Below are 72,089 nucleotides of genomic sequence, written 5' to 3'. Positions count from 1 at the left end.
ATCCATGCCCGAGGCAGGATTCGAACCTGCGACCGTAGCGGTCGCCCGGTTCCAGACTGTAGCGCCTAGAACCGCATGGTTACTCCGGCCGGCAGTTTCATTTAACAAAACATAGTAATAAGATATCTAATACATGAGTAGGGCCTACGTCCAAGAGCATAACAGCACCAATGTACGTATGCTGTGGCTGCTGACTAACCATAGGAAAGGAAGGAGCATGATTGAGTTTAACTAACCATCAACATCGATGTCACTGGAGACAAAGCACATGCTCCAATTATGTCAAGGATGGTGAAGGAAATCAGCAGTGCCCTTTCAAAGGAACCATCCTGGCATTTGCCTGGAGCGATTTAGGGAAACCACAGAAAACCTAAACCTGCGTGGTTGGATGTAGGTTTGACCATCGTCGCCCTGAATGTGTGTCCAGTGTGCTAACCACTGAGCCACCTCGGTCAGTACCTATCACAGTGTTTGTTTACATCAGGTTTATTCTTATGATGGACAAAGTATAGAGTTCAGGGAAACAGCAGCATGATCACTCATCTCTAGCTGACAGGCAGAGTGTGGAAAAAAAAAAAAAAAAAAAAACAGTAATGGCCGGTCAGATCGTGATGCAAAGATAGTGATACTGAAAGGAAACAAGGCATAGTCATATCCCAAAGCAGTAAACGAAAGATTTAGACATATGAGTTCACTTAAAATGCAGTCATTTAAAGCCTATCTCTTAAGGACAAACCTGACAAGAAGTCTACAGTTCAGACAACTTGAACGACAAATATAATACAACTCTTCAAGTCTTTGTCTTTTTGTCTTATAGCTCTTTCCAATTAAAAAACTACAGACAGATACGCAGTACTAATAAGTAACCAGATTTGATAACCAATGACATTAGAATATTGTGTAGGAGGAGCACTAGAGCTGTTTCACAATATGAAGGAGCCCAATTACAGAATTTCATTACAGACAAGACTGAAAAGTGCTTAAGGATGTCATTAAATGGGCTAAAACAATGCATTAAATGAACAGAAGAGAAAGCTCTCACGACAAAATTAAAACTGCATGGTCAATTGTGGAAGATGTATAAGGATATAATTCTGGTGTTCCTCTTGTGTGAGAATGAAACTTTTAGTGATCCATCATAGATTAATAATCACTTTTTGTCAGTAGTCAGATATTAAGCCAAAATTTTGTTAGTACAAGCAAATACGCAGAACTCTTGAAAGCTTGTATCCCAAATTGAGTACATCACATGCAGCCATAGAAAATAAGCAAAGATGAAATTGTATCACTGAACAGTAAAGACTCCCATGGGTGACCTAGAAGACTTTTTGAAGCATAGCATTCAGCATGTATATTAAAGGTGAATATCCAACTAGGGGAAAAAGCAGTTTTGCCTATGAAAGAAGTCGAAACCTCATCAGAAGCAAATGGATCATTCTTTGTGGACTTTAAAAAAATGCATGAGACAGAACAAGCCGGTAGGTTCTGAATTTATTATGCAGATGAAATGTACATCAATCAAAACTATGGTGATTCACATGAGGCCCAAAAGAAATCCGTTGGAATTCGATTACTCGATAAATAGTACAATTTTCAAGGCTGTCAATTCAACGAAGTACCTGGGTGTTAAAATTACGAACAACTTCAGTTGGAAAGACCACATAGAAAATATTGTGGGGAAGGCGGGCCATAGGTGGCGTTTCATTGGTTGGTTTGTTTGGGGAAGGAGGCCAGTCAAGGTCATCGGTCTCATCGGATTAGGGAAGGATGGGGAAGGAAGACGGCCGTGCCCTGTCAGAGGAACTATCGTCCTCCCGAATGCGAGTCTAGTGTCTAACCACTGCGCCACCTCGCTCGGTCCTATTGACTGGTATGCGAAGGATTAGATCACTACTAACAAAACCACTAAAAATAATCGCAAAATATATCTATTTAAAACAGCAGATAAAAATTCGCTTGATGCCTTCCTAAGAGAGTGTCTCCATTCCTTTCAAGCTAATTATGTAAGTATAGAACAGATATGGCTCAAATTCAAAGATACAGTATCGACAGCAATAGATAGATTCATACCGCATAAGTTAATAAGAGACAGGACTGATTCACCATGGTACACAAAACACGTCAGAACATTGTTGCAATAGCAACGAAAAAAGCATGCCAAATTCAGAAGAACGCAAAATCCTCAAGACTGGATAAGTTTCACGGACGTTCAAAATTTAGTGCGGACGTCAATGCGAGATGCTTTTAATAGTTTCCACAATGAAACATTGTCTCAAAATATGGTAGAAAACCCAAAGAGATTTTGGTTGTATGTAAGGTACACCAGTGGCAAAAAAAGAGTCAATACCGTCACTGCGTGATAGCGATGTAAATGTTCCCGATGATAGTGCCACTAAAGCGGAGTTACTAATTACACTTTTCCGTAATTCCTTCACGAAAGAAGACGAAGTAAATATTCCAGAATTTGAAGCCAGAACAGCTGTTAGTATGAGTGACATAAAAATAGGTATCTTAGATGTTGCGAAACAACTCAAATCACTTAAGAAAGGCAAGTCTTCCGCTCCAGATGGTATTCCAGTCAGGTTCCTTTCAGAGTATGCAGACACAACAGCGCCTTTCTTAGCAATCATATACAACTGATCACTTGACGAAAGGTCTGTTCCTAAAGACTGGAAAGTAGCACAGGTCACACCAATATTCAAGAAAGGAAATAGAAGTAACCCATTGAATTTAGAGACCCATATCACTGACCTCAATTTGCTGTAGGATATTGGAGCATATATTGTACTCGAACATTATGAATCACCTTGAAGAATATGACTTATTGATACATAACCAACAAGGATTCAGAAAATATTGTTCTTGTGCAACACAGCTAGCTCTTTATTCCCATGAAGTAATGAGTGCAATCGACAAGGGATCTCAAATCGATTCCATATTCCTAGATTTCCTGAAGGTTTTTGATACCGTTCCTCACAAGCGACTATTAATCAAATTGCGTGCATATGGAGTATCGTCTCAGTTGTGTGACTTGATTCGTGATTTCCTCTCAGAGAGGTCACAGTTCGTAGTTATAGACGGTAAATCGTCGAGTAGAACGGAAGTGATATCTGGCGTTCAGCAAGGTAGTGTCATAGGTCCTCTGCTGTTCCTGATTTACATAAATGATCTAGGTGATAATCTGAGCAGCCCCCTTAGATTGTTTGCAGATGACGCTGTAATTTACCGTCTAGTAAAATCATCAGACGGTCAATTCCGATGAAAAAACGAGATGGAGAGAATTTCTGTATGGTGCGAAAAGTGGCAATTGGCACTAAACAAGGAAAAGTGCGAGGTTATCCACATGGATACTAAAAGAATTCCGATAAATTTAGGGTATACGATAAATCGCACAAATAGACTAAGTACCTAGGAATTACAACTACGAGCAGCTTAAATTGGAAAGACCACATAGATAATAATGTGAGGGAGGCGAAACAAAGACTGTGCTTTGTTGGCAGAACACTTAGAAGATGCGACAAACCCACTAAAGAGACAGCCTACATTACACTTGTCCGTCCTCTGCTCGAATATTGCTGCTTGGTGTGGGATCCTTGCCACGCAGGATTGACGGAGAACATCTAAAAAGTGCAAAGAAGGGCAGCTCGTTTCGTGTTATCGCGCAATAGGAGTGAGAGTGTCACTGATATGATACGCGTGTTGGGGGTGTCAGTCACTGAAGCAGAGGCGGTTTTATTTGCGGCGAGACCCATTTACGAAATTTCAATCACCAACTTTCTCTTCCGAATGCGAAAATATTTTGTTGACGCCCTCCTACATAGGGAGAAATGATCATCATAATAAAATAAGTGAAATCAGAGCTCGAACGGTAAGATTTGGGTGTTCCTTTTTCGCACGCGCCATTCGAGAGTGGAATGGTAGAGAACTAGTATGAAAATGGTTCGATGAACCCTCTGCCAGGCACTTAAGTGTGAATTGCAGAGTAACCATGCAGATGTAGATGTTAATGAGCGATTGTTGCTGTATCTTCACGCATGTTGGTTATTGTCTCGGACAATGCAAGTATCCAGTCTGTGGAAGTAAAAAAAGTCCCAACTATTAGTACTAAAAACACAGACATTATTCCATGGTTATCCTCTAGCGGAGTATCTCAGTTTGTCACAGACATGAGCAGAATTACTGGTTCTTGCCAGCACCCGCAAGCCTACATACTGAATTTATTAGATAAATGATATTGCAAGACTTGTCGACACTGTGTTATGAGACTGCCAACAAACCATTGTCACTGTAGTGCAGCTGAGCTAGTTGAGGTGAAATGATATATTGCAGAGAAGAACTGTACATTTAGTACTGCAGACTTGCACACAAGGCACTAAGCAGCATCTCAACATCTGCATAACACACAGAAAACTCGCAAGATGAAGATTACCACAGAGAAATGGGCAGGAATGCAATTTTGGACCTTTTGTGATAAATTGTCAAAGTGTGCGTCACTTGTATCAGATATAAATGGCAAACATGAAGTTTTTACAGTGACCTACTATACACACACTGTTAACTTAGCACTTTTCTGGGAGAGGAGGAATAGGTGAAGTCATATATGCAGACTGGTATGGATTGTTTGTGTTTGTTGCCAGTCTTATCTAGAAAACAATACATAGTGCAGTAGCAGTTGCAGTAGGCACTGTGAATGCAACATTGATCCCAGTGTAGTGCTTACCCTATGAGGAGGAGGAGGAGGAGGCAGCAGGGATTATCTCTCCCCCCCCCCCCCCCCCATTACACACACACAATTGATGGCGTATGCTCAAAGCGACCCTCACAAAAAGTGCCATGTTATAGTGTGTGTAAATATTAATTAGTAGAACTATAATGAATCAACACAGTTGAAACTACAACTGCTAAACCGTTCTTCCAGTTTTCTTAAGTGTATGGTGCACATAAATAATGTTTTAACCAAACAATGAAAACTCCAGGTAGGAACATCAACAATGTAGGTACAGATAGATTGCTACTTACCATGAAGAAGACATGTCAAGATGCAGACAGGCACAATTAAAAGACATTCACATGTAGATTTTGGCCACAGTCTTCATCAGTAAAGAGATCCCACCCACCCACCCACCCACCCACACACACACCCACACACACACACACACCCACACACACCCACACACACACACACACACACACGACCACCAACTCCAGCATCTCGGGCCGGAATGCTGGCTTTAGATACTATAACTATTCCTAATTACAAGCAAGTGTCATTAGGTTAAATAAAAAATGAGCGACTTACTTTGTTTTTAATTGTGATGTAAAGCTAATTTTCTTTCTCATTGAACTGTCTTAACAATTAAACTATTTGTTAAAAATGTTCAGTCCTACATTTGAAAGTAATCAATGTTATTAAAACCACTCAAATTAATTAGTCTTCTCTTTGTTAATATAGCATGAAATTGTCCATATTTTCTAACTTACTTATTGTCTCTGTATTGAACTTCCTTTGGCTTGGCATGCAGTATTCACACACTGAATTGCCATTTTCAGCGGAAAATGTTGTTCAGAACACAGATAGTTTTGGTTAGATTACACAGTGCAAACCTATACAGGCAACATAATCATGTGTGCCTTCATGGCCAGTATGGCAGTGTTCACAATGGACAGCAGTGGAAAGGTGGTCTTAGGCCACTAAATCTTATGTGCAGTCATGGCAACACACATATTGCATGCAACAGGCAACAGATTAGTAGCCATTATAAAGACGATGCGGAAGATAGCAATCAGTGCATTCCACGTAACTCAAGCTAGACAGCATCATGATGTTGGACCGGCCAGAGTCAATGAGGTCTGAAGCCCCAGTATTTATTTATTTTTAAAAAAAAACACACTTGATTTCACAGCACTTCTGTTCAAGCTAGATAGAGTTCTTGATTCACTTCACAAAAAGTACCAAGAATTAGTTTGTGTGGTGACGTATAAAATTAATAAGACCGTGTTTGTCTCCTGAATTAATTCCATTTGATGCAGACTTTGTTCTTTCTAACTAGACTGCAGGGGGACAGTAGCACAATAATAGACAATATTTTCATTCTTCATTACTAGGGGGGCATCTTGTTAGTAAAAGGGTATATGGCCTTGGACTTTCAGGCCATGATGTACAAATTTTAACAATAAATTATAAATGTTAATCCAGTGGCAATAGAGATTCATTAAACTTTATTAAAGAACAAGAACGCATGAAGTTTAGAGTGCAAATAACATGCACAATGAGTATAACGCTGCCAACACATTTCCCATGTTTTTTTAAAAAGTCGCTATAACATTTAAAACAGGAACTAGCAGGCAACCTGAATGGCTGACTAACGGGATAAGGATATCATGTAGAACAAAGTGGGAATTACATCAAAATGTTATGGATAGTAACAATCGAGCTGCAATAGTTAATTACAAACAGTATTGTTAAGTGCTTAAAAATGTCATTGGGAAGGCAAAAGCACATTGTATGCAGAGTAGCTAGTTCTCAGGATAAAATTAAAACCATATGGTCATCCCTAAAGAACGTGTCTGGCCAACAGCAAAAGATTAAGCCTATAGAGTCAATAAATACACTGATGGAAAAAAATGAAATTTCAGGTACACATTTACCTAGGTAACATATTTGAGTGATTAACACAATAAGATCACAGATTTATGTAAGTGCAAGATACACCATTGTAAGTGTGAAATGCTGGTGTAAGCTATCACCAGCGCCAGGCAGCAAAGAGGTTGCGAGAAGATCGATAGAGGCAGAAGACAGACTAACAAGCAACACACTGCCAATGCCCTCTTGGCTGCCGGTATTTAGATCGCCGCCACAGAACAGATAGCCCAGTCAGTCATCCAGTGCGTCACCGAGTCGAGTCTTCAGTCACAGCACAGTCTCTTGCTGTCACAGACAGAGTCTTCATCTCAGGCAGGTCATAGTGACCAGAGTAGTGTGCATAGCAGGACTTGTACTTGTGATGCTATTATGGAAGAGCTGGAACCACAACACTTGGACTACCTCAAGTAACTTCTTGTTCTTATGAATAATGAACCCTATTAATATATGCATATTGTCTGTGTTATAGAAAGAGGATACCAGCTACCAAACAATGTCCTCTCATTGCTTCCCATGGTACAAGCCTACAGTGATAACAAGACAACACAAAAGCTGGTACATTAATAAATGATGTAACTACCGGAATGTTGAATGCAAGCAACCAAACATACAAGCATTGTGTTGTACAGGTGACGGATGTCAGTTTACAGGATGGAGTCCATGCCTATTACACTTGGTTCGTCAATATAGGGACAGTTACTGTTGTTTGCAGATGACACGAGTTGTCATCAGATGATGTTTTATGTATACTTGATTGGAGACAGATCTGGCAGTCGAGCAAGCCAAGGCAACAAGTCAACACTCTGCAGAGGATGCTGGGTTACAGCAGTAGTATGTGGGCAAGTGTTATCCTGTTGGAAAACATCCCTTTGAATGCTGTTCATGAATAGCAGTACAGCAGGTCAAATCACCAGATTGACACACAAATTTGCAGTCAGATGGTGTGGGATAACCACGAGAGTGCACCTGATGTCATACAAAATCGCACCACAGACAAAACTCCAGGTATAGGTCCAGTGTGTTTAGCAATGCAGAAACTCATTGCCAGAATGGTGTGGCAACTGAAACATTTGAAAACAATTAAAGCACCAGGTCTTGGTGGAATCCCGATTCTGTTTTTATTTAGCATGCATTTGTCATTAATCTCTCACCTAGGGCAAAGTCCTAAGCGACTGGAAAAAAGTGCAGGTGACTCCTATATATAAGAAGGAGAAAAGAATGTACCTGCGAAATTACAGACCAATACTCTTAATATTGGTTTGTTACAGGATTCTGGAACATATTCTGAGTTCGAATATAATAAATTTTGTAGAGACAAGAAAGCTTATGTTGATGAATCAGCAAGATTTTACAAAGTATCGCTCGGGAGAAAATCAGCCTGCCCTTTTCTCACGATATACTGTGAACTATGGATGAAGGGCAACAGGCAGATTCCATATTTTTAGATTCCTCAAAAGTATTTGACACCATGCCCCACTGCAGATTGTTAATAAAGGTACGAGCATATGGAATAAGTTCCCAAACATGCGAGTGGCTCGAAGACTTCCTAATTAACATAACCAAGTACATTGACATCAAACACGAGTATACATCAGAAACAAAGGTATAGTCAGGAGAGCCCCAGGGAAGTGTGATAAGACAGTGATTATTTTCTATACAGGGTGAACGTTAATAAAACTGACAAACTGCAGGGACGGATTCCTGATTGGAAATTGAGGAAAAAAAATTCTATGAATACGTGTCAGGAAATGCATTATTGCCAGTGTATTGCAGGCTGTGTGATTGATGTGGCGTACTGTAAGCAGCACAATGGTCAGGTATTCATGATGGGAACATGCCGAGATGGTGTTTGTGTACGGCCAAGCAGACAGAAACAGCCGAGAGGGACCACTGTTATTTTAAAAACGAGTATCCTCACAGACACCAGCTACACCACACAACATTTCCAGCCCTTTTTGGGCACTTGTGTGATCATGGGTCCTTTCAGACAGACGGACATGCAAGGAGGCAGTGGACTGACTGTACACTAGATTTGGAGGGCCGGATTCTGCCTCTTGACCTTTTGCATCTCCGTGGCCATATGGTACCACCACCTTGGCTTGTTCCTGACATGAATACTGGACAATTCTGCTGCTTACAGTATGCTATGTCAATCACACAGTCTCCAACACACAAGGAACACACGGCAAGTGGTCACAGGAACTTTCATTCGTCAGCACCATCTACCATGACAATGATTCATATCCAGATACATGTTCACAGGACCTTTTTCCCCCATTTTCAGTCAGGAATCTGACCCTGCAGTTTGTCGGTTTTATTAATGTTCACCCTGTATACATAAATGATCTAGCAGACAGGGTGGACAGCAATCTGGGGTTGTTTGCCGATGATGCTGTGGTGTACGGGAGGGTGTCGAAGATGAGCGACTGTAGGATGATAAAAATGACTTAGACCAAATGGCAGCTGGCTCTAAATGTAGAAAAATGTTAAGTTAATCCAGATGAGAAGGAAAAACAAACCCAAAATGTTCGGATATAGCATTAGTATTGTCCTGCTTGACATAGTCACACCGTTTAAATATATGGGTGTAGTGTTGCAAAATAATATGAAATGGAACAAATATTTGAGGATTGTGGTAGGGAAGGCAAATGGTTGACTCAGTTTACTGGGAGAATTTTAGGAAAATGTGGTTAATCTGTAAAGGAGATCACAAACAGTATGCTAATACGACCTATCATGGGTGCGTCAAAGGAAGACATTGAAGCAACTCAAAGGTTGGCTGCTAGATTTGTTACCAGTAGGTTAGAACAATACACAAGTGTTACAGAGATCGTTTGGAAACTGAAATGGGTATTCCTGTAGGGAGGGCTATGTTCATTTTGAGGAACACTATTGAGAAAATTTACGGAACGGGCATATGAAGCTGACTGCAGAAATATCCTAGTGCTGCCAACATACATTTCACATAAGAACCAAAAAGATAAGATATGAGAAATTACGACTCATACAGAGGCATACAGACAGTCAGTCATTCAGTCATTTTCCCTGGCTCTGTTTGCAAGTGGAACAGGAAAGGATGGTATGTTCTGTGATACAAAAGTGATTGTGCTGAAGATCATAAATAGAAGGTATACCCAGCTGACAGGAACAGGTATTGCAAGAATAACGATCCTTTGAATTTGCCGTTTTATCAGAACAAAGTCATAATGTTATTCTTGGGTTGGACTTCTTACCAACATCAGAAGCAGTCATAGACTGGATGATCATAGCTCCAAACTACAAAAGCTATTTCAACAAGTTCATGCAACAAAGAGTGCTGTTGGCTGTTTGGCATTGAAGATATTGTAATACTGCCTTGCCATCATTAATTAGATGAGTTCCAGTCATCAATATAGATGCTCAGTTAAAATGTGAAGCTTTTGTCGACTGCGAAAACTTACTCAGGTTCACAAGAAAATACTATTAACTAGCAGTGATCATAAGCATTGCAGGTGGTCAAGAACTTCGGATCACTATTTGCCATGAGCAGCCACATCTCATCCATAAAGGCATATGTGTAGGAACAGCCGGTCCAGTTCAGGATTAATAGCTCAATGCCATCGACAAAGAAACATGCTTTGATATTAGCTTCCTCCCCTGTGTCTGTAGTGATAACAAACTGCCAATTGGATCTGGGCAGACCAAGAATCATCATCTGCTAGCCATTCTGCACCAGTTTTCTGATGCTTTCAATTCCGGTGTGGAGAAAAAAAACCAGACCACACAATCTTTGGTAAAACACCTAATTTCGGAGGAAGTGGAGATGATGATGTAATATGTCATCAATAAACCTTCAGAGTGTCTTTGGTCCTCTCCTGTGGCCCTTGTGAAGGGGAGGATGGCAAATGACCTTCCAGCATTGACTACCAATGAATGAACAAAATCACAAAAAAGTCTGTACATTGCCACTCATTTATGACACCTTGGATTGCTTGAAAGGAGCACAATATATCTCAACTATGGACATGTAGACAGGTTGCTGGCACTGTTTGGACTATGTAATGCCTTCTAAAGCAAATACACAAAGGTGCTGCAAAAGTGATAGCTTATGCAACATAGAACTCTCCACATCTGAAATGAACCACTCTACAGCCAAGAAAGAGTCCCTTGCAGTTGTTTGTGTCATCAAGTTCTGGCCGTATTTATTTGGCAAACCATTCACCACTGCAATGGATCACTATTCTCTATGCTATCTGACTAGCTTGTAGGCTCCATCGCATTGACCGACGAGGGCACTGAGACTTCAACAGTATGACATCACAATGGTATACATAAGTGGACACCAAAACAAACATGCTGACAGTCTTTCAATGAATTCTTTGGCAGAACACAGCAGCAGGGGTGAAATCTCAGTCATCACTGCATTAAATGACACTGCTACTGAACAGAGAGAAGAGCCAGTATTGCTGACAACCAGACAAGCCTTGAAGAAGGGGGAACCACCAAAAGAAACATTCCGATAGGCAAAAGAGGAACTGTGATCCAATTTAGTGGAAATGGGTGATTATCATCCCAGCTCATCTACAGCTAACTATTCTGAAATATTTCCACCATGCTCCAACATCTGGGATCATGAAGAGTCTAGACAGAATCAGATACATGCTAGGCTAGGTCTCTACTGATACCCTAGATACCACATGAGCCACTGTAAGGAATGCCATTGACAGAAGCAGGTGCCAAAATTACCTGCTGGTAACACAAAGCAGCAGCCAGTAAGATAAGCCCACGAGACTTAGTATGGATTTTTAAGCCTGTGCAGAAACTGGGACTATTCACTTGTCAGATGTCACATTCAAAACAGAGTATTATGATCCTTCCTCAAGGACACAAAAGCACAAAGACATCCATATCCTAGATATGAAGTCCTTCTACACTCCTGACATGCAGATCGACTGTGGACAACCCTGGTTTTGAATTTGTTGTGGTTCCAATGTGACAAATGTTTCCTCAGGTCGCACATTTTTACAGCTTGAAAATGCTTCAGTTATGTTTGATAATTGTGGATGAATTCAGAAAGTCTGTTTATAAGAAAGTTAATCATTCATGTTTAAAAGACAAAACATTAAGCATTAACAGTATTTCAAGGAAGAAGCTCCAGGATGATTATTTACAGTATTGTTGTGCGATATTCGATATAAAATATTGGTATTTTGTATGTATTGGATTACTGATGAGTAAAGAAAAGTTATTATTATTTGAACAAAGTTGTCAAGTCTGTAACAGGAGATGGATATTTAAATTTGTTCTACAAGGTGTCTGTCATTATTTATTTACTCTGAAGTTTTGGCTAAAAACTTGTTTAATTTTTATTGAAAAAAGAACATGAGAAGATTTTTACTACTATTCAATTAAATAAAATATATAGGTTCACTGAATAGTCAAGGCATTAAGTTGTCATAGGGTTGAGAACGTTGCTAGCTTTCAGACAAATTCCTTTTCAGGACTACAAAATATACACATGCACACTTTCCCGGCTGACTACACTGTCATCTTCCATCATTTACTTTCTACGAGGAGTTTCGAGTACTGTCGAAAACATACCGAGCTGGTTAATTAAAATTAAACTTTATTCCATGCTGATATCTGAGTGAAAATAATTTGAAGAACTTTACAAAAAGGAGGGATAAACGGGCAGGACACATCAAGGAATAGTTAACATGCAAAATGTATATAATGGACGGGGGGTGCACACTGCAGAGGGAGTCCATGGCTTGAACACGGGTAAACTAGTTGAAATGTATGTAGTAGGGTGTAGTAGTTACGCAGAGATAAAATGTCATAAGGAAGAAAGTGATTTGTCTTCCAGTGATACAGAACCTGAAGAATTGCAAGCAGTAGTTCAGAGTGAGTCTAGTTCTGAAAGTAAAGATCAAGTGGCAATAATGACAAGTGTACTTCAGCCTGTTCGAAATGTGTTCGTACAATGACACAGGCTTAGCAAAGTGAATGGGATGGGAAATTAATTTAAAACAACCCAGTTGTCTTTCACTTTAGTGTGTACAGTGGGTTTTGTGAAGATTTGTGAAATAAATACAAACCACAACCAGCATGTACATATTTTTTAGAATACATGGGGCCAGAAGCTCTCCTGTGAAACTTTCAAGACTAGCACTCTTGGAAGAGAAGTGATGAAGGTGTGAGGACAGGTCATGAGTTGTGCTTGGGTGGACAGTTGTAGAGCACTTGCCTATGAAAGGCAAAGGTTCTGAGTTTGAGTCTTGGCCTGGCATATAGTTTTAATCTGCCAGGAAGTTTCACATCAGTACACACTCCACTGCAGAGTGAAAATCTCTTTCAGGAAATGTTCCCCAGGCTGTGGCTAAGCCATGTCTCCATAGTATTCTTTCTTCCAGGAGTGCCAGTGTTGCAAGTTCCACAGGAGAGCTTCTGTGAAGTTTGGAAGGTAGGATATGAGGTATTGGTAGAAGTAATTCTGTGAGAATGGTTCGTGAGGCGTGGTTGGGTAGCTCAGTCAGTAGAGAGTACTTGCCCACAAAAGAAAAAAGCCCCGAGTTCGAGCCTTGGTCCAGCACACAGTTCAAATCCCCAGGAAGTTTCATATCAGTGCACACTCCACTGCAGCATGAAAATATCATTCCAGATCCACTCTTATATCATGCATTTTGCATTTCATCAACAATTGTTTCAATTATAGTCTCCTTACTAGAACCCAGATCTAGGCAAAACTCTAACGAAATTCAGAGACTGTCTTTCAGACGTTCAATGCAACCGATCTAAGGATGTAGATTTCGTGCAAAATTCTGCAAAATTTGTGAATCTAGTTATGGTTACTTTCACCTTCTCGCTTTCAAAATTTATATTGGTGATACTGAGTCAAATGCTGCCATTCTGGCTAGTAAAAATGTAATGCCATTGGTGTTCTTCCCTTTATTTATTTAGGAGACTAACAGACAGGCACACAAAAGTTGTAGGAACTATATGATATAACAGAAAAAGTATGCCTCAGGACATCTCCAAAGCAAAACTGAAACATGGAGAGCACAAAAGATGGTCCTCTTAAATATATTGTGTGTGGAGTATCGAACATCAAGAGAGGAGATGATAAAACCTACATGTGCCCTTGAACAGTAGAAGGGAATGAGTGGCGCAGACCTTCAAGACCAGATGACAGTTCTATTTCCAACCATATGACGTACGATGAAGGGGTAAAGAAAGATATTTTTTTTTTCTTAGTGTGTGGATTTTCAACATTTAAATGTATATCATAACACCGGTGAAAAGAATAAACCTGCTACGACGACTTCATGGCCAACATTGCACAGCAATTGCTAATGTGCATGGCTACCCGAGTACTCTGCAGGCAAACATCAGCAAAGTGCTCGTATGAGACTTTGGGCAAAAACATGAACTCCTTTCCCAATGCACATGCCCTACCAGAGAAGAAAAAAGTCACAAAAAGGAGTGTTGTGTTCTCCTCAAGAGAAAAAAGCAGTGAATGGCAGTGTAAGTGTGGTGGTGCTCTACATTTATAGGACTGTTTAAATGTCTACCATACCCATGAATCATACTAGCAATTATGTAAAAACCTGATTTCGTAGCAAACAGTATGTTATTTAAATAACATCTTAGTGGGTTAATGGCTGTCTTGTGAAGTTCATGCCGTGGCATGTCGCCTCTGTTAGGATATGAGAGTGTGGTATGTGCTACAAAATCATGACACTGCTGTTTCTTTTCATTGGCAAACCTGTTTCTGACAACAATTTTACCAGTAACTTTCTTTATCAGGGTTGCCACAAGTTTCTCCAAGTGTAAATCCCTGATATTTCGCTGATTTCCAGACAAGTTTGAATATTTTTGCCTGACAAATTTTTAGATCTGAAGGGTAAGTTAAGACATAAGTTGACAATCTGTCTTTGCAGCTACGATACAAGAAACAATAATGCAAATGAGAAAATATCTATATAAAAAAAAACACCACTTGCAAGCAAATGGCATTTCCTGGCGTGAGCAAAAACCTCAAATACTAACATCAGCAACTTTTGTAATTAACTGTTTTTAGATGGAGAAACCAAGCCAGACGGGATGTGTGTTTCACTAAGACCACCAATGTTATTTTATTTCAATAAAACAAAACACATTTGGTGACAAAAATATGCATTTCCTTGGAGTCGCAAGATCGTTTTAAAATACCTTCACTGATTTCAGAAATAACCTCGGAAAAATGTACACCTCTTGAAACAAGCATGAAAGGCTGGGAAGAATTGTGTAAACCAACACGGTAGGTAATAAAAATTTTGGTTCTAATATGTTCATTATTGTCAGTTATTACCCACTGTGTTCTATCTACTATTTTACCGGTGTTGGGTGCTTTTCTTTCGAGAAATATACGAGTACATAGTGTACAAACCGGCAGCAACTGACACAATTTTCTTCTTCCAAACAAACCACTCCTCACACTTCCCTGCCTCTTGTCGGCAGCTGCCAGGCTAGCTGCAAGAAGCAGTGGCAGCACTGAGTGCAAGCTGAGGGGAGTGGTAGGAAGGGGAGAAGCAGTAGGAATGAGGGAGTAGGGAAACAGCGCACGTACACAGCTGCACCCAGCCAGCAAAATGCATGACACCTCAGTAATTTCATCCACTGAGACAAAAATGAGATTTTTCCAGTGTTTTTTCTCAAATTTCCCTAACATGTTTGAAATGCCCTGAATATTCACTGATTTCCAGGGCCTGTGGCAACCCTGTTCATGCAGAATCACTATGGCATGTGCTATGTGAAAGAATGAATGAAGAGCAAATTGATACTCTTAATTTCCCTTTTCAGATATTGCAACGCAGAAAAGTGACAGATTTCTAAATACTTTCTCTGCTAGTTACTCCTCTATGTTTTGAGCAACTAACTCTTTGTTACATGCATTATCTTTCCAGGTTTTAGCACATTTCGATAACACAATCTGTAACTCTGAGGTTTTAGGAGAAAGAAAATAAAGAGAGTGATTAGGTTAACTCACACTTTTAATCAAGAAAATAACTTACATCTGCATTATTTTTTTAAAAAAACAAAATCATCAGTCCATTTACAATATAACTTCAGTCTTTTTCGTCATCAATGCAAGATTCAACAATTTCTCTTAGGTTTGGATTCTCCATTGCTGCAGCTATCCTTTCTTTGTCGTTGATTTGTTTATTTACTGTAAAAGTACAAATTTCATTACCAAGGTGCTCATTGCATTAAAGGGTGCTCCATTTTTACAAAAATTTACATGTAAATATTACTTTTCAGGAGTACAAGTGTTAAGACACTGGTGTATTGGAAAAGTTAGCGAAAAACATGTGAAACATACATAAAATGTGCTGATTTATCACCAAATATCAATTTAGGTCTTAATTCACACTATCTTAAGAAGAATTAAAATCTAAGTTCATATAATGTGTTCAGAATATACTACTTTCACTCCATTTTCCTACACCTGCTTCCGTTTTCTGGGGAAAGTTTCAGCCACTGATGAAATATGGGCAAACACATTGGATGGACTTACTGCTGGAGAATGACGAGTGTCATGAGGCACTCATAAACTTAACTCTTAAGAGAGGACAGTAATCAACAGCTATGTTCCATGAGCCTCCTTACAGTGTGTGGCAAAGTGTGCCACACTCATTTGTCCTTTCCTGTTCCACTCATGAATGGTGTATGAGGAGAGAGAATGGGTAAAACTCCACACAAGTTACAGTTTCTTTGGTTTTACCAACACAAACATTTCACAATGTGCATCTGGGAAGAATTAATTACTGTATTCTTTGAACTTAAACCAAATCTCTGTGATGCACAGTGCCTCTCTTATTATGTATTGCACTGGAGTAAATGAGTAGTTCCAAAACATTTTTGTGCTTACAAAAAACAACTGATATTTTCTACTTCCTATTTTAAACTTTCCTGATAAGGGCTCCAAACTGACTAATAATACTCAAAAAAACTGGTCAAACAAGGATTTTGTAAGCTACTTCTAACATGTGTGAAATACATTTCCTTAGTGCTTTTGGGAGTGTAATGTTTACGATCTTGTGCAGGAACTAACCGTCTTTAACATGAAAATATGAAATCTGTTTTACATGTTTGCCTCTGTAGCTGAGCTGTGATGTTCTGATTAAGTTGTGGAGGACCCAGTTTCAATTCCTGGAACTGCCAGGGATTTCCTTGGTTCGGCGACTGGGACAGGATGCTTTCAGTCTTTTGAAATCAATTGAGGAGCTACTCAAATGAGAATCAATGGCTCCAAAGTCTGGAAAGCTGACAACAGCCAGGAGAAAGATTTGCTGGCCCCATGCCTCTCCACATAGGATAAAGTTGCCATCAAACTGAAAGTGGTTTGAACAGTACAGTGCTTCACTAGGAATAGCCCTATTGGACCTTGGAGCTGATCTCCCCAGCCAGTTCTATGGGGTCCTACATCTTACTGTGGACTGGAAACCATAGCGCAATTGGGGCAAAGGTAAAAGAAGTGATAAGTGACACATAAAAATCCCATGACTGACCAAGCACTGAACACAAGATCTTTGAATCCACAGTCTAGCACTTTACCACTGAGCAATGAATCCCTCCATACCACATCCAAATGAAGCAATACGGCAGAGTATGACGTGGTGGCCAGTTGACAACGTATGATCCTCTCGGCCTGATCGAGGAGTTAACTTGTTATTTACTTTACGTATGTTCACAACAATCCATAGAGTCAATTTGTGAACTCTGTGTGGGCCATTGTTCAAATTTTTTCTCAGCTTTCTGTGAATTATGCACTTACTCATTCCCTAACCAAGTAGCTTTGGCTTACATTGATCCCATGGAACTTCATGAATTAAACTACACTACTGGCCATTAAAATTGCTACACCCTGAAGATGACGTGCTACAGATGCGAAATTTAACCGACAGGAAGAAGATACTGTGAAATGCAAATGATTAGCTTTTCAGAGCATTCACACAAGGTTGGCACCAGTGGCGACACCTACAACATGCTGACATGAGGAAGGTTTCCAACCGATTTCTCATACACAAACAGCAGTTGACCGGTGTTGCCTGGTGAAATGTTGTTGTTATGTCTCACATAAGGAGGAGAAATGTGTACCATCATGTTTCCGACTTTGATAGAGGTCGGATTGTAGCCTGTCGCGAGTGCGGTTTATCGTATCGCGATATTGCTGCTCGCGTTGGTCGAGATCCAATGACTGTTAGCTGAATATGGAATCGGTGGGTTCAGGAGGGTAATATAGAATGCCGTGCTGGATCCCAACAGTGTCTTACCACTAGCAGTCAAGATGACAGGCATCTTATCCGCATGGCAGTAACGGATCGTGCAGCCACATCTCGATCCCTGAGTCAACAGATGGGGACGTTTGCAAGGCAACAACCATCTGCATGAACAGTTCGACAACGTTTGCAGCAGCATGGACTATCAGCTCAGAGACCATGGCTGCGGTTACCCTTGATGCTGCATCACAGACAGGAGCGCCTGCGATTGTGTACTCAATGACAAACCTGGGTGCACGAATGGCTAAACATCATTTTTCAGATCGATTAATCCAGGTTTTGTTTGGAGCATCATGATGATCGCATCCATGTTTGGCGACATCGTCATGAACGCACATTGGAAGCGTGTATTCGTCATCGCCATACTGGCGTATCACCCAGCATGATGGTATGGGGTGTCATTGGTTACACATCTCTGTCACCTCTTGTTCGTATTGACGGCACTTTGAACAGTGGACATTACATTTCAGATGTGGCTCTACCCTTCATTCGATCCCTGCAAAACCCTACATTTCAGCAGGATAATGCACAACCGCATGTTGCAGGTCCTGTATGGACCTTTCTGGATACAGAAAATGTTCGACTGCTGCCCTGGCCAGCACATTCTAGAGATCTCGCACCAATTGAAAACGTCTGGTCAGTGGTGGCCGAGCAACTGGCTCGTCACAATACGCCAGTCACTACGCTTGATTAACTGTGGTATCATGCTGAAGCTGCATGGGCAGCTGTACCTGTACACGCCATCCAAGCTCTGTTAGACTCAATGCCCAGGTGTATCAAGGCCGTTATTATGGCCAGAGGTAGTTGTTCTGGGTACTGATTTCTCAGGATCTATGCACCCAAATTGCATGAAAATGTAATCACATGTCAGTTCTAGTATGATACACTTGTCCAATGAATACCCGCTTATCATCTGCATTTCCTCTTGGTGTAGCAATTTTAATGGCCAATAGTGTAGATTAAAATTTTTACAACAAATTTCAGTCTGAAATTGACTTTTCCTAGGTTCATGTAGGTAACTTGGACTTATACTCCTTGATATTTATAGTTTATGTCTATTTCCATTTATCACTTATCAATTGTTTCATTAAACACTAACAATTTTCCCAGCTATTTATGCACAATGCAACACTATTCTGGTGTTCAGGCTTCCCTATGTACAAAGCATCATCTGCAAACAAGTTTGCAGAGTTTCAGATGCCATCCATCAGGTCATAAGTATACAGTAGCACCTTCATGGGCTGGAAAGCTGACCCCGTGCTCCTCCATGCTGCATCCAAGTGGTGCTGTATATGGCAGATGATGAGACAGCAGTTGATTTCCTACAAAGGAGATTTTCATTCCATAAAATTATTACTTCGTTTAAATTTCTCTGCTTTCATAAGAACTTTCTAACATGGCTATTACAGTAAGTCTTTCCAGTCCTTCACAACTTTGCTCCCCAGATACAAGGCTATAGCATATTAAGCAATCCTCTTGCATTTTATCAACTGACATCACAATTTCTTCCCCAGTGATGACTTGGATTCTTACTGCATTTTCTACCTTACCTTTCTTAACATATCTCTCAACACCTGTAGTCATTTATGCTGTAACATTCCTATGGTCACTGAGTCTCCCCCATACATCAACTAAATAAAAAGATCAGGTCCATTAGTTGCCAGGGTATCTGAGACATTACCCTACCCTCTCCTCCCCCCCCCCCCCCCCCAATCCCAAAAGAAGTCAGTTCTCCTACCGACTGCTCAACTTAATTTTTAGACAAGAGGTTCAGAAGAAACTTGTATGAATCTCGTTCCCCAGTAAGACACAACAGTCCTTCACTGGCAAGCTGATATCTCCACCTACAACCATGGCATGATCATTAAATTTATCAATGATATTCTACAAGTTTTCTGTGAAGCATTCTGTCACTATATCTCCTGAGGCATGTGGCCTATAAAAAGTATGTGTGTGACCTCCCTTTAATACTTAACTCCACACAGATTATTTATCATTTGGAATCTGTAAGAAGAACAATGGTGTGAGATATAATTTATAGTGGTACACAGAATGCCACGAATGGTCTTTTCAATACTGGGAGAAAGTATTGTTGAATGGGTGTACATGATGTCACTCTCATGTGGATCTAGCAGAAATGTAGTAAATAGTGTTTATCTGAGTGTATTGTGTTCACAGTGAAATTTAGGGGAGATAGTGTGATAGTCTGGAGTTGTTTCCCCTGATTTATGCTGAGACTTATTAGTTTTAATTGATGACATAAAAAAGTAGTGCTATGCAGCCACAGCCATTGAAAGTGGAATAATCACGCTGAACTACTTGTATAAAAAGCTGATGCCACATAGTCATTGAAAAATCCTAAGGAAATGTAACTGTCTCGTGAAACATGTGTCTTACAAAATCCTCATTCAACCTATTCTTCAGCACAGCTTGTCACTGTCTCTGAGCCTTACAAATTAGGACACTCAAACACCCTGACACAAGCCCTATCAGACATCTTTTGTGTACACTAGTGTGTTGATTGCATCTCTCATCTATCTGTTCACCATGTTTTAGCCAGATTGGAAATAGTGTACAAATTCAGAACATGAGATCATACTGGAAAACCTCCAATGTGGGTTAGACACTAATAACACAAAAATTAGGTTCTCCACACTATTAGTTATATGGTTACTTCTGAAATAAACAACAATGAATGTGCAGTGATTTGGCTCCTTCATGTATATTAATATGGAGAAAATAGAGTATAACTGCAACTGCCTTAGAAGATTGTACTTACTTTCACCTTCTGTAGAATGTGTCCCTTCTTTTATGCTGATATCCAGTTTGAATTTTTCTGTAAGGTTCCTTTCCAGTTTTATCCGAATACAAAGGCCTATAAGAGTAGCCAATGAGCAGTGAGGCACAGTAGGAATAAATTCAATATGAACTGAGTACACATCATTATCTGGACTAGATTCAACCTAAAACAAACAAACAAAAATTGTATCTTTAATACACTTTTCATTCAAATACCATAAATAGTCCCATTGCAGGATGAAGAAAAACCCTAGGTAAAATGGGAATGCATGAATGAATGAATAAAAATGCAAAATAAGAGAACAATACGTCTTTGAAAGTGTCGAATGTTTAACAAATAAGTACAGTGTTATTAACTTTTATCCTCAATAGTTTTCCTCCTTCCATTTCTCAGCATCCACTTATTTTCTTTTCAGCATTATTATTATTATTATTATTATTATTATTATTATTTGCATTAGGTGTTATTCCGCTGTCTCAGATCAAGGCAGCTATATCCAAAACACCTGATTACAGTCTCTTAAACACTATAATATGAACCACCTGAATCAGTCTAACTAAACAAATTAATCTGAAGCATTTACTAGTTAAATCTACTATGTCTGAAGTAGTTACTCTCTTCCAGCACTTCTCTCTTGCCATGTATCTAAAATACTTATCCTTCTAAACACAGTCTATAATCCTATAAAAATCTCTACCTGTGTTAATAACAAATAGCCTTTAGAAGAAGACTAAATTAATCATAAACTAAATCTATATTCTTATATGAATAAAGCATGCACATTATGCCCGAGTAAATTTAGCTCCTGTCCTCCGCATCAGAGCCAGGCTGATAAAGCCAAAAATATTTGTAAGGTTTTTGCTGTCAACAACTGAGTGAGATTATTGTAAAGAAATGGCCCTCAAATGTGATGAATGATGATCTTTATCCCCCTCACATCTCTTTCTTCATTACTGCAGGAGCTGATGAAAAGCTAAATATTTTTTTTGCTACAGACATATGGGTACACTTCGAAATCCACACTTCTTGTGTTTACTGCCAGATCACGTTGTGTAAATGCCACAATATTTCATTATGGCAATTTACTCATATAATCCTCCTATTCAGATGGTAGAGTGGATGCAGATGGAGTTATCCTGTTTCCAGGCCTTATTTCTGCACATCATTTGTGAGCTTAATATCCATTCACTGCTGATTTGCTCTTAGTGACTACAGCTGTAGTAACACCTTTTAGCCCCCCTTTCACCAAAGCAAACAAGCAAGTTTGCAGCAGCAAAACTGCTGGTTGTCAGTTCTTCATCAAGCCATCATAAGAAATTCACAGCCTCTACTTTGGCACTTGCAATACAGAAAGCTTAGGTCTACTATGTTGTCTACTCTTGCTGCTGTTGAAACAATTTGCACGAGTGATGGGCAGTTTGTAAAGAATGTAGTGTTGCCAATGAAAGAATACACACACGCTTCAACGATCGAAGAGATTCACAGTGTAAATGCCTAAGGAAAAGAAATATGATTGGTAGGAAAGTGCTCAAGCACTCCAAGATCCAACAGGGAATGTGAGAAAGATGATAAATTCATTATGTGCTTGCATCAGGTGAGAACGGAGCAAATAAGAAGCAGCGTTGTAATTCTTTTTAACATTAAAAAGGAAAAGCACAATAAATTTCCTTGAAAGTAAACAAAAGCAAATATGTATCTATTATGTCAATTAAAATTAAAAATATACAGAAGACATCATTCTTATTGCTTACGTTCATGGTACCTGCAATCACGTGGTTGATTTATCACTGTTATGTTAGAGATTTCTGACAATAAATAAAAATGGTTTACTCAGGATTACACTACCTGCCCTCTAAAAGTGTTACGTGCACTACCTCCACGCAGTTCACATTTACGAACAGACTAAGACACCTAAATTCTTCCTTCCTTATGGCAAGTTCTATGTCCCTGTTCTCCATCATGATTGTAATGCGCCGTATGGAATAAGTTCTGCAACTTTACTGCTTATGCTTCGACATTCACTCCCATGCATTCTCACCTGTTCACTCCAGTGTAAATGCTTATTCACAGTTACAGGTTTACAGGTCACTGTTGGTGTGCACAAGTGAATCCTCTGTGTATTGTTTGTGAATGTGGATTCACCTGTGTTCACTCTGACGTAAAGTGGTTTTTGCATGTGCAGGTGGATGTGCATTCACATGGTATGCTTGTGCTGAGGCATCTGCCTTTGCAACTGATTTTTTGTAGAACAGTGGAAAATGAAATGGCTGGAAACACTGTAAGTTGCTTAGCTTTGAAGATCTTTCTTGACTCAATTTATGCGTCCTCATATGCAGTTTCTGGGTCTTCTCTTCCCCCAAGAAAGCTAGGCATTCCTATCATCACACCAGACATTTGCCTGAACACTTGTAATACTGTGAATCTGAGTATGAGCAGCCTCAATCACGAGCATCCGGGCTCCATTTCAACAGGTTCGCTTCCCCTTATACCCAAGAACTGTGTACCTGAAGCTCTGAAAACTGGAAAAGTGTATTGGATTTGAGACATACAGATGAACTATCAGATGCACAAACTGAAGGTGAGTATCTAGGCAAATGTTTTTCCATTTCAGCATTCACACTTCATTACATTTTTCGCCTTTGTTTTACCTTTCTTCTAGAAGTTCTCTGAAGTCTATGTTCATACGGCCATGGACTTGATATGACATCTTTCCTGTAACTGCACGGATGGTGCATTTCAAAAAAAGAAAATAATCACCAACTGAGTTTCAACATTATGAGGATACATCCTGCCTCACAGAACTACAAAGAATGGAGTATTTTGTTCACATTTGGTTCTGCGCTTGGTACATACCGAGCAAATGATAAAACCATGGTTATACCAGCATTCCACTTTGTCCAAATTTATTGTTGCCTTACGACAACAAGTAACTTCAATGAATGCAACAAATATATTGGTAAGGTTTATACCGCAGCCTCACACCTCACTGCTCGGCTGGAGCCTTATGCCACAGCCTCGCTACTTGCTGGCAGCGATTACCCTGCAGGTTTTCACATAGCTAGCAGAGTCAAACATAGCACTGCTGGAATGTTCTTGAAGTAGCCAATAATGGCCCAAGTGTCAGGATATGCGGTGATGGACACAGTGTGAAACACAAACCAGCTTGATATAATTGGCTGACGAGGTTTGCTGCGAGTAAGTGTGCTGCACATTAAATGACTCACTGATCTTGTTGCATCATTGCTGGTCCATACCCGTGAGTAGCAAGGTGACAGCATAAATGCATCATTAGAGAACATACCAATGAAAGTGACGGCAATCCACCTTTAGCTTGCACCTCATAAATTATGAACACACCCTCAATTATAGAAGAAAAGCTTTAGAAATATACATAGAGCAGATAAAGAAAAGCTTATTAATATTTTTGGAGAAATTTAAATTTATACACATCTGACGAAATAGCTATATCACGCCAGAATGAATTTTTACTCTGAAGCAGAGTGTGCACTGATTTGAAACTTTCTGTCACATTAAATTTGTGTGCCAGACTGGGTGTCAAACATGGGACCTTAGACTTTCACAGGCTAGCGGTCTAGCAGCTGTGTATCCAAAGATGACGTACAACCCATCCTGCTTGACTTCCACCAGTACCTTCCTACCTTTCAAATTTCACAGAAGTTCTCTTGTATACCTTGCAGGACTAGCACTGCTAGAAGAAAGGATATTACGGAAACATGGCTTAACTGACTTACATGAAATGTTGCAGACTGACATCAGCTACCCATGTGGCACTATTTACTAGTCCATTATATATGGCTTTTGTGCACATATCATGATTGTAATCTCAAGACCAACCATAGTGCCAACATACAGAGCTCTCACAGGTGGGGAAAAAAAGAAGGAAAAAAAACAGCTGGCTGATGGAATGCTGCTCAGCACGGGCCTCAGCGTAATGTGTCGTCTTCACTGGGAGCAAATCGTGGAAAATGGTAACTGCTGTTTCAGTAAATACAATTTTTTTGCCATGTGACCTTCATGGACACTCGAATAATGGAATCCTAAAAAAGAATTTGTGGTATCCAACTTCTTTTTAAAATCAAATACCATAGTATGCCCAGTGGATATACAACACTCAGCAATGACAGACTTGATGGGTTGCAAAAGATGAGTACAGCATTGCTGTTCCACACAACATTCTTCCATGGGATGTGTGGTCTGACCTACACAGGATGACAGGATGTTCCACAAGGAATGGGCAGTATTCAGGGATATGAAAGGAATGATCATTCAAAGCAAAAAAGTCTGGTAAACATGGGCTAAAAATTTCATATCTTAACAGTTATGAACACTTCATCTCTGATACTGTGAAACAGATATCATCTACTGCAACCTCTTTGCTTTCTGTATTTTGAGAGGTGGTAATACATACCAAAACGGGGATAAAATGTCCAATAAACATGGGCTCCAAAGTGCATACCTTAAGAGATATGAGCACTTGTCTTTCTCTGTACAGTGAAACACAGCTCTTCTACTGAAGAAGTGCTCATAGCTCTTCAGGTATGCATTTTAGAGCCTATGTTTACTAGACCTTTTGCTTTGAATACTCATCTTATCACATCCTTGAATATTGACATTCCCCCTGGGTCACCCTGTCTAAGCAATACCACACTGGCAATGTATTTTATATACTCCAGACTTTCACAATAATATATCATTCCTCACTGATTGAAGAAAGTCTGTAGCCTCAGATGGTGGACAAAAAATGACTTATAGTTTGTAATTTCTGGAGAATGCTGCCTATCTTGTGCAAGATGCTGCTTATAAATAAAAGAAAAGCTATGGATTTTATTGATTTACTACTCTCGGCATCCTGTTGCTGATTTTATGCTTTAACTGACAGTACCCAATCGATCTGCCGGGCAGAGTATCCATTTTACCTGATGAATGCTCTTGGAAGAGCTAAGGCGAACTCTCAGCATCGGAAACCGTATGTGCTGTATGTACAAGTGTCTTAAGTGTATTCATGAATATGGTTGGTGTAAAAACTCAACCTGTCCACACGATGGGGCTATACTATTAAATTGCCATCAACATATCTCGTATCTTCATAAAAACAGTTGGTTTCAGGGTCACTGATTCCGGGGCTCTCCCCTCAAAATCCTCCGTAAAATAGTTGGCCACCAAGGGAGAAAAGGGGTTACCTTCTGGTGACCCCATAAGTCTGTTCAAAAATTCCTCATTAAACATAAAAAAAGGTTGAGGTAAGAGCATGCTATTCTGGACCTGTGATGTCCACATGAAATTCACTGCCAGTTAGTGCCAGAGACTCTGCAAGTGGTAACCTTGTAAAAAGTGAGTCTACATCTCAACTGATTAAGTGATCTGATGAAGTACTTCAAGTCTGTTGATGAAATCTGCTGAGCTACATATGTGGTGTGAACATTTTCCAACAAATGTAGTCAATGAGAGAGTAAAATGTTTAGGTACATCATATGTAGGAGCACCAATTATTGCTTACTATTGGCCATAAAACTAGACCTCTTTATGAATTTTAAGAATATCATGCATTCTGGATAGAACACAACTATGTTGTCTTAATCTTTTGATGATAGCTCAAGGTAACTAAGAATAATTCACGAGTGCTGATGTTTTTAATTTTGCTCATCCTCTAGGGTTACATTTGATTTCTGATAGGCATGGTCACTCAAAAAACCATACAGCTTATAGACACAGAGGCTGCAAGATAACAGTACTGTAACATTACTCTTACGGGCCTTGAGTGTCACTACATCCAGGCCTTCTCAGAGAATGTGTAATGCACCCTAACTACAGAGGTTATGTTGCTTTGTATTGGAGAAAATTTCACAAGCACACAGAAAGTCACTTGTCTAGTGTCTTTTGCAGCATCCAATGAAAGGTGTCACACAGCTTCTGCAACAACACTGACAATACTTATCAAAGGTGGTGCTTCAATTGTTCGAGATACTGGCCACATATTTTTTGCGATGTTTACTACTGTAGCACTCTCTGCTGTGGCACAAGGTGATCAAATTTTGGTATCTGCATCCTTATAGCCTTGTTTGAACTCCACAGTCAATCCATTTCCAGGACAGCTGAAAAAGATATGCCGTCATCTGTAGATATACATGGTACAGTCCTTCTGAAATGACATATAAAGTTCTTCTTGTATGATGATTCTTTTTTTCTTTCTATGTCTCTTTTATTGTAATTTTTTATTTTCCGTTTTAGCAAGACTGGCCTTCTCTGTGATCTTTGTTACACTGATGATCTTGATGATGTGTCCCACTCTAGTAAATTTTGTTATTATTATGTCTTGGTTGTAACATCTCATTAAAAAAGACTTGAGGAACTTAGTAATTATGCTTGCTAATTGTGTATCTTGTCAATCATTCTAACATTTGTTTTGAGCTTGCTCTGTTGTCTTCCTTGAGAACAAACATCTCATGAGCACAAGGATGTCGGCAAGTTTAAAATATGTCTCCTGTAGACACTAGCAAACCTGTGATAACAGTTTCAATTTCTCCACATGCTCCACTACAATACAGGAGTCATTTATCAGTAGTGTTTCTGCTACACCTTCTCTCTTCCATTAAGAGGACTCGTGCTTCCACTCAAGTGGGACACAATGTGCAGGAATTCTAATGTATCTTGTAGTCTTTACATTTTCTTGACATTAAGTTTCCATTTAGTTTTCACCTCCTGGTTCAATGAAGTCAATTTAGTCTGAGACACATTGTTTTCAGTAATCTCCATTGCAACACTATTTCTACCTTAGATGCTGGAGCTTTGCTGATAACTGGAGCTGGTCTGGAGGTGGCACCACACTCTTCCATTACTTTGTTTATGGAGTTGCATTTGTATGGAATAACTTCTCTCCCCATATTTACCTTAGCATTACCACAATGTTGCAAAGGTAGGGTTCAAAAGATTTTTACTTCTTTCTCATGTCAGAGTATGCTACATGCTTTATCACCTTGAATTCCTGGATTTTCTTTTCTTTTAGAAAGGCAGTACACCTCCTTGTACACACTGAGTGTTTACCAAAGTAATTAAAACAGAAGTTAGGGTAGGTGCATGGCTGAATTTCAAAGTAGGTAGCCAGACTTTAACGTGTAACAATGGTGGTGTTGAATTTCTGGCACTTGAAATAACTGATGCAGTTTGAAATGTATAATCTCACTTTCAGTTTTATAAACCCAGCTTTAATATAACCAGACAATCCTGCCAAAATGACCATCAATGTAAATACAGCTGTTTGTTTGTTAACTTCCCATTTAGTCATTGCACAACTTGTTCGTTGGCCAACTCCTCCTAAAGCACTGCATTGTCGATGTGGATTGTGTCACTGCATGCTATCATCAGTCTTCTGTGATTTAGGGCAAGGTTCAGTTCCATTACAATACGGCACTCCCCCAACTGTTTTGATCTCCAGTAGCTTGGTGGCTTGCTGCAATTTGTCATTTCTACAAGTAATGATTCATTACACAGTCAGATAAACAGATTTTTGGGACCAAGCAAAAGTTTTGAAGCCCTTTTGAATACAGCGGTTTCTTTTCAGACATGCATTCTTCTCTTTTAATCACAATAAATACATTTTGTCATACTGGGTGCATTCTTCTCTTCTAATCACAATACGTACATTTTGACACACTGGGGGGTGCCATGTTATAGTAGATTGTATTCACCTCTGGAGGAAGTCTACTCACGAGGACAATTTTTGTAAGTTCACATTGTTGAAGTGTGCTTTTATTGTCCATCAAACCATCTCACTGCTGGTGATTTTGTGGGTGCCATCATATTCCCACAAGCAGCTACAGATTAAAAACTCCACCCAGTCCTACTTGCCTGTGTGAGCCTTACACAAATGGGATGCAGCAGGTGCCCAAGAGGTTGGTCTCTAGCAACTGTTTCACCTCAAAGTCATCTACACCATCAATACATAGCACATGACTGAGGTTGAGTGGGTTTTCTTAGATGTTTGCACCATCCTTGCTGCTGAAGCTGACAACGAAACATACACCAACAAGGAATAGATGAACTGCTCACTTATACTATGGGCAGTGCATCAAACAGTGAGCCTCCACACATCCTTGGCCACCATGTCGTATCACATGAAGTGACCCCCTAGATGTCTCCAGGATATAAAGGAATAAGGTGTCATCAACAATGACAACTATAGTATTCTGTGTGTGTGTGGGGGGGGGGGGGGGCTAATGTGATTCAAGACAGATGCAGCACTGGTGGGAAAAGAACAATGCTGATGGAAATACATCAACAAGGGCCTACAGCTTCAGCAGATGACCACAGCAACAATTAGCAATGTCATTAGCCATGGCACTGCCTACACTGACTAATACAGCATTTGCATCTTTTCTGAAATGGAGTACAACTGAGAACTATAACAATGTCAGCTGCATCACTGCTTTACACACCCATCCAGATATCCAGAAATTTTTATTTTTAGCATTGCCGTCACAGGACATACTGTTAATACTAGCTACTGAGATGTCACAGTACAGAGGTGGGTAGTTCTTTTACAAAAGCAGGAAAATGTGACTGAACATTCCACAACCTTTATCTTGAAAACACTAAATTCTGCCCAGTAGAAATTCTCTCAATTTGTGAAAGAGGCCCTATTTCAAGTCCACATACTGAAGAAAATCTACGCATATCTCTATGGGGTACGATTTCACCTGGTAATGGACTACACACCGTTACTATCTTCGTCCAGTTCTCGGTTATCACTGACAGGTAGGATGCCTCAATTTTTGCAAAGGGAGACATTAATTGGTAGCTGCCAACCTCTACAAAAATTTTAAATGGACAAAAATGGGTTGGTGATGAAGTAAATTTTATGTGGTTATTTGTAATAAAAGAAAAGTCTTTAACTTTTAAATCCAACAACAGAAAAAGTAACATTATTAAAGCTTTCTAAGATAATCTCAGGACTTCAGGATGGATAAGCTAGTGGCATGGTGGATCAAATGCACAATGTCCACTCGTTCCTGGATGCTGCCTCAGTGTTCAAACACAGCCAGCTGGCTGAACAGCATCCAGTAAGATTCGCTGACCATCCATCTTGGAAGCTACCTACCAAGGACTGTTCTATCTGGTAGGTGAATCCAAGATGGGAAGTGGTCACTGGAGTGATGATGATCACTCAGTTATCATGGAGTAGAATCTGTAAGGACTGCGGAGCAGAAAGATATGTCTATGGCTGAGGATAGTCTACCAGCAGTGATCAAATGTGTGGGGTTGCCGATGTTCAGGATGTTCATCTCCTCAGACATCATGAGGCTCCCTAAAACTTGACCCCTGAGGCAAGTAGATGATGATGATGATGATGATTGGTTTGTAGGGCACTCAACTGAACGGTCATCAGTGCCTGTACAAAGACCCAGTTTTTTCACAGTCCAATTTCTTTCAAATTCCAATCAAGCCACTGTCATGAATAATGGTGAAATGATGAGGACAACACAAACACACAGTCCATGGGCAGAAAAAAGCCTGAATCTGGCTGGGAATCGAACCTGGGACCCCGTGATCCAGAGGCAGCAATGCTACCCACCAGACGACGAGTTGCAGATGGGACAAGTAGAGTCTGAACCCCATAATACATTAGGGGCACTAAAGTCTGCCAGTACAAGAAATGATCAGAATCTACCACTACTTACGGGGGTAAATACAGAGAGCATATAGTGATCTTTCGACCCACATGAACTGCTTGCACGTCAGTAACCACGGGTAGAGTAAAGGAGTGATGTTTGTTATAGACAAACACAGTTATCCTTCCCTTGATTCCTTCCCCAGTTAGGTCAGCCTTGCAACTGACACCTTTTCTGATGTTCTGTGCAGAGCTATATACTTCATAACAGCAGCGGCCTTACAACTTCACTGACAAATGCAGGTAGTAGTGCAGACACTGGCAACTTCCAATTCTGTACATGCATCGGTTTTCTGAATACGCTTTTAAGTGTTGAAGCAAATGTAGTAGTGACTGGGTGGTTATATGGTCTCCTAGATCTATTTGACAACACCATACGGGATAGGATTCAGTGTTTTTAGCTCCAATATCTTCCTTTCTTCACGGTATACACTCTCTACTCCAGAGAAGGTGATCCCCAGAACAATTAACACACTTTGTAGCACATGAACAAACAACTCCATTGTGGGCAGCTTTAACACATTTGTTACAAGTGGCTTGTTCCATACACGATAGTGCGGCATGCCAAAAGCGCTCTGGGTTGGGGACATTAGGCCTCATATTTAAATGAATGAAAGTTGCCTTTATATGCTATGGACATGTTGTGCTACCAAATATAAGATCAAGGACGTCTGCCTGCAACATCCCTGGATGACACGACACCTTGCGTGTACTTCAAGGTGGTGTGTAGCTCTGTTTCGATGGCATATTCCCCAAGGTATTCAGATCCTGTCATTTGTACATACAAGAGACTGGAGTACGTTCAGAATGAACAGCCTGGTTCTCCACTGTGCCCACTGGCAAGCAATGGGCATGGGCACTGAACACTCTGTGCCCATCAATATCAGCACACCCTATAAGTTTTGTCATCTTGTCTACCTGGCCCAAAGGAACATGTGCACCTTGAGTTTTCTGGTCTGGTTCTACTCAAAAATTTCCGTAATTTTGTTGCCAACACACTACAACATTAGAAACAACTGTGAGGCCTTGATACAGGTTTTTGACACTAAAGTCGTCCAACACAAAGCAATCTTTAATAATACCACCGCCACCTACACTTTCTCCCAGTTCCCCCTTGTGACACTACAAGTGAATCTGCACATGCGTATCAGGATTAGACTTTCCTGTTTGTGTTGAGACACTGGTTGTCAATTTTGAGTTACAACTGTGAATGCAAAATATGTACTAAAACTAGGTGGCTGCACTGTCATGAAAATCTTATTGGTTTTAGTGTAAGTGCCCAGTTTTTAAGTCTCTTTAATTTTTTTCTTTGAAGTGACAATTGGCTACTCTACGTCTCCAAACTGGAAACTTGCATGAGCAGCTGACAAATTATGGTGGGAACAAAAACATGTCAGGTTCACTGCATAAATTGTTCCAATCAAAATAATATTGTACACCCTCCAGTGACAAATTCACACCATCATAGCAAGATTTAGTCTCATTCCTGTATCATCAAGAATGATCTTTGTCAAACCTTAAACACTTATAACGGTATGTAACATCTTGTCATTTATGCCATAATTACAAAACATGAAACCCGAAGGAATGGTTATCGAGAGGTATCATTATCTACTTACTCTTACACAGTCTTCATCAACAACATGCAAATCTTCCAGGGTGGCTGGCTTCTCAGGATCTCGAATTGTCTTTATGTGATCTAAAAAAAAAGAGAAGTCAGTGGTAGAGAGGCAATTAATAATTACTGCAACCAAGATTGCACACAATCGTAAGGGTTATTCAATGAGGATTACTCAACAAGAAGCAACATTTATAAAACCTAAACTGATTATGTGTAATTTAATTCATAACTAATATTGACACAGATTCGAGAGGATGCATATCAAGGATTGGCTGTGACGCGAAAATGCTGACCTCAATTATTTGGTTGGTTGGTTTGGGGGTTTGATGGGGGCTACACATTGAGGTCATCAGTCCCCAGTTCCAAACAGACATACTTGTAAAAGGCCTATACAGTAAAAGCCCAGAGGGAGGCAACACCAAGGGGTACAGAGCTAAAACGAACACCGCAGTAACACAAAATAGAGGACACTTAAAAGGAGCAGAGCAAATAGTGGACTAGAGTAAAACAGACTACAGTGGTTGATGTATCATGTAAAACGTCAACCTCTCAACTACAAATGAAGAACCTCCAGCTGGAAAGTGTAGATAGAGGTACCAGCACAACTTGTTATCATAAAAGACACTATTTTGGTATCCACGTCACAATTAAAAGTCACTGGAGAGGGTGTAGCCTGAGAAATCATGTGAGAGCACCCACACTAGAGCGAGTGATAAAACCCAGCTGCACAGATAAAATGTAAAACTGAGTCAGCTATAGAGGCATCGTCACCTAGAATTAAAGGAAGTGCAGCTGGTAAATTAAAGTACTGGTGCAAGGGGGCTAAAAGGGGGCAGTCCACCAAAAGATGGACCGCTGTCAGCCCTGCATCACAGCGACACTTGGGCGGGTTCTCACAACGAAGGAGACAGCTGAGGGTCAACCGCGTACGTCCAATTCGGAGACGGCAGAGAACAACTGAGTTCCTACACCTGCCCCTCAAGGATGAGTTCCATACGGCCGTGGACGACTTGACCATGCGGAGCTTATTTGGCATGTTTAAGACAGACCATCAGACCTACAGACATCACGGACCTTGCGATGTAGGGCTGACTGGAGGTGTCTTTCCCTGAGACCAAGCTCCAGGGATGGCGAAGTGGTGGCCTGCTTGGCCAACCGATCGACACATTCATTTCCTGGAATGCCGATGTGGCCCGGGGTCCACACAAACGTCACTGAACCACCACACTCTGTGAGAGCAAAAACAGCATCTTGAATACCGCACACCAAAGGGTCCCAAGAAAAACACTGGTCGAGTGCTTGCAATCCACTCAGGGAGTCACTGCATATGACAAATGACTCCCCAGGGCAGGAGGAAAGGTGAGCAAGTGCACAATAAAGAGCAACCAGCTCCGCAGCGAAAACACTGCTTCCACAAGGCAAGGAATGCTGCTCAATGTAGTCGCCGTGGATGAAAGCAAACCCAGAACGTCCATCAACCACAGAACCATCAGTGTAAACTACAGCTGCAACAAAAAACGAGGCAAGAAGAGCCAGGAATTCTTGACGAAAACTGGCAGGTGGAACGGAGGACTTGGAGTCGCAGGACAAATTCAAGCAAAGCCACAAGCGAGGGAGGGACCAAGGAGGAAGGGGAAAGGACTCTAGTGACGAGAGAAGGGAATGAACGCGGACTGTGATCGAGAGACCCGACCTAGGCCGCCATCATGGGGAGAGGAGTGCAGAAGATGGAAAAAGAAGCCTGCAGTTTGAGTGGTCGGGTGAGGCATGGACGCGGGCGATGTATGACACAAGCAACTGTTGTCGGCGGAATCGTAGGGGAAGGATTCCAGCTTCTACAAGTAGGCTAGTAACCGGACTAGTGCGAAAGGCACCTGTCGCCAGTCTGACGCCACAATCGAAACTCGAGTCGAGGATCTGCAACACTGAAGGTGCTGCCGAGTCGTACTCCACGCTCCCGTAGTCGAGACGGGACTGGACTAAGGCCTTATAGAGCTGTAGGAGGGTTGTCCGTGCAGCCTCCCAAACGGTGTGGCTGAGGCAGCGAAGGATGTTGAGGTGCCGCCAGCACCATTGTTTAAGCTTGCGAAGGTGAGGTGTCCAAGTGAGCTGAACATCAAACAGCATGCCAAGGAAGCGATGCGTCTCCTCAATACGAAGGAGATCATTGGCAAGGTAGAGCTCTGGATGGAGGTGGACCATACCACGACGACAGAAATGGATCACTCAGGTCTTAGAGGCTGAGAACTTTTAACACCACAGCTCTTATGCTGTATGGATTTATTTTGCTTTTGTTTTATTTAATGTTACATCGTTGAGCTTCTGTAAATATGTTTGATTGAATAGATAACATAAAATTGTATACTCCTTTCTTTGTACAAACTTTGATGTCGTGATTTGATTCTATGCAAAGTAGTGTATCTGTCATTTAAATTCTTTGTTCCATTTAGAGGGGACAAAACTTACTGTATATAATTGTAATCTGTGTGAACAATTTTTTGAAGAAATGTCAATGTGTGCAAATGTTCTGTTTTATTGAATGAATTTGGTTGCTGTTATGTAAACTGCTGATCCTCACTTAGGGTTCTTAGTTCGTTTGTATGTAAAAGGTGTAGTGGTTCCCCTCAGGTACGGAACTGTGTAGCGCGCGCAAATTGTGGTTGGCCAAGGTAGAAAAGGTGGAACAAGTCAGTCGGGGACGAGCTACGAGTCGGGGACGAGCTACGAGTCGGGGACGAGCCACCAGTCGGGGACGAGCTACAAAAATTGTGCACTGCCATGTAATAGTTGCATATTGTGTTGGTTCCGAGAGAAGTTTTTTTTCTGCCACTGTTCAATGCCTCAGATGGATGGATAAATATCTGGAACTATTCTGGAATTTGTATCTATCATCGCCACGTATAACACTACCGTCTGCTACCGCTGTACCATAACCTTAAAGCTGGAAGCAGGTTGTCTGATAAAACTATTTTATTAAAGCAATTATAGTACAACCCAACAGAGCAGTGTTACCCTCTGAGAGGAATTTTGTTGTGTTGACCGTGTTGTACCTAACGGAGGTGGCTTATCGGAAGTGAAAGTCAGATAGGCAAAATTTTGTTTGTTACTGTTCAAATATTTCTGTAATTCTGACTTTCACTTCCGATAAGCCACCTACGTTAGGTACAACAAGGTCAACACAACAAAATTCCTCTCAGAGGGTAACACTGCTCTGTTGCGTTGTACTATAATTACTTTAATAAAATAGTTTCATCACACAACCTGCTTCCAGCTTTAAGGTTATGGTACAGCGGTAGCAGATGGTAGTTTTATATGTGGCGACCGTGACAGGACGATGTTCAGATTGCACCTACAGACGGAAAAAATTATAAGTAGTTAGCATTTTACAAACACAGAGTGAACATAAAACATCCAGCAGCACGAACCTGTACATTAATTGACAGAATGGATAGTGAAAGTTCAGTTTAAATTGAAAATAAAAGGTATCAATACTTAATAGCAACTAAAATGAACAAGAAATTAGAAATTAATCTAGACATGCGAGAACAGAATGCAACCGAGAGCAGTTCAGACAGCACACCAACAGATGGCATTACGCGCGAGTTAAATTACGTACGATACCACGCCAATGTCAATAAACAGAAAGAAGCTATGAATATCGCTTGTAGTAAGCAAGACAATATGAGCGATGTTGTGGAAGACAGTGGCTATGTTAATGAATCGCGGGATATGTTCGAATCACCAGAAACTGAGAGGAAAGTAGGACTCGAACACGAAAATGTGGTAGAAACCAAAAGTGAAAAGACACCAGATCTGACTGATTTACTTAGAATACCGTCTGCGTAATTTGCAGCGCAAAATGACAATATTAAGGCACAGATTGCAGCACAAAATGACAATATAAGTGACAATATTAAGGCACAAATTTGCCGCACACAGTGACAATATTAATGCACAAATTGCAGCATTGGGGCAACAAAGTAAACAAATCGAAATTCATGGTACCAGACTTAGTAAACAAATTGAAGAAGTTAACTCAAGGGTAGGAACAGTGAGCAATGAAATCAAAAGTATTAAAAGTGAAATTACTGTCATCAATGGCAATATTGCCAATATACAAGGACAAATTGATGACATTAACGAAAGATTTGACACTGAAGTAATTAAAATTCAAGACCAAATAGAACCCTTAGTCTGTACTAAAGTGGATGAAAAGGTATTCGGTATCAAATCCGAAATACAAACAGAATGTAATGCGGAATTTGCACAGATTAAACAATCTGTAACAGAAGCAAGTAGAGAATTAACCAAACAGATTGTTACTTGCGAAAAGAAGTGTGAACATAACACTTCACAAATCCAAGGCAAAATGTATGACTTGGAAAAAAAAATACAATCAGGACCTACACATTTTACTGAAAAAAAGTCTTTTAGTAAAATCTTAGAGGGCGAGGAAAAATTTGACCCTGCAAAGAGGCATAACGGATGGCACCCCCTTGATTTTGTAAATAATTGCGAAAGAAATTTTCCTGAATATTTATCTGACCAGGAAAAAATTAATGTGGTAATCAGTGCCTTAACGGGAGAAGCAAAAAGGTGGGGGCTGAATCTGGATACTGACCAGATGTCTTTTGAAAGCTTTAAGCAAAAATTTATTGACGAATACTGGTCGGAACAAAAGCAAGACCAGTTGTGGCATGAGTTCCTAATGGCCAGGCTGTATGAGTTTTCGGAGGTAGACAAACATACTTATACCTTTACTGAAAGAGGTTACGAAAAAGTTAATGACATCTTTTCGAAACGAAATCCGGAATGCGTAACCGAAACAAAACTGAAAGAGCCGCCAAATGACACTATATTAGGGCAAGCTTGGCTTAATGAAATGAAAGAAATAGATTTACATAAACCTAAAGAACGTCCAGATATAAATATAGTAGAACGTGAACTGTTGAAGATCTGTAAAGATGTAGGAGGTCAACAAACCCAAAAACCCACCTGATATACAACGGAAATCAGTAGGTAATATTTCCTGGAAAGACATTATGGTTGAGCAGGATCTGTTGTGGGAAGAACAGAAGGAAAAGGAGCACAGAATTATTAAACAAACTATAATACCTGTAAATGTTTATAACACTGAACTGCAAGTGCTTTTAGACACAGGGTCACGAATCAGTGCCATATCAGAATCTTTCTTTGATCATATTTTATGTAAACTAGGACTAGTAATAATGTCTGTGAGTGGAGTAAAAATTATAGGAGCTACTGGTAGGTCCAGCAAGCCCATTCAAAAACAAGTATTGATGGACTTTGAAATAGGAAGCCAAAAGTTTGAACATGATTTTTTAGTGGTCCCTGAACTAAGTGCTGAAATGATTCTAGGTATTGATTGGCTAGACAAGGAAAAAGTAATTTTAGATTGTGGTAGTGGAACTGTTAAGATTAACAGGGGAACAAAAACAACAGAAATTAAATTTGAAGATATTAATGTAGAACCCATTTTGTTAGAAATAGAATCTGAAAATGATGGTTTATCCCAACTATATGAAATATACCATGTGAGAGGTTTATTGCAGGATGATCAAAAAACTGACAGTTTTAGGGAAATTGTTGATATTATCCAAGAAATCTCATGTGAACAGAAAGATGATTTATTTAATATCTTGAATAATAATAAGGAAGTGTTCTCTGATAAACCAGGTGTTGTAATTAACTTTGAATGCCGTATGGATATCCTGGAACATGAACCATTCTTTGTCAGACCATATCCAATACCTATAGCTAAGAAAGAAGCAGTACAAGCTGAAATTGATAAAATGTTGGAATGGAGGGTAATAGAGAGAAGCTGTAGTGAATACAATAGTCCACTTATTATAGTCAATAAGAAGGATGGAGACGTAAGAGTAGTCATTGATGCACGGTCACTAAATAAAATTGTCAGGAGAGAAGTAGACAGGCCTGAAAATTTAGACGATTTATTGCAAAAGTTCCATAATGTAAAATATCTAACTAGTTTAGACCTCACCGCTGGATATTGGCAAATCCCATTACACAAAGATTCTAGGAAATATACAGCTTTTTTGTTTGCAGGAAAGTGTTACCAATACAGAGTTGTACCATTTGGTTTAAATACCTCTGTTTCTGTTTTCATTAGGGCTTTGGATTCTGTGTTAGGAAAAGAACTGTGCCAGGTTGACTGTATGTGTGGATGACCTATTGATTTCTACTGATAACTGGGAAGAACATTGTGACCTGTTAAACAGAACCCTTGTTGCTCTCCAAGCAGGGGGCATGACTTTAAAGTTAAAAAAGTGTGAATTTGTGAGACAAGAAATTAAATTTTTAGGACACATAATAACCACATCTGGGATTGGCAAGGACCCAGAAAAGCTTAATGCTATTGAAAAGTGCCCTCCTCCAAAGAACAGGAAACAGTTGAAAGCGTTTTTAGGTCTTTGTGGGTTTTACCGCAAATTTGCGAAGGGGCAAGCTTTCAACAGCCCACATTTGAATAGCTTGTTGAAGAAAAATAGTGTATATGTTTGAACATCTGAGTGTCAGAAAGATTTTGAAAATTTAAAAACTGAGTTAGTAAAGGAAAACATTTTACATCATCCAGTTTTAAGTGAGCCATTCCACATGATTACATACAGTAGTGCTTATGGAATTGGTGTTGAAATATTTCAGGAAATCACAGAATCTGGGGAAACAGCACATAAGACCATTGCTTTTGCTAGTAGAACTTTAACTAAATATGAGAAAAACTATACTATTTCAGAGAAAGAGGCTTTAGCAATCATTTGGGGATTAAAGAAATTTAGGAATTATTTATGGGGACATAAAACTATAATTCATACAGACCACAAAGCATTAACATTTTTGAAAAACTGTCGACTGTTTACCGGCAGGTTGAGTCGATGGGCCCTCTACTTACAACAGTTTGATTATGAGATATTGTATATTAAAGGTAGTGACAATTACGTAGCTGATGCCTTATCACGATTGCCTGAGGCTATGAACAACTTACCAAGGGAATGTAATGAAGATGGTAGATTTCATATAAGATATATTAAGGAGGTTCCAGGTAGGAAAAGAATTGAGCAAATTTGTAAAAGCATGAGGATCCACCAGAATGAGGATGAAATATGGAAGTCGGTGAAAATTAATTTTAGTAACCCTAATTACCCACAAATCAGTAGATTTTACAAGATATTTAATGGAATTTTATATCGGAGAAAGAATACCAGCACTGAAGAATGGAATGTGTGTTGGCCTAGGCAATTTGAGACTGAAGTGATTGATTATTTTCATCTTGCCTTAGGGCATTGTGGTCCCAAGAAGTGTATTGAAAAGTTGACTGATGTGGTTGTGATTAATGTAGGTGCTGCCAAGAAAATTACTGAGAGAATAAGATCTTGTGATGTATGTCAGAGGGCAAAAGTAACAAAGAGTAAATCAAGGTTTTATGCAAAATACAGTACCTGAGGACACATTAGAATTATTGTCAGTGGATTTGTATGGCCCTTTACCTAAAACCTCAGGGAATTGGTCTTACATTGTTGTAGTGTTGGATGTATTCTCCAAATTTATTAAATTATATCCAATCAGGAAAGCCACTGCTAAAGCAGTCTTTAGTAAGATGACTGAGTATTTTAACACCATCGGTCAACCTAAAGCAGTTTTGTCTGACAATGGACCACAGTTTATCTCAAAAATCTGGAAGGAAGGTATGAAGCAACATAATGTTCAAGTTAAATATATTTCAGCTTACCACCCAGCTAGCAACCCTGTTGAAAGATATATGTGTGAATTAGGAAGGTTAGGTAGAACCTACTGTCACCATAACCATAAAGCATGGGGCAGATCTGTAAGTGACACTGAAAAGACTATGAACACTTTATACCATGAAACCACCGGTTTTACCCCTGAAGAAATTCTGTTGGACCATAAAAGTATTATTGAAGAGATCTTGCAGTTCCCACCTATTGTAGGAATTAACCTGCATGGGAAAAAACGAGTTAGTTAAGAAAAGAATGAAAGAGAAAGCAGCTGCTAGATCTAAAAGGCATGATAATACCATCAAAACAACTAAATTTAAGCTTGGAGATTATATTTTAGTGAAGACCCATGAAAAATCTAGTGAAATTAATAATGAAATTTCTAAAGTCAAATACATTTACAACGGGCCCTTTGAAGTGCAAGGAACTCCACATGCAAATGCTTATTTTCTTGTGTACCCTAGGTCAAGGAAGTCTCTAGGAGTTAGAAACATAGTTGACCTGAAGTTGTACGTCCACAGAAACCAATGATGAATGAAAAGTGGAACCCTCAGGGGACATGCACTCTTTGCATTGTGAGGTGCGTGATGAGCACCAGGGACCCAAGTCGTTGCCAGCACTACTTCCGTTTCTTTTTGTGCTGCCAACCTTCCTCTTCATCATTCAGAACTTTTACTATCTTCTTTCCTTCTTCTCTATCAGAGTAAACTGAAAAGTGTAGAAATAATGTGAGATACTGTGTATTGTTTGTGGACAAGTAAATGAATAATTAAATTGGGTACACTAGAAAACAACCAAGAATAATGTAAGTACTGTGGATATTGTAAAAGGAAAAATGTAATGGAAAAGTAATATTAATGAGAAAAGGTAAGAATACTTAAAACAAAGTAAATGAATACTATAATATGGCTGAATGAAAATGTTTCTTTTGAAAATAGGGACAAATATGGTGTTGAAAAAACTGTGTGTGTGTTTAAAACTGAGGAGATAAACCTGACTAGAGTATGTGGAGTAGATGTTAGAGGTATGTGTGTAGTGCCACCAAAAGTGGGCAGAAAGCACTTACAATAGGATGTAAAATTATTGTGCTGATCTTGACATATCTGATGACCTAATTATGTGAAAAAATAATTAAAGTAAATATTTACTTTAAAAGGAATATTACTGAGTAAGAAAGTGGAGAGAAAAACCACAAATCTGGGACTCTCAAATAACTCCTGAACATTGTCATTATGCCAAAAATGTCATTTAAAATTTTTCTTGATTATGTGTTACCTGATGTTGCCATTTGAAAAGAAATTGTTTTGTTGCCAATGTCTAATTACTGTTTTGAAGTTACAGGTTTTATGTTTTATACCATTAATGCAAATTTTACCAAAGATGTGACACAATGATGAAAAAAACTTAAAGATGATGACAATAAAATTCTCAAAAAATATGTTGTTGGGCAGCAAAAAAAGACAAAAGAATAAAAATGTTGTGGTCCTAAAGGATGAGGACTACCTAAAATGCTATGTGAGTAGTACCCAAAGGACTTGCCAATGTGGGGCAAGGAGTTGATGAGTGATCATTAACTGCCTAACCTAGGGGATGGGGCAGTGTATTAATTTAAAAATGTGTCTTTTAGTGTTAATCTAAATTGTGTTTTTGTGTCTAAATGTTTAAATACAAAGACTGCCAAATCAATAATGGGCAGTATGAGTAACAGACTGCTAGTGCTGAGGCAAGCAGTGAAGTAAGTTAGGTTTTCTTATCAATGTGTTATGGACTGACTGCTATTATTGGAGTCAGTGAAACGTTTTTATAAAATGTATAAGTATTCTTATTCAAATGGATGTAGATGTTTTGATACTAGGTTTTTTTTAATAACTAAAAGTTTTGGACTGCCTTTTTTTAAAAAATACAGCAGTGATGATTAAAGATAGGTTCTGAATAGGTTAGTGTGTTTATATGCAACAAACATTTTGGACTGCTATTAATGAAAAACAGCTTTAAAGTTAAATTAAAAAAAAAAAAACCTTGAAAAGTTGCTTTTGTATTTAAATAATCAGTTTGAAAATGTTCTCATAGCTATTTGTGTAAATATTTGTGCATATGTGGATGCAAACTGAAATTTTCAATATTTCGTTTAATGCTGAACCTTGTAAAACGTATTGTGATGAGTATGCTTGTGTATCTGTGAAAATTTACATTTCTTCAAAAATATTGAATGACAAATTTCTGTTTTCTTGAGTCCAAATGTTCTGTGCTATTGTATATGTGTTAGTTCCTTCCTTTTATTTGAAGGCTATACCTATTTTACTAATGTGCAGATTATTTTGTGTACTGTTTATCTTTTATTTGAACTGTATGTGTATGTGTATGAAATGAACATGTTTAAAGATATCTTGTGTAATGACGAAACTTAGTTTCCTTAAAGCAGTGTGAAAATTACTGTAAATGCTTTATTTTGGGGATGTTTTTGGAGGAAATGTATGAAATTTCTTAGTGTATATACTGTATGTTTGTAATATGCTTTTTTTTCTTTCACCCAACTGAAGTTGGATGGATTTTTTTTTTTTTTTAGCCAGCACCACTTAGGTGTTATGGATGTTTCCTTGAAGTATCACTGACGGGAAACTTCAACAAAACATGGGGCATGTGTAACACCACAGCTCTTATGCTGTATGGATTTATTTTGCTTTTGTTTTATTTAATGTTACATCGTTGAGCTTCTGTAAATATGTTTGATTGAATAGATAACATAAAATTGTATACTCCTTTCTTTGTACAAACTTTGATGTCGTGATTTGATTCTATGCAAAGTAGTGTATCTGTCATTTAAATTCTTTGTTCCATTTAGAGGGGACAAAACTTACTGTATATAATTGTAATCTGTGTGAATAATTTTTTGAAGAAATGTCAATGTGTGCAAATGTTCTGTTTTATTGAATGAATTTGGTTGCTGTTATGTAAACTGCTGATCCTCACTTAGGGTTCTTAGTTCGTTTGTATGTAAAAGGTGTAGTGGTTCCCCTCAGGTACGGAACTGTGTAGCGCGCGCAAATTGTGGTTGGCCTAGGTAGAAAAGGTGGAACAAGTCAGTCGGGGACGAGCTACCAAATTGTGCACCGCCATGTAATAGTTGCATATTGTGCTGGTTCCGAGAGAAGTTTTTTTTTCTGCCACTGTTCAATGCCTCGGATGGATGGATAAATAGCTGGAACTATTCTGGAATTTGTATCTATCATCGCCACGTATAACACTACCGTCTGCTACCGCTGTATCATAACCTTAAAGCTGGAAGCAGGTTGTCTGATAAAACTATTTTATTAAAGCAATTATAGTACAATGCAACAGAGCAGTGTTACCCTCTGAGAGGAATTTTGTTGTGTTGACCGTGTTGTACCTAACGGAGGTGGCTTAACGGAAGTGAAAGTCAGATAGGCAACATTTTGTTTGTTACTGTTCAAATATTTCCGTAATTCTGACTTTCACTTCCGATAAGCCACCTCCGTTAGGTACAACACGGTCAACACAACAAAATTCCTCTCAGAGGGTAACACTGCTCTGTTGCGTTGTACTATAATTGCTTTAATAAAATAGTTTTATCAGACAACCTGCTTCCAGCTTTAAGGTTATGATACAGCGGTAGCAGACGGTAGTGTTATAAACTGAAAAGCATGGTTGGATGCCCAAAAATGTGCCTTACAGACAGCTTCCTGCAGCCGCCGTTCAGTGACACTGATGCTTGGGAAGCTGTAATAAAGACAAAAGTCAATGGCATGTAGAGAGGAACAGATCGATGAGCCCACTGCAGCCTCAAGTTCATTAATCACCACCAAAAAGAGGGGAACACTGAGAACCGAGCCCTATGGGACATCATTCTTCTGAATATGAGCAGAGATAAAATTTGTGCCAACATGAACCTGAAAGGAGCGATTGGAGAGGAAATTCAATCGGAAGTGGACCCTGTAAGTCCTATTCGTGCAGTGTAGCAAGGACATGATGGCGCCAGGTGGTATTGTACGCCTTCCGAAGATCAAAGAAAACAGCAACTAGATGTTCTCGACGAATAAAATCTGTACGAATAGCTGACTCTATTGAGACTAAATTGTCGATCGCTGAGTAGCCCTGATGGAAGCCCCACTGTTGCTGGGCGAGGAGGCCCGAGCTTCAAGAATCCACATGAGCCGCCGACTCACCATCCGTTACAGGAGTTTGCACATTACGTTGGTAAGGCTTATTGGGCAATAGCTATCAACCACCATCTGATCCGCACTAGGTGTCAGGACCGGGATGGTAACTCTATCCTGCCAACGAGTTGGGAAAACGCCCTCTGTCCAGATACGGTTAAACAAGGCGACTAATTCACCCTGACAGTGCGCAGAGAGATGGCGAAGAAATTGGTTGTGAATTCGGTCTAGATCTGGAGAGGTATAGGGGCAAGCTGTAGGGGCACTTTGGAAATCCCATTCACTAAACGGAGCGTTGTACTGCCCCCAACGGTGATCGCGAAACGACAACTGCGTACACTCAGCCTGCTCTTTAATGTCGCAGAATTCTGCACTGTAGCCATCTGTCGTGGAAGTACGAGCGAAGTACTCTGCCTGCTTTTCGGCGATAGCGATTGGGTCAGTACAAAGTGTACCCCGGAGAGAAAGGCAAGGGATAGACACATGAAGGTGAAAGCCATAAATGCACCAAATCCGCAACCACACCTGAGATGGGGAGGTGCGAGAACCTAAGGTGGCAACATATCATTCCCAGCAGTCCTGTTTGCTCCGCCGGATTAACTGCCGAGTCCGGGCCCACAGCCGTTTATAGGCAACCAGATTCTCTAGGGAAGGATGATGCCGGTGTCATTGCAGGGCTTGCCAGTAGTCCCGGATAGCTTCTGCAATCTCTGGTGTTCACCAAGGGACTGACTTACGCCTTAGGGTACTTGACGAACAGGGGACAGTTGCCTCAGTAGCAGCAACAATGGCAATAGTGACCTCATCCACGGCCAAATCAATGTCATCACGAAGCAGAGCAATGGCCATAGTAGCCGAGGTGTAGGCTACTCAATCAGCTCCACGAAGAGACCATCGTGGCAGCTGGTCAAGGGGTTGGGACTGAAAAACAGAAACCAGGATAGGAAAGTGGTCGCTACCAGAGAGGTCGTCGTGGACCCTCCAATTGAGGTATGGAAGAAGACCTGGGCTACTAAGAGAGAGGTCAATGGCCGAGTATGTGCCATGAGTCAAGCTAAAATATGTGGGAGCACCAGTGTTAAGGAGGCAAATGTCCTGCTGTGCCAAGAGAGCCTCAACATTCCTACCCTGGCCCGAGATCTGGGCCCCACCCCATAAAGGGTGGTGGGCATTTAAGTCCCCCAAAGGAGGAATGGCGGGGGAGCTGTGCAAACAAGGCAGCTAGGTCGGCAAGAGGGACAACCTCATCTGGGGGGAAGGTACAGGGAAACAGATGGCAAGCTCCATCCCTGCCCGGATTCTAACAGCCACAACCTCGAGAGCCATGTGAAGTGGCACTGGGGCACTAGGAACAGTGGCAAGAACATAAACACAGACACCCTGTCGTATTCTAAATGGTTCTTATAATAATCCCGGTAGCCACAGAGGAAGGGGGTCCGCCAAACAGGAAACCAGGTTTCCTGTAGGGCCAGACAAGTGCCACAAAAGCTGTTTCAACTCAGCTAGGTGGTGAAAAGAACCACAGCAATTCCATTGAAGGATGATGGTATCCGACTGTGAAGACATGAAAGAACCTGGGGGAGGGGGGGATAGGTTACACCTTAGAAGGGCTCACTGCCACCGATTGCGAAGAAGCCTGATCAACTTCCGTAGGAGCTGCAGGTCAAGCAACACCTGGCTCCTGAGGGGACGCTAGATGCTCCAAATCATCTTCAGGTGCAGTGGTGAACTCCTTTTCTGTCTCTAGGTCTTTCTCCTTTTGCTTTTTCTTCTTTTTAGTAGGATACCGTTTGTCCCTCGGTTTATCAGGCTGGGTGGGCTTTTCCGACCCAGTCTCATGGACCTAGGAAGACCTGGAAGCCCTACGGCCCTCAGGTGGTGGCTTTTTCAGCCACTGGCTGACATCTGGAGGGGCAGTAACCATGGAAGGGAGGGCACCAAGCAATCCCTTCCGCACGAGGGGAGCCGGAGGAGGTGGGCACTTCTCCGATGCAGCAGTGGGGACTGAAGTCCCCAAAGAAGGAGGGGTTGTTACTCCTGATGTTGATAAGGCTGTCATACTTGCGTTTAGCCTCTGTGTAAGTGAGCCTGTCCAAGGTCTTATACTCCATAATCTTCCATTCTTTGTGATAAACTGCGCAGTCTGACGAGCAAGGTGAATGTTTCTGTCCACAGTTGACACAAACAGGAGGCGACAAACATGGGACGTTGGGGTGGGAGGCACGTCCACAATCCCGACAGGTAGGGTTGGCGTCACATCTTGATGACATATGCCCAAACCTCCAGCACTTAAAGCAGCGAATTCTTTACAGACAAATTTACAGCACGAATTCTTTACAGACGAATGGAAAAACGAGTAGAAGCCGACCTCGGGGAACATCAGTTTGGATTCCGTAGAAATACTGGAACACGTGAGACAATACTGACCCTACGACTTATCTTAGAAGCTAGATTAAGGAAAGGCAAACCTACGTTTCTAGCATTTGTAGACTTAGAGAAAGCTTTTGACAATGTTGACTGGAATACTCTCTTTCAAATTCTAGGGTGGCAGGGGTAAAATACAGAGGGCGAAAGGCTATTTACAATTTGTACAGAAACCAGATGGCAGTTATAAGAGTCAAGGGACATCAAAGGGAAGCAGTGGTTGGGAAGGGTTGTAGCCTCTCTCCGATGTTATTCAATCTGTATATCGAGCAAGCAGTAAAGGAAACAAAAGAAAAATTCGGAGTAGGTATTAAAATCCATGGAGAAGAAATAAAAACTTTTGAGGTTCGCCGATGACATTGTAATTCTATCAGAGCCAGCAAAGGACTTGGAAGAGCAGTTGAATGGAATGGACAGTGTCTTGAGAGAAGTATATAAGATGAACATCAACAAAAGCAAAATGAGGATAATGGAATGTAGTCGAAATAAGTCGGGTGATGCTGAGGGAATTAGATTAGGAAATGAGACACTTAAAGTAGTAAATGAGTTTTGCTATTAGGGGAGCAAAATAACTGATGATGGTCTAAGTAGAGAGGATATAAAATGTAGACTGGCAATGGCAAGGAAAGCGTTTCTGAAGAAGAGAAATTTGTTAACATCGAGTATAGATTTAAGAGTCAGGAAGTCTTTTCTGAAAGTATTTGTATGGAGTGTAGCCATGTATGGAAGTGAAACATGGACGATAAATAGTTTGGACAAGAAGAGGATAGAAGCTTTCTAAATGTGGTGCTACAGAAGAATGCTGAAGATTAGATGGGTAGATCATATAACTAATGAGGAGGTATTGAATAGGATTGGGGAGAAGAGAAGTTTGTGGCACAACTTGACCAGAAGAAGGGATCGGTTGGTAGGACATGTTCTGAGGCATCAAGGGATCACCAATTTAGTATTGGAGGGCAGCGTGGAGGGTGAAAATCGTAGAGGGAGACCAAGAGATGAATACACTAAGCAGATTCAGAAGGATGTAGGTTGCAGTAGGTACTGGGAGATGAAGAAGCTTGCACAGGATAGAGTAGGATGGATAGCTGCATCAAACCAGTCTCAGGACTGAAGACCACAACAACAACAACAACAACAACAACATGGGAGGAGGGACATAAGGCTTAACATCACCTTGATATATCATCACCTTGACCTTCTCAGGCAGGGTGTCTCCCTCGAAAGCCACGATGAAGGCGACTGTGGCGACCCTACTATCTTTAGGTCCCCTGAAGACAAGACGTACAAAGTGGACACCGCGGCGTTCCAGATTTGCACGAAGCTCATCGTCAGACTGCAACAACAGGTCACGATGAAAAATAAGTCCCTGAACCATAGTGACGCTCTTATGAGGCGTAATGGGGACTGCAACATCACTGAGCTTGTCACAAGCAAGCAATGCCCGTTACTGTGCTGGGGATGCTGTCTGTATGAGGACCACTCCAGACCTCATTTAGACAGGCTCTCAACTTCTCCGAACTTGTCCTCAAAATTTTCAACAAAAAACTGAGGCTTTGTGGTCAGAAATGAGTTCCCATCTGTTCGGCTGCAAACCAGAAATCGAGGGGAATACATCTCACCAGGTAATTTAGACCGCCGTTCCTCCCCTGGTGTGGACAGGGAAGGGAACAATTGGGGGTCATACTGTAAAGCATTGAGCTTTCCTTTCTTAGAGACTCGTGCTTGTCCACTATTCATATTTCGTTTCATGGTGGTCCCACGAGCAGCTAGGGGAAAGGAATGTCCACACAGCCATGTCCACACAGACAGAGCCCCGCTTGCCTGGGTGAGCCTAATACAACCGAAGGGGGGGGGGGGGGAAAGTTCCCCAGAGGTCGCTTGCTAGCAAGTGTTCTACCTCAACAGCCATGCGTCTCCTCGGTGCGCAGCACACCTTGAGATTGAAGTTTTTTTTATAGAGGTTTATACCATCCTTGCGACCCAGGCAGTTAAGCCAAGATCCCCGGGCTCTGTACCGTGCAATGATCCACTGTCGCGCCTTACGGTAGTCGTTGAAGCACACTCAGAGCTTACGGTATCGAGGACTGGTGGTGCTTCCCAGTCCCCAGCTCAGGGACCCCGGGGTTGCCAAGTCCATACCCAGCAACTAAATGTTGAGCCCCCTGAGGGGCCTGAATTCTTATTTTTTCCCCCTCCTCTATTTCAACAAGGCATGTTGTTCTTTATGACAATATGAGACATTGAAATTAAGGTGGAAAGGAGAAAGATACAGATACATCACTCACATCCCTCTTGACAGAAGAGACAAATATCATTAATTGTACAATAAAAATTCATTATCAAATTCAAAATATTGAATGAAAGCATAATATCACAACAACTAATTCTCGAGAATCATCTAGCATATGTACAGAAAATTAGGAGATAGGAATGCAAGAAGCTAGCTTACTATATCAATCTTCTAGAAATTCTACATAGCCTTTAATGGGGGAAAGTCAACTACCTACTATTGAGAAAGTAAAGAGTCACTCTCGCTCTGGACAGATATTTGGGAAAACTCTAAAAACTTCAACAAGGAAGTTCAGTGGTTGAATAAAGAACAAAATGCAGTTAGCAATATCCCTTTGGCTGGGGAGACAGTGGGTATCATTAACGAAACATATGCAGCAAGCAGTTAAAAAACTCTTACTGTAAATTCCTTGGAATTAATAAAATACAGTGTGTTTGGATTACAAAAGTGACCCCAGTGCATTTGCTTTTAACTCCAGCAGTAAATCATGTTTCCAACAAGGATGAAGATCTCCCTATGTGGCTGACCTCTGATGTAATCTGTTTACTACATACAAATGGTGACAGCAGATTACCTGTATATAGTATCTGGTTAGTCTCCCGGACAAAATACCTCTGCAATTACAAGTGTGCCTTGCAGGCAGCCTAGTTATAAGATACAAAGGCATTTCCCCATTAGAGGTGTCCGCTTCACTGCTCAATGCACGCACACCACTGAACAGTGGTACTGTTATCACGGAACTAATCCCTCATCCACAATCACGACATCACAGACATAGCAAACTGCCTGTCTATATAGAAAAGGGCACAACTGCCGGTAGGCTGACAAGCTGTCATAGCAGGATGTGGATTTCTGTGTTTGGAAAGAGGAGATGGAAGTTTGGATGCTTAAGGGAGCTGCAGATGCGGGTGGCATAACTGACAAGCTGCTGTTGGTGCCCGATCCGCAATGGAGGTACTCAGCCTCCACAAGTAATCAGTTCACATGACTAGTTTAAAAAGCTCCTGTCACAAGTCGAACCTTGCAGTGGTGTATCGGATCCAGTATCTGCAATGCTGAGGGTGATGCCGAACTGTATGAGATTCTCCCATAATCAAGATGGGATTGTATCAGGGTTTTGTAAAGCTGCAGAAGGGTAGTGTGATCTGCAGCCTAGTTGGTGTTACTCAGGCAGCTAAATGTATTAATGTGCAGCCAGCTCTTTTACTTAAGCTGGTGAAGATGGGGAATCTACATCAACCGAGAATCAAAGACCAGTCCTAAAAAGTGATAAGTCTCCACCACACTGAGTAGTTGTTCCTCAAGGTAAAGTTCTGGTTGTGGGTGAACGGTACAACTTAGACAGAAGGGCACGACGTTAATCTTGGCGACTGAAAACCAAAAGCCATAAGTGAGGCCCCTTTTGTACGGCACCTTGCAGTCAACATTGAGTGACACCTGCACTAGACAAGTAATAGTAGAAGCAAAAGTCATTAGCATACAAGGAGGATGATACTGAGAACCCCACAGCTGCTGCTAGACCATTAGTAGCTACTAGAAACAGGAGTTCACTCAGTACAGAGCCCTGAGGACCCCAATCTCTTAGATATGGGGAGTACTGTGGTAAGCACCAGCTTGAACCCAGAAAGTGCAGTGTGAAAGGAAGTTCTGAATAAAAATTGGGAGCGGACCCAGGAGACCCCACTCGTGTAAGGTAGCGAGGATGTAGTGTCGCCAAATGATGTCGTAAGCCTTTTGCAGGTTGAAAAAGACAGCTATAAGGTGTTGACACTGGACAAAAGCTGTTCGAATGGCAGACTCCAGGTAACCCAGATTACCAGTAGTGGATTGGCCAAACCACCCTAGAACGGAATCAGAAAAATCCCGAGACTGAAGGAACCAACACAGCCATTGGTTAGCATGTGTTCATGCAACTTACTGGGAACATTGGTGAGACCAATTGGAAAATAACTGTCCAACTCTAGAGGGTGCTTACCCGGTTTCAGTACTGGGACAACAATGCTTTCTCGCCATTGCGATGAGAACTCACACTTGCTCCAGATGCAGTTAAAGACAGAAAGGATATGAAGCTGACAATCCACCAATAGGTGTTTGATTATTTGGTTGTAGGTGTGGTCCAGTCCTGGGACTGGATCAGGACAGTGGTCTAGGACACACATGAATTCCCACTCACAGAATGGACCATTTCATGGCTGCAGGTGGTCTATAATAAAAGATAATGGGTTTCGCTCTAGACGCTGTTTTAGGGCATGAAAAGCAGGTTGCTAAATTGTCAGACAAAGGGGCTCGAGCATAATGCACAGCAAAATTTCGCGGCATCTGGGTCGGTGTCGACGGCACCATTCAAGGTAATACCAGGTACTAGTGCTACTACCGCACTAAACTAAAACTACAATTGCGTGTGTAGATGTTACTGGCATGAACATTTGTCACGTCGCGAAAAAATAATTAAAGAAGAAAGAGGAATATTACAGAACGACACAAATCTGCTCTAGCAGAACTGCTTATTCGTGGGTAACTTTTTACTTCGTTACACAGCGATGCAGTGTTTCCATGATCGTTATTTGGTTTCTAAATTAGTGTACTACCGTTGTTCTATCCAGTTTTCCACCTTACAACACCAGTTAAGCACTTTCACTACAGTGAATACAACCTGCTGAAGGCGAGTTTAGCATTTTATTTTTAATCATAGACGGACGTTGGCATATGGTTTAAAAGAATTGCAATGCCATGGTTGCACACTAATGTTCTACACTCTACAGAGTGGCACGGTCACAAAGACAAGCACGTTGGAAAATTAATATTGCAAAATGGCTTAGTACTCTTCAAGCAACCAATATAGTTATGCATGCCCTACTTGGAGCATATCATGCATGGCAGCTCTATCTGTTTCATTCAATTTAACTTTCAAAATCACAACCAAATGATGCAATTTCGTCTTGCCTGAATAGAATTCGATGCTGACCTATTGCGTGGCCTGTACGGTAAGTCGTATTTTTTGGAGGTTATATAAGTAATCCCATTTACGTCACTGTTATTTCAAAGTTCACAAAATCTTACCGTAAACAATTTCCTTGAGTTGTTCGGTGGATATTTCCGGTGCAAGATGCGTTGTCTGCTTGGGCACATCATTCTGTTGTCCTTTTGCTCCTTCCACGGTGTTTACTAAACCTTCTGTATTGGCTCCAACACCAAGCAACGCTTTAGACTTCTGAATTATGGATAACAACATCATATACAACAAAACAATAACACATCCCCCCCTCTGCTATTACAGTACGCAGTTTCCAATCATGCAAAGTTGGGCACGTCAAGATATGGCATTCCGTCTGTGACATCGACATCGGTAGACCTGTGGCAGTGTGACTTAAAGTCGGGTTTCCAAACGCGACAAAAGTGACGCCATTCGTCGCCGAGACACGGAAAAGTCAACATCACAGCGAGTGTAAAGAGCAGCAGTAGCTGGGTTTACTTGGACATGAAATACACACTCGTACATGTCCCCACTACCACCCGTGTAAGAAAACTTACTTGTAGGAACTACCTACTTGCATACTGTCATGCCAACTTAGGCGTAAGTTACGAAGTTGTAACGCTTGTAATTTTATCACACGAAATCGCTTCCCCAAACATCGCCGACGAGCTTCAATAACTGCCGGTAGGCGGATCTGCTCTCGGACATTGGACAGCACACGACTTGGACCATTTGTTTTTGTACGTGAAAAGTTAGCGTCGCGAGAAAGGAATAGTCTTAGTTTTCAAGTAAATAATTAAATAGTTCGTAAATCGGCAAACTGTTCTTAAACCATATGATGGAAATGTAAGTTTAGCATTAATCAATTCCGTATAAACACATATTTGTAATTCAGTAACAGCATCGTCTGATTAGAGGTACAGAATCGAAAGATGGTGTAACACGCTAAGAAACACAGAACAGTCAAAACTGTAAAGGTACTTTTTCTTTCGGGATAATGATAATTTTCTGCCTTAGTTATTGAGTGTAAATGTACTGGTGGAGTGGAAATACAAAATTTATTTGTGCCTTTAGAGATTTAAAGCTACTTTTGACCCTAAATAAAATCGTGTGTTAAGCAACAGTGTTCATACTGGCGAAGTTATTAAGTAATGACTGTTCTGCAGAGCAGTACAAAACTTGGTTACTAAAGTAAGCACTGTACCAGTAAAGGACACATCATACACCTAAAAAAATGCACTACAAAAAATTATCCAAATGGGATGGATATCAGTAGAAGTGATTTACATGTACAGACAAACAAATGATTACAATTTCAGAAAAAATGGATGATTTATTCAAGAGAAAGAGCGTCTGAAATTGAGCAAGTCAATAGTATGTTGGTCCACATCTGGCCCTCATTCAAGCAGTTACTCGGCTTGTCATTGTCTCTCAGAGAAGTTGGATGTCCTCCTGAGGGATATCGTGCCAAATTCTGTCCAGTTGGCGCCTTAGATCGTCAAAATGCAGAGTTGGTTGGATGGTGTTGCCCATAATGTTCCAAACGTTCTAAACTGGGGAGAGATCCATCGATATCACTGGCCAATATAGGGTTTGGCAAGCTTGAAGAGAAGCAGTAAAAACTCTCGCCATGCGTGGGCGGGATTGTCTTGCTGAAATGCAAGTCCAAGATGGCTTGCCATGCAGGACAACAAAATGGGCATAGAATCTCGTCCACATACCACTGTGTTGTAATGGTGCCGCAGATAACAATCAAACGGCATCTCCAGACAAGTGTTCACTGGCCATTAGGATTCAGTTTGAAGGAGGACTCATCATTGAAGATAGTTCTACTGCAGTCAATCAGATTCCCGACTGAAGAAGTGTCTGGAGACGCCCCAGACAACGGTAGTATACTAACCTGACTGTCGCTCGCCAAAAAGTCAGACAACCAGGAGTGTTGAGCTGGAGTGCTATTTCTCTTCATTGCACTACCCCTTTGATTGACATCCATGGCACCCTTACAGCACAGCAGTATGTCGACGATATTCTACATCCCTTTCCGTTGCCCATCATGGGAAGCCCTCCTGGCCTTACATTCCACAAAAATAATGCCCACCTATACAAGGTGAGAGGTTCTACTGTTCGTTTATGTGCTTGCCTAACACTATCTTGCCCAGCAAGGTCGCCAGATCTCTCGCCAACTGAGAGCATATGGAGCATTATGGGCAGGGTCCTCCAACCATCTCATGATTTTGAACATCTAATGTGCCTCAGTGATACAGATAGCCGTACCGTAGGTGCAACCATAACGGAGGGGTATGTGTTGAGAGGTCAGACAAACGTGTGGCTCCTGAAGAGGGACAGCAGCCTTTTCAGTAGTTGCAGGGGCAACAGTCTGGATGGTTGACTGATGTGGCCTTGTAACAGTGACAAAAACGACCTAGCTGTGCTGGTACTGCGAACGGCTGAAAGCAAGGGGAAACTACAGCCGTCATTTTTCCCGAGGGCATGCAGCTTTACTGGATGATTAAATGATGATGGCGTCCTCTTGGGTAAAATATTCCGAAGGTAAAATATTCCCCCATTCGGATCTCTGAGCAGGGACTACTCAAGAGGATGTCGTTATCAGGAGAAAGAAAACTGGCGTTCTACAGATCGGAGTGTGGAATGTCAGATCCCTTAATTGGGCAGGTAGGTTACAAAATTTAAAAAGGGAAATGGATAGGTTGAATTTAGATATAGTGGAAATTAGTGAAGTTCGGTGGAAGGACGAAGAAGACTTCTGGTCAGGTGACTACAGGGTTATAAACACAAAATCAAATAGGGGTAATGCAGGAGTAGGTTTAATAATGAATAGGAAAATAGGAGTGCAGGTAAGCTACTACAAACAGCATAGTGAACCCATTATTGTGGCCAAGATAGATACGAAGCCCACACCTACTACAGTAGTACTAGTTTATATGCCAACTAGATCTGCAGATGACGAAGAAATTGAAGAAATGTATGATGAAATAAAAGAAATTATTCAGATAGTGAAGGGTGACGAACATTCAATAGTCATGGATGACTGGAATTCGAGAGTAGGAAATGGGAGACAAGGAAACATAGTAGGTGAATATGGATTGGGGGTAAGAAATGAAAGAGGAAGCCGCCTGGTAGAAGTTTGCACAGAGCACAACTTAATCATAGCTAACACTTGGTTCAAGAATCATAAAAGAAGGCTGTATTCATGGAAGAAGCCTGGAGATACTGACAGGTTTCAGATAGATTATATAATGGTAAGACAGTGATTTAGGAACCAGGTTTTAAATTGTAAAACATTTCCAGGGGCAGATGTGGACTCTGACCACAATCTATTGGTTATGACCTGTAGATTAAAACTGAAGAAACTGCAAAAAGGTGGGAATTTAAGGAGATAGGACATGGATAAACTGAAAGAACCAGAGGTTGTACAGAGTTTCAGGGGGAGCATAAGGGAACAATTGACAGGAATAGAGGAAAGAAATACAGTAGAAGAAGGATGGGTAGCTTTGAGGGATGAAGTAGTGAAGGCAGCAGAGGATCAAGTAGGTAACAAGATGAGGGCTAGTAGAAATTCTTGAGTAACAGAAGAAAGATTGAATTTAATTGATGAAAGGAGAAAATATAAAAATCCAGTAAATGAAGCAGGCAAAAAGGAATACAAAAGTCTCAAAAATGAGATCGACAGGAAGTGCAAAATGGCTAAGCAGGGATGGCTAGAGGACAAATGTAAGGATGTAGAGGCTTATCTCACTAGGGGTAAGATAGATACTGCCTACAGGAAAATTAAAGAGATCTTTGGAGATAAGAAAACCACTTGTATAACATCAAGAGCTCAGATGGAAGCTCAGTTCTAAGCAAAGAAGGGAAAACAGAAAGATGGATGGAGTATATAGAGGGTCTACACAAGGGCGATGAACTTGAGGACAATATTATGGAAATGGAAAATTTTGTAGATGAAAATGAAATTGAAGATACGATACTGTGTGAAGAGTTTGACAGAGCACAGAAAGACCTGAGTTGAAACAAGCCCCCGGATTAGACAACATTCCATTGAAACCAATGACGGCCTTGGGAGAGCCAGTCCTGACAAAACTCTACCACCTGGTGAGCAAGATGTATGAAACAGGCGAACTACCCTCAGACTTCAAGAAGAATATAATAATTCCAATCCCAAAGAAAGCAGGTGTTGACAGATGTGAGAATTACCGCTCTATCAGTTTAATAAGTCACAGCTGCAAAATACTAACGCGAGTTCTTTACAGACGAATGGAAAAACTAGTAGAAGCCGACCTCAGGAAGATCAGTTTGGATTCCGTAGAAATATTGGTACATGTGAGGCAATACTGATCCTACGACTTATCTTAGAAGCTAGATTAAGGAAGGGCCAACCTACGTTTCTAGCATTTGTAGACTTAGAGAAAGCTTTTGACAATGTCGACTGGAATACTCTCTTTCAACTTCTTAAGGTGGCAGGAGTAAAATACAGGGAGCGAAAAGTTATTTACAATTTGTACAGAAACCAGATGGCAGTTATAAGAGTCGAGGGACATGAAAGGGGAGCAGTGGTTGAGAAGGGAGTCAGACATGGATCTCGTCTCTCCCCGATGTTATTCAATCTGTATATTGAGCAAGCAGTGAAGGAAACAAAAGAAAAATTCGGTGTAGGTATTAAAATCTATGGAGAGGTTCGCCGATGACATTGTAATTCTGTCAGAGACAGCAAAGGACTTGGCAGAGCAGTTGAATGGAATGGACAGTGTCTTGAAAGGAGGGTATAAGATGAACATCAGCAAAAGCAAAACGAGAATAATGGAATGTAGTCCAATTAAGTCCGGTGATGCTAAGGGAATTGGGTTAGGAAATGAGACACTTAAAGTAGGAAAGGAGTTTTGCTATTTGGGGAGCAAAATAACTGATGATGCTCGAAGTAGAGAGGATATAAAATGTAGACTGGCAATGGCAAGGAAAGCATTTCTGAAGAAGAAAAATTTGTTAACATCGAGTATAGATTTAAGTGTCAGGAAGTCATTTCTGAAAGTATTTGTATGGAGTGTAACCATGTATGGAAGTGAAACATGGACGATAAATAGTTTGGACAAGAAGAGAATAGAAGCTTTCGAAATGTGGTGCTACAGAAGAATGCTGAAGATTAGATGGGTAGATCACATAACTAATGAGGAAGTATTGATTAGGATTGGGGAGAAGAGAAGTTTGTGGCACAACTTGACCAGAAGAATGGATCGGTTGGTAGGACATGTTCTGAGGCATCAAGGGATCACCAATTTAGTATTGGAGGGCAGTGTGGAGGGTAAAAATCGTAGAGGGAGACCAAGAAAGGAATACACTAAGCAGATTTAGAAGGATGTAGGTTGCAGTCGGTACTGGGAGATGAAGAAGCTTGCACAAGATAGAGTAGCAATGATAGCTGCATCAAACCAGTCTCAGGACTGAAGACCACAACAACAACAATGTAGCAATTGGTTAGAATTTAGCACTATATCCCTCAGGACATCCAACAATTCCATCAATCAATCCCAAGCAAAATAACCACTTGCATAAAGGCCAGGGGTGGGCCAATATGTTATTGACTTGCTCAGTTTGTGAAGCTTTTCCTCTTGAAAACACATCCAATTTTTCCGAAATTGTAATCGTTTGTCTGTCTGTAGTTTTATATCACATGTGCTGATTCCTGTCCCATTTGCATAATTCCTTCACGATGCATATCTTTTTGTCTTAGAGTGTATTTATATTAGCTGTGACCTGCAGTATCAGAACATTTACTAACTTCACAAATCACATACCTCACAAAAATCTTCGTTACTCGAACTACTGCAGTACAGCGAGCGCCACTACTGGCAACTAAATAAAAGATTCAAACTACTGTAGGTACTAACTACTGATATGCGTAGTTAGCAAATGAAAGATTTTAATAGAGAACAAATAATGCATTTACCTTCACGATGCGTCTCTTTTTGTCTTGGAGTGTATTTATATTAGCTATGACCCGCAGTATCAGAACATTTACTAACTTTAAAAATAAAAACAAAGTAGAACTCTTGACACAAAAACCTTATCTTCTAATGTACCTTCAGTGTACTGTAGATAGCATTCAGCACTAAACATAAAAATTTAGAAAAGTATGCTTTGGAATGCCATATGTGCATTGGAGTGACAAAGTGTCTCCAGTTTCCATAAGCCACTGGCATGGTATGTTGCTTACATACATTAATCCTTGTTCCATAGATCATGAATACGACGTTTCGTTATGATGTGGAATGTGTCACTTTTACATAAGTTTTCTTTACACAAAATAATTAATTAATTAATTTTTTCATATCTAAGAATTCATCTACTGAGGAGAAGGAGTTGTCATTCAGAAATCCTTTTAATCTGCTTTGAAATGTTGGTTGACTATCTGTCAGACCTTTAATACTATTTGGCAAAAGACTAAAGATTTTTGTGGTAGCATAATTCCCCCCTTTTTGTGCAAAAGTGAGATTTAATCCAGAACAGTGAATATCATATTTCCTTCTAGTGTTGTAGCTATGCACTTCACTGTTATTTTTGAATTGGTATGGGTTATTAATGACAAATTTCGTAAGTGATTATATGTATTGTGAAGGTAATGTGAATGTCATGAGTTTCTTAAGTAAATGTCTGCAAGGTGATCTAGGGTGGGCTCCAGCTATTATTCTGATTACACGTTTTTGTGTAATGAATACTTTCTGTTTTAATGACGAATTGCCCCAAAATATGATGTCATATGAAAGCAGTGAATGAAAATAGGCATAGTAGGCTAATTTTCTGATATGTTTATTACCAAAATTTGTAATAACCCTAATAGCATAAGTAGCTGAACCTAACTGTTTCAGCAGATCATCGATGTGTTTCATCCAATTCAATTTTTCATCAATGCACACACCCAGGAATTTTGAGTATTCTACCTTAGCAACCGACTCCCGTTCATAGTCTATATTTATCTATGGTTTTATGCCATTTACTGTACAGAATTGTATAAACTGTGTTTTCTCAAAATTTAATGAGAGTCCATTTGCAGAGTACCACTTAATAATTTTCTGAAATACATTATTTGCAATTTCCTCAGGTGATTGTTGCTTCTTGGGTGTGATTACTATACCTGTTGGGTGTGATTACTATACATGTATTAGACTTCCGTATAGAGAAAGAAATGTGAGTCAAAAGTAATGCAAAATTGATTTTACTCATTGGAAAATGACTTTCGAGCGAAAGTTCGCCCTTGGCGATCGCTGAGATCGTCATCGACAACCAAATCGATAGCAGAAACAATGAAAAGTTTTTACCATTATCGAAATTATTGTGTTTTTCTTTTTGTTACCGGCATTGTATGATGTCGTACGCTTTGGTGTAAAATTCTCTGTGATTATCTTATATGTAATCGCAACAACAAATGTGTAATTTGTGTAAACAATATCAGAATTTCATTTGCCATACTTACCACTATAGAATTGCCACACTGGTGACCCAAGACAAGTGTACATTTTCCATATACTTGGTGCCACACAGCATTATCACCAATACAATAGATATCACAAATCATCAGAGGTTATTAGGGTATTTCACAGCCTTTGAGTGTGTTTCCCATGAATTGCGTAGTGCAGTAAACTATATGGACCAAATTAAGCCCAAAAATGATAGTAAGAATGACTATCTACCTCCACCCATGTGTGCAAATGGGTCCCCTGTTTCCACATGGTCACATCTATTATATCTCTCCACATATCATATTCCATTGATTTATATCCAATGGAGAAACCACAAAACCTGATTCCCGCAAGTACTTCTGGTCCTCCCAGTGTTTGTGTACGCCAGCACTTCCTCACTTTTCCCAATCTGAGGTGCTTCCACAACAGTTTTTGAGGTGACAGTTTGTGCCTTATGGACATTTTTCTCCTATACAACATGTGTTGCAGGAAATACCCCAGTTCTTATTAGACCAGCCACAAACCTGGTTTGCCATTGCCAAAGCAGTGTTCACTACTAACAACATTCTTGAAAGTAAGCCGAAATATTCAGAATCTCTGTGTCACACATGTGAGCATGTTACTACAATCCATGTTATTATCCCATTACCATCTCCTTTTAATAAGTTTGAGGCAGCCAAGGCGGCATTATTCCAAAGACTGCGCAAATCACCTGAGCAGCAAAAACTAAATTTCTTGGAACAATTAGACACTCACAGTTCTAGTGCACTCTACTAACTTTAGCATATCATGTATTAATGCCTGACATTTCACTGTGGGGCATATGGGTAAGCAAATTGCCCCAAGTGGTTCATGCTATTTAAGGCTCCCACAAAATGTTATGTTTCAGTTACCAGATCGCATCTTTACATTACAAGATGGACGCCCTTGCTACCCAGCAGGCAGCAGCAGTACACATAGTTGGCAGCCATATTGTGCATTGACATGGCAAGCAGCTAGAGAGCAGTGCCAACTGTACCTAAGGCTTTCTGATGCACCATGCACAGAGTGGTGCCCTCCACTACCACAGATAATGGTGGAACAGTACCGAGCAGTCCCTAAGACGCCTGGCACTGCCACTGTGGGTTATCAACTCCAGGTGACCAATATGCATCATGCCCAGCTGACATCAACAGACAACCAGGTGCCACTCACCCTTCATGGTTGGCGCTAGTTTCACAGATGTTGCCGGCCGCGGTGGTCTCGCGGTTCTAGGCGCGCAGTCCGGAACTGTGCGACTGCTACGGTCGCAGGTTCGAATCCTGCCTCGGGCATGGATGTGTGTGATGTCCTTAGGTTAGTTAGGTTTAAGTAGTTCTAAGTTCTAGGGGACTAATGACCACAGCAGTTGAGTCCCATAGTGCTCAGAGCCATTTGAACCATTTTTCACAGATGTTTTTGCACAATAACACACAAATTCACGTTCCCTTGTGAACATCCACTCACTTCTCATGAGCATTCCATCAGAGGTCATGGAATTAAGAGAATACACCAAGACATATTCCATGTGAACAAGACCACCATCTGAATGCAAAGGCCACCTCTATGTATGTGACTGTAATGTTAACCAGCAATTTTTGGTTAACACAGGGTCTGAGATCAGCATGACTCCAAACACCATTTCTCTTCCTGCACTGCACATATCACATCTCAACTCAAGGCAGCGAATGGATTGATTATTACAACATACTGATTATATTTCGTTATATTTACATTGACAATAATCAGATTTTCATGTGGACTTCCATGCAAGCAGATGTGAATCAGTGTCTGTTGGGAGCAGATTTCTTCACAACTTTCATTTGTGCTCAGATTTACGAGACAGACTGCTCTTCTGTAGAACATCTGGTATTGGCATTCGGGATATGATTGGGAGACCTTCTATGTAAGCTGCTTGAAAACATGCAGAACATTCCAAGCCCCTGTGTGCAAGCTACCACAGTTTCCGTTTTCAGTCGACAATCAGCTAGCATCAATCAATAAATTGCACATGGACTCTGAAGGTGACGAGGCCACATGCCGCTCCCAAAGTGAGGCTGTGTAACACACCCAATACTGAATAACTCATTTCAAATCATCACAGATGTCACCACCTACACTCCACAACAGCCTTCCTTCTGAACATACAACACAGATACAGGTTAGCGACAATGCAACCACTGACAATAATTCCCACATGTATGTGTACACACAGAGTAATCACTGCGCACTTTACACGAAAGTGGCATGATATACTTATAAATATCGAAACTTAGAGACAAAGACAATAATTTGTATAAGGGTAGACAGCTGTTCATTGTTTCTGTTTTTGATTTGATGTTCATCCCAACCCCTTATCCACCACACCATTATGGAAGATAGGATTGAAACTACAGAGGGACTACCTGCCTTCCTCAAAGCATGGCAGTGGAAATGGCTACAGAGCTCACCACCCAATGCCTCCTGTACCCACATTCTGCTACCTAGGAGTCAGCAACTCACCAGCCAACCACTGTGCGCTGCTCCCTTCGTGCCTTCTGACACCTGTTGTACTGCTTCTCCTCTACAAGACTGTATTGCAGACCTCGACACCTCCTGATCACTCCAAGGTGCTCAACGCTGGAGGGGGAGGGGAAGCTCTGTGGTGGCATTGATTATGAAGATCGTTATCGACCATCAAATCAATAACAGAAACAATGAACAGCTGTCTATCCTTGTACAAATTATTGTCTTTGTCTCTCGGTTTTTAGATTTATAAGCATATCATGCTATTTTGGTGTAAAGTCCTCACTGATTATTCTACATGTAAGTGTCTGAATAAAATGTGTAATTTACGTCAACAGTATCTGAATATTCTTCTACGTATTTCCCACTACCAAAGTCTCACAGTTCCCTTATTAGCGTATTGGACGTGCCCATACAATTCCTGCAAGATATTCATTGCCCAACATTTTTAGATCAACTTTAACTCTGTGAACATCACTATAAGCCCATGGGCTAAAAGCTTCTCAACCACATTAACTCCTATATGAATAAATCTTCTTCAGCAGTTCTAATTACAGATCAGCATCAGTTGGGTACCACTGAAATCTACTTTCAAGATCAATGTCCTCAGAATTATAGGTGCAGGTGGAACATTATCCATTGCATACAGTAGCCCATTGTAGTCTCCCACAAACAACATCTGGTGAAAAAAGTCAAGACAACCATCTCCATTGGGACAGCAGATACCATCTTCTGACACAAATGCATCAAAGGGTCCAAACCCAAGTGAAAAGCACAGTGGTAATGACGAAGTGTATATATGTTATGGCAGGTATGCTGCAAATATAGCATAAACTACAGAAGTTGTAGCAATAGATAGTAACTTGGTCACTAATTCAGTAAATAGAATTATTTACTTCTTATTCTATTATTTACTTCTTATTTACTTCAGCCTACTTCTCCCAAGCCTGGTAGTCATAACGACTTCGACACTTCAATGACCACAGCAGTAAATCCTGCAGGAAGTGACACGCTTCCTAGCAACAGGAAACATGGTAGCAAAGATAATACATATCATGTAACAGACAAGGGTACATGTGTTACCTGTGTAGAGAGAGAAAATGGTAATGTGGGAAAATTACATCCGATGGCCCTCGAAAGTAATGTGTTCAAAGAAATAACTTACAGCATGAAATTATTCATATTTCATCTACTGGCAGAAACAGATATAAAAAAGAAACCAAAGCTGAGCAGTCAGCAAACAAGATTGTTTGACATCTTTTGGAGGAATGATACGGATGCTTATCTCCCTACATGTTTAACAAATAGGTGGGGAGCTATTTGCGATTATTTAATGAGACATTCTTGCAGAAATAAAGTATCACTTTTTAGTAACCAAAATGAAAAGGTTTACAAAGAAAGTAACTGAAAATGGAGGAGAGGAAGTTCACCAAATATCTAAATGTGTTGTCACAATGTCTTAGCAGTGCTGTTTGCACCAAATGTGCAGGAGTACATGAGACTTCACAATGCTCCCAAAGGTGAAAGCGCAGGCGTTTGCATTGCAATGGTAATCATGCTGCCACCGACCACAGTTCCCCAATTTATCGGTAACACATGGCTACTAAGAACAATGCTGTCTATGGCAATTCTTAAGCATCTGATGCCCCATCATTTCAACACTAGTAACTGGCCCAAAAGTATGCAAGAAGAGTTTGTGAGCATGACAGAAAAACAGGATATAACAGGAGTCTAAGCACGAGCTATATCTGTTCCAGCTCGCAGGTCTAACAGAAATAAAAAATTCACTCACAGTTCATAAAAGTACAATTATTCTGATATGTTATTAGAATTTCAGGGTCCACAGAGTTCACAAAATAACACATATCTTCACACTCTTCTGGGCACATCTCATTCTGGTTTAGAAACTTCTATTAACAGCTTTTGTGCTTTAATACTACAGATATCTTCCTTAAAAAGTCCAAGAGCCATGGAAACGACAAAGTTTCTTAAAAGGAACGGTGTTGAAGACTTCTGCAAATCTGACAGGGGCCTTTGCAGTCCTCTAATGGAATGGACGATCAGCAATCTTGGGTAAAGAAAGTTTTTATAGGGAACTTAGCAGAAAACTCCTATCAATAGTTTTCATTTGTGAAATTTGGTTTAAGACATGTAATTGAAAACAACTCAAAGGATATGCAATACTTAGAAAAGACAGAGACAGTGAAAAGGAGGCATAGACATTTTAATTAGAGATAAAATTCAGTTTCAAATTATGACACCAGTCTTAGGATGGCAGACAGCCAAGCACTGGCAGCTGTAATTTACTCTCTTAAAGGTACATTTACCATTGTCATAATTTATAAACCCCCTAAGTGTCTGGTCCATTGGACCAGATTATTGCCCAGCTACAAGTGCCATTTTTTGTATGTGCAGACCTTCCTGTGCACCACTTAATCTGGAGTTGTGAACTAAAAGATGTGGAGGACAAAGATTTGATTGTACTGTAGAAAACCTCAACTTAGTACTTTTGAATGATGGCGCTGCTACTATGATACATGACCCATTCAGAAGACCACCAGTCTTGGATTTGACATTGTGTTCTGTTGACTTCCACCGTGTAATGGAGTATGTAGTCAAGTATGACTCTCTTTGCTTGGCTCATTTCCTTCTGGAAATCACAATAGATTCACCTGCATACCTAGTTCATATTATGTATCCAAACGGTGGGTGGAAAATCAAGAAAGCTGACTGGCCAAAGTACACTGCTACAGTTAGGAAAAGTTTAAATCCTTTGACAATGTCTTAGGTCTGAAAGACGCCTATAATCAGTTCATTTCAATTACTGAAGAACCTGCAACAACTTTATTCCAAGAAAAAAAGGAGTCATCGTTTTGAAATAACAGCTTCCTGCCTAGTGGACACCAGGGTGCTCTAGAGCTATAGGACAGTGAACTTCTGGAATCAACAAAAAGTAGAAAATAATCCACTGCCAAAAAAGTGTGAAACGCTCTCTCAAATTAGAAATTACAGAAATATGAGGAAAAAACAGCTTAATATCTACACCCAGTGTGACCAATGTAAATATCTGCAAAATAAAGTACATTGAATTGAAGTCCTTCCACTGCTCCTATGTGACTACCACAGCTCTTATCACAATATTCTTGTAATATATTTCTATTGTTCTAGCAAAGGAAAAGAGTATGGGCAGTTTTCACTTGTGTCATACCTGACAGAAATGTGAATAGGATTAGTGGGGCACTGTGTCAGCTAGCACAGTCTGCATTGTTCCCAGATCTCTTAGTCAAGGTCACCTCCTCCTCTTACTCCCTCCCCCATCCCCCACTCCTCTAGGCCAATTGAGTGAGGTATAAATGGCAGGAAATTCAAAGCAGCATAATGCTGTTGGCTGGGAGAGATGACACAGCCTGCATGGTTGTCAGGTTTCCGATTACCTTATTCGCTATAATGCATTACCCAATTATATTAATTACTATAATTTATGACCCACTGTAATCAGGGTCTTACCGATGGCTTGGCAAGGTAGGCTCCCACCAAGGGCACCTGCACACAGGGGGCGCAATAACTAACCAGAAGAATAGCAAGAAAGAAAGATGGTTTTAGAATTAATCAGGAGTGGTACAAGTGCTCTCTTACCCCTCATGTATCTAAAAGAAGAAGTCTTTCCCTGCAAATGTAAATGTGTACTGTCGCCACAGTGTCGTTTTGTCCAAACAGCGTGATAAATAAATGATTACCATCGAACAGGTGTCTATCACTAACATAGTTTATGTGGCAAAAGTACACTTGGTTCACATAGTTGCTGCCTATACAACTAGATCATGTTGTACGATGCAGTTCTTCCTGCTACTTTGGTTGAGTCTTGTAGGGTTTCGAACTGTGGTAGCTGAAGCAAATATGCCGTCTGATTGAGAACATTCTCACATAATTTCCCCCTATGCTTAAGAGATTGTGTGCCTGGTTCGTCAACTGCAGAAGCTGCACATAAAATATGCACATTTCGGAAGTAACCCGTTGTTTCTGCAACACTGTCAGGATAAGGAATTGTACCCAAGTTTTCAATGGTTAAACATTACATAAGGTCGGCAGCAGTGAATAACATATTGCAGAATACCAGCCTGGCGATCGCCAAAGAAAGAATACGAACACAAGATACTAATGCATGTTGTTTATATAACTGCAATATCTTTTTATCTGCAGTTCTCTTATCTCTTGACTGGGATTGGGTCGATATGTCGACCTCAGCTCATCAAAGAGCTCACCATAGCAGTACAATAGCTAAACAACCAAAGAAATTTGTGCAACTTGCAATCGTGCAAAGAGTATGGGACGAAATGCACTGTCATCAACCTGTCAGACACGAACTTGAATGAAGGCGCCACTTCAGCCCCTAATAAAGAATTGAATTTCGCTCCTAACCACACATTATAGTGTAGCGAAAGAGACAATATGGCATCACACAAAAGATGATACCGACGAGGTAAGACTTAACATCAGTCACATTTTAGTCACAGCCAATCTGCTCAAATCTAACATCACCAAGCAGAAAGAGAGAGGCTCTATGCAATGTGAAAAGATGAAGATCTCGTGGTACTTCCACCTGACAAGGGAAATGTCATGGTTGTTCTCAGTACCACTGAACATCACAGTAAAGTAGCATCATTGTTTCAAGATCACGTGTAAATGCCTAAAATGAGATGCAACTATGTCATACAGCAGGAAAACGGTGAAGATCCTGAATAATTATAGTTGACAGGAGACATTATCAGTACGAGCTCCTAGACCTTTCAGGCTATACAGATTACCTAAAGTCCACAAGGAAGGTGTTCCATTGAGGCCAGTTTTATTTTATTTACGCATCAAGTTCTGTAGGACTAAACTGCGGACCAAACCTCCAAGGTCATGGTACATTTCAGTACATGAAATTACAACATAAAAACAGACAAAAATAAATTGTTCATGAACTCAAAAGAAGTCAATCCACAAGTATAAGTAAACACAATCAACAATACTACAAGAATCAGCTTAATTTTTCAAGGAACTATTCAACAGAATAGGAGTGACACACGAGGAAACTCTTCAGTTTCGAGTTTAAAGCACGTGGATAACTGCTAAGATTTTTTAATTCAAGTGGTAGCTTATTGAAAATGGATGTGCATACGGCACACCTTTCTGCACAAGAGTTACGAAAGTCTGATCCAAATGCAGATTTGATTTCTACTGGGTATTAACTGAGTGAAAGCTGCTTGTTCTTGGGAACAGGCTAATATTGTTAACAAGAAATGACAGTAAGGAATATATATATAGAGATGCCAATTTCAAAATAACCAGACTCATGAACTTACACCACGTATTGCCTGAATTGCCCATTTCTGAGCCAAAAACACCCTTTTAGAATGGGAAGAGTTAAGCCAATACATCATATCATACGACGTAAGCCAATGAAAATAAGCAAAGTAGGCTAATTTTCGTATCGAACTATCACACACTTCAGATACCATTCGAATAGTAAAAGTGGCAGCATTTAGTCTTTGAACCAGATCCTGAATTTGGGCTTTCTACGGCAGTTTACTATCTGTCTGAACACATAGAAATTTGAACTGTTCAGTTTCACTAATCATATGCCCATTCTGTGAAATTAAAACATCAGGTTTTGTTGAATTGTGTGTTAGAAACTGTAAAAAAGTGAGTCTTACTGTAATTTAGCGTTAGTTTATTTTCTACAAGCTATGAACTTAGGTCATGAACTGTTCTATTTGAAACTGGACCAATGTTGCACACAACATCCCTTACTACCAAGCCAGTGCCATCAGCAAACAGAAATATTTTAGAGTTACCCATAATAATAGAGGGCATATCATTTACATAAATAAGTAACAGGAGTGGCCCCAACACTGATCCCTAGGACACCTCGTACTTGACCATACCCCACTCAGACCCCACATCACAGTCATTCTCAACATTGTGAATAATGACCATTTGCTGTCTGTTGCTAAAGTAAGAGTTGAATCAATTGCGAGCTACTCTCCATATTCTGTAATAGTCCAGCTTCTGGAGCAATATTTTGTGATCAACACAACCAAATGCCTTAGTTAAATAAAATAAATATGTCTAGCATCCGAAACCTTTTGTTTAACCCATCCAGTACCTCACAGAGAAAAGAGAATATAGCATTTTCAGTTGGTAAGTGGCTTTTAAAGCCGAATTGTCCGTTTGGTAGCAAATCGTGTGATAAAAAATGATTAATTATCTTTACGTACACAGCCTTTTCAATAACTTTAGCAAACACTGATGGCATAGAAATAGATCTAAAATTGTCTACATTATCCTTTTCTCCCTTTATATAAAGTTGCTTAACTACTGAGTACTTTAATCACTCAAGAAACTGACCATTCCTAAAGGAAAAATTACAAATATGGCTACATACAGGGCTAACATGGGCATAACAGTACTTTAATATTTTGCTGGGCACTCCATCATATCCATGAGAGTCCTTAGTCATCATCATTATCAAAAATGGCTCTGAGCACAATGGGACTTAACATCTGAGGTCATCAGTCCCCTAGAACTTAGAACTACTTAAACCTAACTAACCTAAGGACATCACACTCTGGCCGGCCATCATCACCATCATCATCATCTCAGCCTTTTCGCATGTCATGTGGGGTCTGCGTTGTCTAGCTGGATCCTTCTCTTCCATAAATGTCTATCCAGTGCTTCTTCTCTGAGCCATCCTTTCTCCCATAGGTCCCCTGTTACCTTGTCTTTCCATCCCAGTTTCGGTTCTTTCTCTTCTACTTGATCCTCCGATTTCTAGGTCTTCAACTCTTCTCCCCACGTAGTACTCCCCTCTTCTCTGCACGTGTCCATACCATTTTAGCCTACTCTCTTGGATCTTCTTCCCTATGGGCCCCACTTTCACTCTTCCCCTAATGTACTCATTCCTTAGTCTATCCTTTAGTGTCACCCCATTCATCCACCTTAACACTCTAATATCTGCCACTTGCAGCATTTTCATTTGGGATTTTGTAATTGTCCAAGTTTCTGGGCTATACAGCATCACAGGCCTCACCACAGATTTGTAAAGCTTTCCTTTCATTCTGTAGCTTACCTCCTTATCACACAGTACTCCGCTCAGTTTCCTCCAGTTCACACATCCACTATTTATCCTGTGCTATATTTCGTCATCCAGTCCTCCATCACTTTGCAGGTATTTATATTTCTTGACCAGAGTCAGTTGTTCTGCATGCAGGTTAATATATAGATCTTTGGCAGACTTTGCACACATATACTCTGTTTCCCCCTGATAATTCTCATTCCCCTTCCATATAGAGCTTTTCTCCATTGTTCAAGCGTGTCTTGAAGTGCCCCAGGGTGGGTTCACAGAGAGTCCACAGTCTTCAGCGATTTAATTATTGACTCAATCTCCACCTTGTCAGTATCACAGAGAAGTATTTCAGATACAAATCTCGAAAGGCATTTGACAAGATTCCCTGTAGAAACTAAATTTTTATGTAATTCACCAGCAATGCTCAGAAAATGATTGTCAAATACTGTACATATATCTGATTTATCAGTAACAGAAATACTTTTACTATGAACTGACTTTATATCGTCGACCTTGTGCTGTTGCCCCAACACTTCCTTCACAAGTGACCATATGGTTTTAATTTTATCCTGTGAATTAGCTATTCTATTTGCATACCACATACTCTTCGCCTTCCTAATAACATTTTAAGCACCTTACAGTACTATTTCTAATGGGCTACTATAGCTTGACTGGGACTACTTCTAACATTTTGATACAATCCCCGCTGTGTTCTACATGATACCTTTATCCCACTAGTCAGCCACCTGGGCTGCCTATTGCTGATAGTACCCCATTTAGAATGTTCAAATGGAAGCAACTAGAGCATGAGAAATGTGTTAAGGAAAGCATTACATTTATCATCTGTGTTATTGGCACTATAACCACCCTGCCACTCTTGTTCCTTGACAAGGTTTAAAAAATTCTTGTTGCTGTTGGATTAACTTTCCTACGTATTTTGTAATTATATGTGGCTTTTGTTTGAGTACAAAAGCCTTTCAGTGTTAAAATTTGTGCATCGCGGTCTGAAAGACCATTCACCCTTTCACTAACAGAATGCCCATCCAGTAATGAAGAATTAATAAAAATATTGTCTATGGCTGTGCTATTGTTCCCCTGCACCCTAGTTGGAAAAAACACAGTCTGCATCAGATCATATGAATTTAGAAGATCTACCAACATCCTTTTTCTTGCACCATCATACGCAAAATATATATTGAGGTCACCACACATAACTAATTTCTGGTACTTCCTGCAAAGTGAATCGAGAATCCTCTGTAGCTTGAGCAGAAATGCTCTGAAGTCAGGCTTAGGGGACCTATAAAGAACAATTGCAAGTTTTGTTTTACTAAATTCAAATGCCCCTGCACAACATTCAAATATCTGTTTGGTGCAGTGCCGTGATATGTCTATGGACTCAAATGGAATACTGTTTTTTATATACATAGCCACTCCCCCCACCCCATAAGGAACTCCTTGGGAAACAGCTAGCTAATCTGGCTGTTAGTGCTATTATTTCTTTTACCTACATGTTGGTCACATACTTAATCAAGTTGATGACAGCGTTAGTTGGCTGCTGTGAACATCACACCAAAAGCCCTTAGACAAACATTAAGAAAATTAAATAGATTAGAGTTGGCCCAAACATTATATTAATCAGCCTGGATATGGTCTCACTGTTTATAAAAGTGCCAGTGGAAGACGCAATAAAACTATTGGCATAGCATTTTCCTCATCTAATGATAAAGTTGTTATGGCATGTTATGACGACCACCTACTTCTTGTACACTGGTAAATTTATGAAAAGGTGGATAAAATGGCTATGCCTTCTCTATTGTCTGCAGAAGTGGGTAACTTTCCTATGGAACATTTTGAGGAACGTACTTTCACCTGTGTTCGGCGGTAGCTCGTGGCTGCGCCACCACCCAATTACGTCAGCACGTGTGTCTAGGTGAACACGTATTTAGATAGGAATTTCGCAGAAATGAAGTATGAATGAGATGTCGCCACCTCATACTTGTGGGACCTGGACGGGGGCCTTTGTGTGGTTTGACAGCTGACGGCCGCGCCACGTCATTGGGGTTGCCTGTGCGCTCTACTGGACAGGGGCTGGCGGAGGGTGCTTGCGCACGTTGATTGAATTATTTTGCGAACAGATCTGTAGGCTGTGCTATGCATTATTTGGACAGTTTACGATTACTAAGCATGTCTACACATCCCTGTGGTGCATTATTTAGGAGGCGTCTGCAAGTGTGTAATGAAATTATTTTGGTAAATTAGGAGTTGTTTGCGTGTCTGGAGAGCGTTATTTAGAAGTAGTTTACAGGTCTGTGAGCTGTGTGAGATGGCCAAAGGTATGTCTTCTGAATGAGTGTGGTAAATAAAATGTTCCAAAATAAATAGAGTGCACTCCTTCCTTACTCTCCCCAGCAGCCCAGTTCAGTCTGAGTCATTTTCCCACCATTTTCCCTCTACAGACCACCATGTAGGGTTCTATGATGTACAATCACATGACTAATGCAGTAGCCAATAGGAGTGCAGCATTCTAGGGGTGGGGGGTAGTATGTGATGAATGACTGAATCTTGCGCTCCTAGTGGGAAAGTGTGAAAATTGTTATTTCATTATCGAATATGCAAATTGTACATTGATTTATGGAATATGATTAAAATTGAATTGGAATTAAGTACTTAGGTAATTGATGGGTTAGATGCACGATGTAGGTGTCGCATGTGTTCACTTACATTCGTTAGGATATTTGCAGCATGATTTTTGTGGTGTGGGTATGAATGTGCACAGTGGAGGCTGAGAGGTCAAGAGTCACATGCTAGCGGGCCACTGACGCTGTGCATATCTGATTGTAATGTTCAAGAGAGAGAGAGAGAGAGCAGGTGGTCTTGTGTCATTGCCCGATGTCACGGTAGCGCCCTCTGGTGGCCACGATATGAACTAAGTCAGTTGGGCTCTGGAGCTCGTGATGAACACACTGGGTGCCGCCATATTGAATAATGGTACTTGTGTAATGATCTGACACCAGGAGAGTGCCCTCTGGTGGCACTGATATGAACTAAGCCAGTTGAGTCCAGTCCCAGTGGTGAACAAATCTGCTTGAAATTTGTTAAATAATAAAGACAAGTCTTTTTTCCCGGCGTTTTCTTTGATAATAGAGATTAGGTGGTGTGGTGCATTATCTTTCTGGAATTTGAACTTCACACCATTTTTCAGGGTAGGGGGCGTGGCGCTTTCCCGCCAAAATTCAAACTTTCCTCCAAAATCCGCCATCTTGAATGACGAAACAGCCGCCTTCTTGGATGACGTCATCGCC

At 40.5% G+C, this 72,089-nt stretch overlaps 1 protein-coding gene across 1 annotated transcript; it reads right to left on the bottom strand.

Moving 5' to 3' along the window:
- Positions 1-15,636: 15,636 nt before the first annotated feature.
- On the bottom strand, positions 15,637-52,648 carry LOC126299019 (cytosolic iron-sulfur assembly component 2A). The gene is made up of 4 exons (XM_049990656.1): positions 51,774-52,648; positions 32,048-32,127; positions 20,723-20,906; positions 15,637-15,830 (listed from the first exon to the last, which is right to left on the bottom strand). Exons 1-4 carry the CDS (start codon positions 51,946-51,948, stop codon positions 15,730-15,732), a joined length of 540 nt encoding a protein of 179 aa, XP_049846613.1. The 5' UTR covers positions 51,949-52,648; the 3' UTR covers positions 15,637-15,729.
- Between the last annotated feature and the right edge of the window lie 19,441 nt (positions 52,649-72,089).

The sequence above is a fragment of the Schistocerca gregaria genome, chromosome X, assembly GCF_023897955.1.
Source record: "Schistocerca gregaria isolate iqSchGreg1 chromosome X, iqSchGreg1.2, whole genome shotgun sequence".
NCBI lineage: Eukaryota > Metazoa > Arthropoda > Insecta > Orthoptera > Acrididae > Schistocerca > Schistocerca gregaria.
The sequence above is the reverse complement of the archived record's forward strand: the minus strand, read 5'-3'. Positions and strand labels throughout refer to the sequence as shown.

Bases quoted from the DNA above. Each gene is read 5' to 3' on its own strand.
- LOC126299019 (XM_049990656.1), bottom strand. From the start codon at position 51,948: ATGATGTTGTTATCCATAATTCAGAAGTCTAAAGCGTTGCTTGGTGTT. The intron at 20,907-32,047 runs GTAAGTAGATAA...TGTTTGTTTTAG, and splicing joins TTGATGAAGACTGTGTAAGA to GTTGAATCTAGTCCAGATAA. The intron at 15,831-20,722 runs GTAAGTACAATC...GTACTTTTACAG, and splicing joins ACATTCTACAGAAGGTGAAA to TAAATAAACAAATCAACGAC.